The sequence below is a fragment of the Rattus norvegicus genome, chromosome 1 (assembly GCF_021556685.1).
Source record: "Rattus norvegicus strain SHRSP/BbbUtx chromosome 1, alternate assembly SHRSP_T2T, whole genome shotgun sequence".
NCBI lineage: Eukaryota > Metazoa > Chordata > Mammalia > Rodentia > Muridae > Rattus > Rattus norvegicus.
This window is the reverse complement of record NC_141534.1, coordinates 83,724,625-83,792,243: the sequence shown is the minus strand read 5'-3', so window position 1 is coordinate 83,792,243 and position 67,619 is coordinate 83,724,625. Positions and strand designations below refer to the sequence as shown.

General features: G+C 38.5%; 1 protein-coding gene, 1 long non-coding RNA gene and 1 pseudogene across 2 annotated transcripts; all 3 read left to right on the top strand.

Moving 5' to 3' along the window:
- The first annotated feature begins 12,964 nt into the window (after positions 1-12,964).
- On the top strand, positions 12,965-26,288 carry LOC120099763 (uncharacterized). The gene is made up of 3 exons (NR_190563.1): positions 12,965-13,131; positions 17,152-17,407; positions 26,256-26,288. It is a non-coding gene; the product is annotated as an uncharacterized LOC120099763 (long non-coding RNA).
- Vom1r113 (vomeronasal 1 receptor 113) lies at positions 17,149-45,821 on the top strand. The gene is made up of 3 exons (XM_087606619.1): positions 17,149-17,407; positions 26,256-26,398; positions 44,902-45,821. Exon 3 carries the CDS (start codon positions 44,904-44,906, stop codon positions 45,819-45,821), a length of 918 nt encoding a protein of 305 aa, XP_087462745.1. The 5' UTR covers positions 17,149-17,407; positions 26,256-26,398; positions 44,902-44,903.
- Vom1r-ps53 (vomeronasal 1 receptor pseudogene 53) lies at positions 65,595-66,331 on the top strand (annotated as a pseudogene).

Here is a 67,619-nt window from a genome sequence, read left to right as displayed (position 1 = left end):
AATGATAAACATTCAGAATATTTAAAGAATATTTTATTTTGATATTTGTCTTGTTTTTAATTGTCTGTGTGTGTTGAGGAAGGTGAATGCCATCAGAGACCAGAGGCCATATACAATTTTAATCAAGACTTATTTCTCTTCCCTAAAAAGAATATTTAAAAGTAAAATTGAAAATATCTAAAATGTAAAACAAATAAGAAATTGGTTCAGGACTTGCATTAATTGCCTCTAAACAGTTCAGAAATGTCCATAATGTGTGAAAAGTGAGGCTTACCATCATCAGTGATTAAGGGACTGCAGTGATGGGATGCAAAACAAATTTAAAAGGAGGAATCTTCACATTTAATATAAACAGGTATTGAAATACAACATAAAAAAAGGCAGAAGGTTAAGGGCTGCGCATATGGGGAAATAAAAACCCTAATGCAGACTTACAGGAAAGTAAAACGTAGAAATCATGCAAGTAAGTTTTTTTTTTCCTTGAACAAAATTGAAAAATAATTACCAAATTCTAGCTGTAGTGTGACTGCATCTCTAACATATTGGGTCATCAACACTTGTTATTAATGGCAAAATGCTGGAGAAGGATCTGGGGACATGAGAAGATAAGAAGCCACATGGTAAATGATCTGTATTGAGTAAGAAGAAAGGAGGAGTCTGACTTTCTCTGCCATTGGCCTGCAGAGTCTCGACAGTTCTCAGGAAGAATTTGCAAAGATACAATCATTTCTTACTTGAATGTTGGATGTGACTAGTTGCCCAGACCTTCTGATCCTGAGTTGGTTTGTATAAAATTGACATACATATACAGACAACTTGCATTGTCTCTATGTCTCCTCACCTTGCATAACAATCAATGTCAAATTATTCTAAACATGAAATGATAAAATTCTCTGAGGAACATTTTAGTAATATAAGATGCAGAGAGGCAAAATAACTCAATAGTACAGGAAGTATACCAAGATTTACTGTGTTGAACTGCATTAAAAAAATTCTGCACATTAAAGAAACCTACCAGCCAAGTATACATGAAATCCACGTGCAAAAGAAATATCAGTGACTTTCATATTTCATGAAGGAGCTTATACCCTAGAGTGTACAAGGGAAAAAAAGATGAAACACTCAAAAACTTTTAGTCAACATACAGGTTAATGAAATGGGCAAGGATTTCCTTATGAATGAAGCACAAATGTGCAGTAAATGTTTTGTTCTGTTTTGTGTTTTTATTCACGTATTATTTAGTTCTGTGGGAAATGTCAATTACAAATAGTTTGAGACTTCATCACATGCTTTAGAGTGATTAGTATCAAGAGAATACCAATGACAAATGTTGACAATGATTGACAAAGTTCTCATTCTATACCAGTAGGATGGTAAATTACTATATTTTCATAGAAGTAAATGAAAAGAGTTCTCAAATAATTAAACCAGCTTTATAATGTAATATAGCTATATAATTTTGCCATATTCCTATAGGATTCTGTGTCCTAATACAGAGATACATCCATTTAAAGTGCTGTTTTATTCACATTGACAAGGAAGTGATGTCAATTCTAGATGTACATAGGCAAATAGTAAGAGTGCATTATCAATACAAGGGGGAATTTTGTTCATATTTAAAAGAAAATACAATCATATAATTTTCAGGAGTAGATGAACTAGCAAAGAATTCAGCAAGGTGACACAGACTCAGGAAAAAAGCATTCTTTTTCAAATGTGGGCATAGATCACAATGTTCTTATGTAGTAACTGTTGAGAAAAAGTGAATTGGGGCTAAAAAAATCAAAAAGGATAAGGGGAAAACAGAGGTGTTGAGGAATCAAGGGGAGGTAATAGGACGATGTGTCAATAAGCTGAAAAGGATTATAAAGGCTATGAAAAGAGGCAAGAGGGTTTCTGGAGAGTGAAGGAGGAAAGTGAAAGAACAGGCTCAAAAATAAATTTGTTTGAAAATGTCATAACAAGATCAAATACTATGTATGATATTACAATTTTTAAAAAAAGCAAATTTTTAAGAAGATTTGGTTTTTGTAGCAAAGTTTTCTATTTAATAATGATAGTTTGAATAATCAATTCAGTGCTACAGTCTTCTGCTCCAGACTTAAATTTGCCATGGCCATTCTTGTATTATTTCTCTTCTACAGGAATTTTATTATATTAGAAGTACTGGGGACCAAACCTAGAGTCTAATGAATGAAAACTGAACCCTCTGCCATGGCGCTATAGTCCTACTCTTTTTGTATAAATGTTTATCAGCATGTCAAGTTGTAGAAGAATGATAGTTGGAATCATGATTTCTGATGATACTGTGGCTGTGTTGTCATTTTATGCATGGAATTATTTGAGGAAAAAAGTATTGTCTGTACACCTGAAATTTTTCTAGAATGTACATTCTACCGTGCTTTAGAGAATTTATTTTAAATTATTTTCCCTCCTAAAAAAGCAATGCAGTTCTTAGAACCAACTTCTTATGCTTTATTAATTTTGGTGCTATTATAAATACCTTTCTAAAAGTTCTTTTGGTATATATGTTCTATGCATAGAAAATTATTTTCATTTAAAGGAGTCATTGCTATTTCATTGACAAATTACAATCATTAGTATAATTTTAAAAAGAATTAAATCTATGCCTTGAAAGGTACGTTCTTAGTCACAGATCATATATAGTTGAGTCACTCAAAAAAAATGAGAGATGCAATCATTCCACATGTCCATCAGCAACAAATCTCATGAAGACAACATGATGAATATGTATAATGGTACAGCATTTATCCTGTACAAAGAATGGTGATACATATTACAGCATAGATTAGCACAGCAGACATCCTATTAAGGGCTATGTCCCACTATACTGCTCCATGACTCTTTCATATGGTAATTACAGTGACCAGAAAAAATATGGAAACTAAAATGATGAAGGTCAGCAAGACTGCTCAACAGGTAAATGTGCTTTGTACCTTGTCTGATGATTAATATTCCATCCAGGATCTCATGTTGGAAGGAGAGTCCAAGTTCACAAAACATATTTATTAATCTCCACACATGCATCTTGTTTAAGGTGAACATGCCTTCCCATGAATATATGGTTTAATGTAATGAAAATTTAAAAGACACTAGAATGAAGATTGATGGGGTTGCAAGGAGAAAGTGATAGATGTTTGACTCATGGTCACCTAGATTTGGGTTTGTGATAAAATCTCCTGGAAATCACCTGTAGTATATTAGGATCATCTTTCATACTATGGAACTGTATGCTCGCAAAGGTTAACATGATAAATATTTGACATTAGTCCTAATCATCAATGTAAGGGGATTGTGGTTAATATATGAGAAGTTCACATTATGTTGTAGAGCTTAGTAATGGCATTCAACTAAAGTGCCAGGGGCTCTTAACTTAGTGATAACAAATTTAGAGTCACAAAGATTAGTTTTCTTTTTGTTCCTAATGAAGAATTGAAAGAGTGTTAGATAAGTAAATAATGTGGTAGAGCATTCTGTTTTTGTTGTTTTGGTTTGGGCTTCATGTATTAACAGAAATCCCTAATATCAGGCAGGTATAGATAGTTTGAGGAATTCTAGACAGTGACTATGACAATAGGAATAGAGAAAGTCAAACATACCTGTGTCTATTCTTCAAAAGTATAAAGGCCTATGTGGACAGATTTCATATGAGAAGACCACTGTATGTGTGTCCTTGGAGAAAACACATGAACTGCAACAATATAACAAATTTCAGGTATAATTAATGAAACATAGAAACAGAATTCGAAAAACATTTATCATATTTCAAAATAGCTAAAGTACCAAGACATTAAATGTATATCTCTTGCATTTACCCCTTACTTGTAATTCATTTAATTATCTCATAATCTCAATCTTCCATAAATTGTATGTTTTGTTCTAGTACAAAAATAATTTTCTCATTGTTAAAAATTTAATTTCCAATATTAGTATTACATTCCGCTCATTCCTATAATCTAACTACTTAGACACAAAAACAGATGCAGCACTTCCAGAAGAATATAAATTGGTGAGTGTGAGGTTTGAAAACTATAGATGTACTTGAAGCAATTTAGAATAAGATGGGGATGTGAATCACGGTATGTCCAGCCACTGCATGTTTCTGGCTGTGACCCTTAGTGTCAACAGTAAAGAAACAATGAAGAACCCCATTAAATCTTCTTTTTAAAACTAACATTTAGGAAAAGAGCCACAGAAAGAGATAGAGAGATGTAGAAGGAGACAAAAATGAAGGACAGAGGCTATGTGAAGAACGGAAAGAAGAAAACGCTGTGTTGTCTGTGATAAAGACTCAGTAACAGTTTATGGGGAGAACAGGGTTCATGGTTCACACAGCTTAGGGAGGCTTGGAGAGATTCTGCTAGGCACTGTTTGAAATATCTCGATTTCATCCAAAAGCTCATTCAGGTCTGCACTCCTTAAATCAAATTACTTTTGCTCACCTTGACTTCTTTCTTTTGTTCCTTTTTTCTTCCTTTTTCCTTCCTTTCAGCAGATCTGTAGAAAGAGATTCACAATAAAGATTTAAGTACAACTAACATGAAGGAGGCATTTGGAAAGAAAATAAAATGTTTCTGAGAGCAGATTGTAGCTTCTTCAAGGAGTGTTTTTTTTAAAGTCTTTAGTGTTTACTACTTCTATGCTCTGGTCACTTATCCTAGTGTTTAAAGATATCATGATGGTGTGTGTTGCAATGACAAGTGAGTCTCTGCTAAACTGTGGAGAGATATTTCCCCAGACTTAAAGGCTCATGATTCACTAGTATTCCATCCCAGAAGATTGGTGATTTTCAACTCAACTCTAAATCCATGACAGCATCTCCACAAGGGTGTGAAGTCACTTTTCAACACCTTGGTCCTGAGTTCCTGGAAGCAAGCAAACTAAAACAAAAAAAGGGCAAGTTACATCAGCAACTCCAAGGAAGCAATTAAGAATCACAATGGACACTTTTTTACATCCTTCAGAATGCAAGGGCATGGTGGAGGGAAGGAGAGAGGAAGTAGATGGGTTGGGGACCATCCCTGTAGAAGCAGGGGGAGAGGGGATATTATGGGGTTAAAACAGGAAACTAGGAAAGGGAATAACATTTGAAATGTAAATAAAGAATCCAATAAAAGAAAAGGAAAAACTGAAAACTTTGAGTCATGGGGTAAGGATGTGAGCCCAAGGACAGCTGATTTTACAGCTAGTCAGTTGTGTGAGTGTGTGTGTGTGTGTGTGTGTGTGTGTGTGTGTGTGTGTGTGTGTGTAAATATGTTCCTATGGTAGTTTGAATAGTGCTGGTCCCCATACACTTAAGTGTTTGAATGCTTGACCTACGGGGAGTTTTATTTTTAGGAAGTGTGGCCTTATTGGAAGAAGCATATATCTAGAGTGGTATGCTTTGACATCAATCTCTGCTCTTTGTGAAATTTCAGAGCCTCCTCCTGGCTGTCTGAGAAGACAGTCTAATTCTGTCTGAATTCTAATTGCATATGGAACATCCCCCTAAACCTCTCCTTTTCCTTCTATATAGGTGTTCCCCAACCCAACCTCCCCCCATTACCATACTCCCACCAAGAATCCCATTCACTGGGAGTCCAGCATTGGCAGGACCAAGGGCTTCCCCTTCCACTGGTGCCCTTACTAGGCAATTCATTGCTACCTAAGCAGTTGGAGCCAAGTGTCAGCCATGTATAGTCTTTGGGTAGTGGCTTAGTCCCTAGAAGCTCTGGTTGGTTGGCATTGTTGTTCATATGGGATCTCAAGCCCCTTCAGTTTTCAGTTCTTTCTCTGATACCTTCAACGGGGGTCCCAATTACACTTCAGTGGTTTGCTGCTGGCATTCTCCTACGTATTTGCTGTATTCTGGCTGTGTCTCTCAGGAGAGATCTACATCCGGGTCCTGCCAGCCTGCATTTTTTTGCTTCATCAATCTTATCTAGTTTGGTGGCTGTATATGTATGGGCCACATGTGGGACAGGCTCTTCCTTCAGCCTCTATTCTAAACATTGCCTCGCTATCACCTCCCAAGGGTATTCTTGTTCCCCTTTTAAAGAAGGAGTGAAGCATTCGCATTTTGGTCATCCTTCTTGAGTTTCATGTGTTCTGTGCATCTAGGGTAATTTGAGCATTTGGGCTAATATACACTTATCAATGAGTGCATACCCTGTGTGTTTTTCTGTGATTGGGTTACCTCACTCAGGATGATTTTTTTCCAGTTCCATCCATTTGCCTCTGAATTTCATAAAGTCATTGTTTTTGATAGCTGAGCACTATTCCATTGTGTAGATTTACCACATTTTCTGTATCCATTCCTCTGTTGAAGGGCATCTGGGTTCTTTCCAGCTTCTCGCTATTAAAAATAAAGCTGCTATGAACTTAATAGAACATGTGTCTTTGTTATTTGTTGGAGTATCTTTTGGGTATATGCCCAAGAGAGGTATAGCTGGGTCCTCAGGTAGTTCAATGTCCAATGTTCTGAGGAACCTCCAGACTGATTTCCAGAACGGTTGTACCAGTCTGCAATCCCACCAACAATGGAGGAGTGTTCCTCTTTCTCCACATCCTCACCAGCATTTGCTGTCACCTGAGTTTTTAATCTTAGCCATTCTCACTGGTGTGAGGTGAAATCTCAGGGTTGTTTTGATTTGCATTTCCCTTATGACTAAAGATGTTGAACATTTCTTTAGGTGTTTCTCAGCCATTCCACATTCCTCTGTTGTGAATTCTTAGTTTAGCTTGGAACCACAGGTTATAATAGGGTTATTTGTCTTCCTACAGTCTAACTTCGTGAGTTCTTTGCATGTTTTATATATAAGCCCTCTATCAGATGTAGGATTGGTAAAGAAGTTTTCCAAATCTTTTGGTTACTATTTTGTTCTAACAACAGTGTCCTTTGCCTCACAGAAGTTTTGTAGTTCTATGAGATCCCATTTATCGATTCTTGATCTTAGAGCATAAGCCATTGGTGTTTAGATCAGGAAATTTTTTCCAGTGCCCATGTGTTCCAGATGCTTCTCTAGTTTTTCTTCTATTAGTTTGAGTGTATCTGGTTTGATGTGGAGGTCCTTGATCCACTTGAACTTAAGCTTTGTACAGGGTGATAAGGATGAATCGATTTGCATTCTTCTACACGCTGACTTCTAGTTAAACCAGCACCATTTGCTGAAAAGGCTATCTTTCTCCATTGGGTGGTTTGGGCTCTTTTGACAAAAATCAAGTGACCATATGTGTGTGGGTTCATTTCTAGGTTTTCAATTCTATTGTACTTGTCTATCTGCCTGTCTCTGTACCAATACAATACAGTTTTTTTTTTATCACTATTGCTCTGTAATATTGCTTGAGTTCAGGGATAGTGATTCCCCTGGAAGTCCTTTTATTGTTGAGGATAATTTTAGCTATCCTGGTTTTTTTGTTATTCCAGATGAATTTGAAAATATTTCTGTCTAGATGTCTGAAGAATTGGATTAGAATTATGATGGGGATTGCATTGAATCTGTAGTTTGCTTTTGGCTAAAATGGCCATTTTTTACTATATCAATCTTGCCAATTCATGAGCATGGGAGATCTTTCCATCTTCTGAGATCTTCAATTTCTTTCTTCAGAGGCTTGAAGTTCTTATCATACAGATCTTTCACTTGCTTGGTTAAGGTCACACTGAGGTACTTTATATTATTTGGGACTATTATGATGGGTGTCATTTCCATAATTTCTTTCTCAGCCTGTTTCTCTTTTGTGTAGTGGAAGGTTACTGATTTATTTGAGTTAATTTTATACCCAGCCACTTTGCTGAAGGTGTTTATCAGGTTTAGTAGTTCTCTGGTGGAACTTTTGGGATCACTTAAATTTACTATCATATTATCTGCAAATAGCGATATTTTCACTTCTTCTTTTCCAATCTGTATCCCTTTGATCTCCTTTTGTTGTCTGATTGCTCTTTTAGCATTGTCTGATTGCTCTGTTTAGCACTTCAAGAACTATATTGAAGAAACAGGGGGAGAATGGACAGCCTTGTCTAGTCCCTGATTTTACTGGGATTGTTTCAATTTTCTCTCCATTTACTTTAATGTTAGCTACTGGTTTGCTGTATATGGTTTTTACTATCTTTAGGAATGGGCCTTGAATTCTTGTTCTTCCAGGACTTTTATCTTGAACGGGTGTTGAATTTTGTCCAATGCTTTCTTGGAATCTAATGAAATGTTCATGTGGTTTTTATCTTTGAATTTGTTTATATAGTGGATTACGTTGATGGTTTTCCTTATATTAAACCAACCCTGTATACCTGGGAAGAAGTCTACTTGATCATGAAGGATGAACGTTTTGATATGTTCTTGCGTTCGGTTTGCAAGAATTTTGTTGAGTATTTCTCCATTGATATTCATAAGTGAAATTGGTCTGAAGTTCTCTTTGTTGGGTTTTTTGTGTGGTTTATGTATAAGAGTAATTGTGGCTTCATAGAAGGAATTCACTAGCACTTTTTGTGTTTTAATTTTGTGGAATAGTTTGGATATATTGGTATGAGGTCTTCTATGAAGGTCTGATAGAATTCTGCACTGAACCCATCCGGATCTCTTTTTGGTTGGGAATCTTTTTATGACTGCTTCTACTCCTTTAGGAGTTATGGGTTTTTTTTTTTTTTATTAACTTGAGTATTTCTTATATACATTTTGAGTGTTATTCCCTTTCCCGGTATCCGGGCAAACATCCCCCTCCCCCCTCCCCTTCCTTATGGGTGTTCCCCTCCCAACCCTCCCCCCATTGCCGCCCTCCCCCCACCAGTCTAGTTCACTGGGGGTTCAGTCTTAGCAGGACCCAGGGCTTCTCCTTCCACTGGTGCTCCTACTAGGATATTCATTGCTACCTATGCGGTCAGAGTCCAGGGTCAGTCCATGTATAGTCTTTAGGTAGTGGCTTAGTCCCTGGAAGCTCTGGTTGCTTGACATTGTTGTACTTTTGGGGTCTCGAGCCCCTTCAAGCTTTCCAGTTTTTTCTCTGATTCCTTCAACGGGGGACCTATTCTCAGTTCAGTGGTTTGCTGCTGGCATTCGCCTCTGTATTTGCTGTATTCTGGCTGTGTCTCTCAGGAGCGATCTACATTCGGCTCCTGTCGGTCTGCACTTCTTTGCTTCATCCATCTTGTCTAATTGGGTGGCTGTATATGTATGGGCCACATGTGGGGCAGGCTCTGAATGGGTGTTCCTTCAGTCTCTGTTTTAATCTTTGCCTCTCTCTTCCCTGCCAAGGGTATTCTTGTTCGTTATGGGGTTTTTTAAATGGTTTATCTGTTCCTGATTTAACTTTGGTACCTGCAATCTATCTTGGAAATTTTCCATTTCCTCCAGATTTTCAAGTGTTGTTGAGTATAGTCTTTTGTATTAAGATCTGATGATTTTTTGAATTTCTTCTGATTCTGTTTTTGTGTCTCCCTTTTCATTTCTGATTTTGTTAATTTGGACACACTCTCTGTGTCCTCTGGTTAGTCTGGCTAAGGGTTTATCTATCTTGTAGATTTTCTGAAAAAAAAAAACAGCTTTTGGTTCTGTTGATTCTTTGTATAGTTCTTTTTGTTTCTACTTGGTAGATTTCAGCTCTGAGTTTGATTATTTCCTAGCTTCTTCACCTCCTTGGTGAATTTGCTTCTTTTTCTTCTTTTATGTGTGCTGTCAAGATGCTGATATGTGCTCTGTCCTGTTTCTTTCTGCAGGCACTCAGAGCTATGAGTTTTCCTCTTAGCATAGCTTTCATTGTGTCCCATAAGTTTGGGTATGTTGCATCTTCATTTCCATTAAATTCTAAGACGTTTTTAATTTCATTTTTTATTTCTTCCCTGACCAGGTTATCATGAATAGAGCATTGTTCAACTTACATGTTTATGTGGGCATTCTTTCCTTATTGTTATTGAAGACCAGCTTTAGCCCATGGTGTTCTGATAGGATGCATGGGATTATTTCTATCTTTCTGTTTCTCTTGAGGCCTGTTTTATGGTTAGTTTTGGAGAAAGTACCATGAGGTGTTGAGAAGAAGGTATATCCTTCTGTTTTATGATAGAATGTTCTATAAACATCTGTTAAGTCCATTTGGTTCATAACTTCTATTAGTCTGTGTATGTCTCTGTTTAATTTCTGTTTCCATGATCTGTTCTTTCATGAGATTGGGGTGTTGAAATCTCCTACTATTATTGTGTGAGGTGCAATGTGTGCTTTGAGCCTTAGTAAGGTTTCTTTTATGTATGTCGGTGGTTTTGTATTTGGAGCATAGATATCTAGGATTGAGAGTTCATCTTGGTGGATTTTTCCTTTGATGAATATGAACTGTCCTTCCTTATCCTTTTTGATGACTTTTGGTTGAAAATCTATTTTATTCGATATTAGAATGGTTACTCTAGCTTGCTTCTTCAGGTCATTTGCTTGGAGAGTTGTTTTCCAGCCTTTTTCTCTTATGTGGTATCTGTCATTGTCTCTGAGGTATGTTTCTTATAGGCCATAAAATGTTGGGTGCTCATTATGAATCCAGTTTCTTAATCTGTTTCTTTTATTTGGGAATTGAGTCCATTGATTTTGAGAGATATTAAGGAATAGTGTTTGTTGTTTCCTGTTATCTTCATATTTTGAGGTGAGATTATGTTTGTGTGCTTGTCTTCTCTTTGTTTTGTTGCAAAATGATTAGTTTCTTGCTTTTTCTAGGGTGTAGCTTGCCTCCTTGTGTCGGGCTTTACCATTTATTATCCTTTGTAGGGCTGAATTTGTAGAAAGATATTGTGTAAATTTGGTTTTGTCATGGAATATCTTGATTTCTCCATCTATGTTAATTGAGAGTTTTGCTGGATACAGTAACCTTGACTGGCATTTGTGGTCTTTTAGGTTTTGTATGACATCTGCCCAGGATCTTCTTACTTTCATAGTCTCTGGTGAGAAATCTTGTGTAATTCTGATAGGTCTGCCTTTATATGTTACTTGACCTTTTTCCCTTGCTGCTTTTAATATTCTTTCTTTGTTTTGTGCATTTGGTGTTGTTACTATTATGTTACGGGGAGAGTTTCTTTTCTGGTCCAATCTATTTGGAGTTCTGTAGGCTTCTTGGCATCTCTTTCTTTAGGTTAATGAAGTTTGCTTCTATGACTTTGTTGAAGATATTTACTGTTCCTTTGAGTAGGGAGTCTTCACTCTCTTTTATACCTATTATCCTTATGTTTGATCTTCTTATTGTGTTCCTGTATGTTTTGTGCCAGTAGCTTTTTCAGTCATACATTATCTTTGACAGTTTTGTCTATGATGTCTATGGAATCTTCTGCTCCTGAGATTCTCTCTTCTATCTCTTGTATTCTGTTGTTGATGCTTGTATCTACAACTCATTGTCTCTTCCTTTGGTTTTCTATATCCAGGGTTGACTCCCTTTGTGTTTTCTTTATTGTTACCATTTCCATTTTCAATTCCTTTACCTGTTTGATTGTGTTTTCCTTTAATTCTTTCAGGGATTTTTGTATTTCCTCTCTGTAGGCTTCTGCTTGTTTATTTGTGTTTTCCTGCATATCTGTATGGGATTTTTTTTATGTCCTTCTTAAAGTCCTTCATCCTTATGACCAAATGTGATTTTCTGGTGTGTTTGGATATTCAGTGTTTGCTTTGGTGGGAGAATTGGGCTCTGATGATGCCATGTAGTCTTGGTTTCTGTTGCTTGGTTTCCTGCAGTTGCCTCTTGCCCTCAGGTTGTGTCTGGTCTTACCTATTTCTGTCAATGGCTTTCCTGTCCTAAAGGCCTGTGTGTTAAGAGTGCTATAGACCTGTTTTCCTGTTTTCTTTCAGCCAGTTATGGGAATAGAGTCTTCTGCTTTCTGGTGTGTAGTTGTTCCTGTCCTCTGGCTTTCAGCTGTTCTTGTGGGCTTGTGTCCTGAGTTCACCAGGCAGTAGAAAAGTTGGAGTAGAAAAGTTGGTCTTACATCTGGTCTTAGGCCTAATGTCTCTCCTCGGTGCTCGGTTTCAGCTGTCCATGAGGGCAGCAACCAGAAGGGCCTGGCCCTCTTTCTGGGTCCCTGTGCACAGTGCACCCGGATGGCGCTAGGTTTTTTCCACTAGAGTTAGAAATGTTGGCAGAGAGTAGTCTCCTCTGGTTTCTCAGGCGTGTCTTCCCCTCTGAAGGTCTAGCTCTCCCTCCCATGGGATTTGGGTACAGGGAGCTGTTTGACCTGGTTCATTCAGATCTGGGCGCAGTCTGGACCTCAGGGCTCCTGCAGCTTAACTACCCCTATCTTCCTTATCCCAGAGGCCCTATACAGTTTCCTCTTGGGCCAGGGATGTGGGCAAGTGTGGGCAGAAGTGGCGGTCTCTCCTGCCCTACAGTCTCAGGATTGCCCACATGTCTGGGCAATGAGCTTTCTCTCCCATGGGGTTTGGGAGCAGGGGGCTGTGGGCAGGGTCTTTTTTTTTTTTACTTACATTTCCAATTTTCCTTCTGTAGTCCCCTTATCATTTAGCCCCTCCCCCTGCCTCTATGAGAGTATTTCCCCACCTCCTACCCACCTCCTCCCATCTCCCTGTTCTGGCTTTAACACTGGGGCATTGAGCCTTCACAGGGCTAAGGGTCTCTCCTTTCATTGATTCCCTGTATGGTATCCTCTGCTATGTATGTGACTGGAGCCATGGGTCCCACTATATGTTTTTGGTTGGTGGTTTAGTCTCTGGAAACACTGGGGGATCTGGTTGGTTGATACTGTTCTTTCTATGGGGTTGAAAACCCCTTCAGCTCCTTTAGGCCTTTCTCTAATTCTTCCATTAGGGACTCCATTCTCAGGTCAATGGTTGGCTGTGAACACCTACCTTTGTATTTGTCAGACTCTGGCACAGCCTCTCAGGAGACAGCTATATCAGACTCCTGTCAGCATGCACTTCTTTGCATCCATGATATTTGTCTGGGTTTGGTGACAGTATAAGAGATGAATCCCTGTGTGGGGCCATCTCTGGATGACCTTTCCTTCAGTCTCTGCTCCAAACTTTGTCTCCGTATTTCCTCCTGTGAATATTTTGTTCTCTTGGCTAAAAAGGAATGAAGCATCCACCCTTTGGTCTTCCAAATTCTTGAGCTTCATGTGTCTTCTGTATTTCACACTTTGGGCTAAAATTCACTTATCAATGAGTACGTATAATGTATGTTCTTTTGTGATTGGGTTACCTCACTCAGGATGATATTTTCTAGTTCTATTCATTTACCTATAGATTTCATAAAATTACTGTTTTTAATAGCTGATTTAATCTCCATTGTGTAGATGTACCACATTTTCTGTATCCATTCCTCTGTTGAAGGGCATTTGGGTTCTTTCCAGATTCTGGCTATTATAAATAAGGCTACTATGAACACAGTGGAGCATGTGTCCTTGTTATATTTTGGAGCATCTTTTGGATATATACCCAGGAATGGTATAGCTGGGTCCTCAGGTAGTACTATGTCCAATTTTTTGAGGAACCTCCAGAATGATTTCCAGATTGATTGTACCAATTTGCAATCCCACCAAAAATGGAAGATAGTTCCTCTTTCTGTACATCCTCACCAGCATCTGCTATAACCTGAATTTTTCATTTTAGACATTCTGACTGGTGTGAGGTGGAATCTCAGGCTTGTTTTGACTTGCATTTCCCTTATGAGTAAGGATATCAAACATTTTTCTAGGTGCTTCTCAGCCATTCGATATTCTTCAGTTGAGAATTCTTTGTTTAGCTCTGTCCCCAATTATTTTTAATAGAGTTATTTGATTCTTTGGAGTCTAACATCTTGAAGTCATTGTATATATTGGATATTAGTCCTCCATCAGATGTAGGATTAGTAAAGATCTTTCCTCAATCTGTTGGTTGCTGTTTTGTCCTATTGACAGTGTCCTTTGCCTTACAGAAGGTTTGCAGTTTTATGAGGTCCCATTTGCCAATTCTTTTTTTTTTTTTTTTTGAGCTGGGGACTGAACCCAGGGCCTTGTGCTTTCTAGGCAAGGGCTCTACCACTGAGCTAAATCCCCAACCCCCCCCCCCCCCATTTGCCAATTCTTGATCTTATAACATAAGTCACTGGTTTTCTGTTTAGGAAATTTTCCCCTGTGCTTATGTTTTTCAGGCTCTTCCCCCCCTTTTTCTTCTATTAGTTTTAGTGTACCAGGTTTTATGTGGAGGTTCTTGTTCCACTTGGATTTGAGCTTTGTATAAGGTGGTAAGAATGAATCAGTTTGCATTCTTCTACATGCTGACTTCCAGTTGAACCAGCACCATTGGTTGAAAATGCTGTCTTATTTCCACTGGATGGTTTTGAATCCTTTGTTAAAGATGGAGTGACTGTAGGTGTGTGGGTTTATTTCTGGGTCTTCAATTCTATTCAATTTATCTACCTGTCTGTCTCTGTACAAATAGCCTTCCATTGTTATCAAAATTGTTCTGTAATACAGCTTGAGGTCAGGGATCAAGATTCCTCCAGAAGACCTTTTATTGTTGATGATAGTTTTCACTATTGTGGGTTTTTTGTTATTCCAAATGAATTTGCAAATTGCTCTTTCCAACTGTATGAAGAATTGAGTGGGAATTTTGATGTGGACTGCATTGAATCTGTAGATTGCTTTTGGATAAAATGGCAATTTTTACAATATTAATCCTGCAATCCATGAGCATGGGAGATCTTTCCATCTTCTGAGATCTTCTTTGATACTGTTCTTCAGAGACTTGAAATTCTTGTAATAAAAATCTATCACTTGCTTGGTTAGAGTCACACCAAGGTATTTTATATTGTTAGTGACTATTGTGAAGGGTATCATTTCCCTAATTTCCTTCTCAGCCTGTTTGTCCTTTGAGTAGAGGAATGATACTGGTTATTTTGAGTTAATTTTATATCCAGCCACTTTGCTGAAGTAGGTCCCTGGTGTAAATTTTGGGGTCACATAAGTATACTATCATATCATCTGCAAATAGTGATGTTCTGACTTCTCTCTCTCAGATTTGTATCCCTTTGACCCCCTTTTGTTGTCTGCTCTGACTAGGATTTCAAGTACTATATTGAATAGGTAGGGAGAGAGTGGGCAGCTCTAGTCTAGTCTCTGATTTCAGTGGGATTTCTTCAAGTTTCTCTCCATTTAGTTTAATGTTGGCTACTGGTTTCCTTTATATTGCTTTTACTATGATTATGTATGGGCCTTGAATTACTGATCTTTCCAAGACTTTTAACCTGTAGGGGTGTTGAATTTTGTCAAATGCTTTCTCAGCATCTAATGAGATGATCATGTTTTTTTTTCCCTTGGAGTTTGTTTACACAATAGATTACATTGAAGGATTTTCTTATATCGAACCATCTGTGTATCCCAGTGATGAAGCCTACTTGATCATGATGGATGATACTTTTCATGTGTTCTTATACTCAGTTTGCATTAATTTTATTGAGTATTTTTGTATTGATGTTTTTAAGGGAGATTGGTCTGTAGTTCTCTTTATTTGTGGCATCTTCATGTGGTTTTGATATCAGTGTAACTATGGCTTCACATAAATCCATCTGGTCCTGAACTTCTTTTGTTTGGGAGACAGTTAATGACTGCTTCTATTTCTTCAGGTGTTTTGGGACTGTTTAAATGGTTTATCTGATCCTGATTTAACTTTGTTAGTTCGTATCTGTCTAGAAAATTGTCCATTTCATACAGATTTTCCAGTTTTGTTTAGTACAGGCTTTTGTAGTATAATATGATGATTTTTTTAATTTCCTTGGATTCTGTTGTTATGTCTCCCTTTTCATTTCTGATTTTGTTAATTTGGATACTGTCTATGTGCCCTCTGGTTAGTCTGGCTAAGGGTTTATCCATCTTGTTGATTTTCTGAAAGAACCAACTCCTGGTTTTATTGATTCTTTGTATAGTTCTTTTGGTTTCTACTTGTTTGATTTCAGTCCTGAATTTGATTATATCCTACTGTCTTCTCCTTTTGGATGTATTTGCTTGTTTTTGTTCTAGAGCTTTCAGATGTGCTGTCAGGCTGTTAGTGTATGTATGAGTTTTCCTATTAGCACTGCTTTCCTTGTGTCCCATAAGTTTGGCTTCATTTTCATTAGAGTTTTCAGTTCTTAAAGCCCAGGAACTCTGAGAAATTTGCAGTTTCCAGTGTTTCATTGGTCTCACTACCAATTCCATTCCTATTTTGTTCTTCTTTTGAATTCTTTGAGAAAATTCCAAAGGGATTTTCCATTTTTTTCCCAAACTGTCCAGCATTTAATTGAATTCACAACCAACTGATTATATTTGGGCAGAATTCCAATTGCATATACTGTTTCTTATAGGAAAAGGTAGTGGGAAGGGATTTGATTCTGCCTGTGTTAGTTCCACCTCAGAGCTTTTGCACATGTTAAGCAAGCTTTCTGCCTCTGAATTGTCCCAACACCCAGAAAACAGTTTTATCTAGTATAGGTTTTTGGGTAAAGTATCATGGGAAAGCTTTTCATTGACTTTTGTAATTTTTCTATGAGCTTGAAATTATCATACACCATAACATTCAAAAAATTCAGCAAATAACCAATATAATAAAACTGTTCACTTTTTGGTTATAGAAACACAGAAATACTGTTACTACTTTAAAGGAAAGAAAAGGAAAAACTATCTACTCATTTTTGGCAAGAGCATATTAATTTATCCCCAGACTAAAGTCCTCAGATTTATCAAACATCATAATTTCCCAAAATGAAATACACACCTCTCTATGCTGTCAAGATGAGCCTGATCTAGCTTTTGTCTTTTCTATGATGTACTTTGGGTAGATCTTCCCCTCTAAGTCATTAAACTTGTTCATTATAGTAGTTGGATTCAAAACCCTCTGGAAATCAGAAAACTTTAACAACCATATGTTAAGACCATATGTGAGAATCCAGGATCAGAAGTCATGAGCTATATATTCCAGTCTTGATATTCCCTTAGTGTGGTCCTGTCCCCATTCACTACAGTGATTTATAATGCTTGCAGATCTAAATCAGTGTTTGGATTTCATCTGTGATTCAATCATTGGGAAAAGCTTTCCCCTGTTTTGTTTGCTTGATTATTTTTGCTGGTGTAGTTAAACAACTGTCAGGCAAGATGCAACCATCTCTGAATATGTCTTAGTAAAACTTTTATTATATGTGACTTTAATTATATGTGTCTTCCCTTTTCAGTTTGTAGCTTCTTGTTGAAAGATATTCTCAAGTTACAAGACCAAAGATACTGTGAGTATCTTTGTGATGATACTCACCAGAATGACTTCACAGCTCAGAGAGTCCTGAAAGCCTGAATCACCAGCAACTGACCTTAAATTGGACAACACAGAGATTATTCCAAATCAAGGTTCTGCCATGCAGTTGGGGGAAGACCTCTCTCCCTCGGCTTTCACCTTATAGGTCGTTCAGATGGAATTTGGATCCTCAGATGGGGGTGAGGGGCTGTTAAACTTTGATCCATCTTACTAGCTGCAGGCTTTTGAGATGCATTCTAAGTAGAAGCAAGTCAATAGGATGTGGTAATCATGGTAGAAGCTGTGCAATACAATATTATCCATAGGAAGATACCAAAAGGCAAACTGCCATCCAATAATTAATTCTACAGTAAGGTACAAGGGAAGGAAGCGGACTTGTGGAATCAGATATAGCATGTTGAAGAAAAGAAAGTCTTACATATGGAGGTACTAGGCTTCTTTCTTCATGTCAATCAATTCACTGTCAGTTCACTTTCACTGTTAACCTGGCTCTAAATAGGCATGAAGGAGTTGTCCCTTTAAAATGGCTTAAATAACTGTAGAGGAAGCCCTTATGTGTGCCAGGTTACTCTGCTGCAACCTTAAAACTGCTAAGTATGTACCTATGCAGCATGCAGTCCAGCTGCCACCAGAAGCTTGCCTATTTTAGATTAGTGCCATGTGTTTTACTGTTTCACACATTGCTTCACAGAAAACCAAAAAAATATACCTCTTGAAATCTCTTTGCAGTATTTTGGCTCTCTTTGCAGGGTATGAATGTTTTGCATGCATGGTTGAATGTTTTTTTTTAATTAGTTGGTTCTTTGGATTCAGTCACTAAACCACTATTGACTAGTCTCCAATGTACATGTCATCTCTATCAGTGTCTGGGACCTTGCTTAACCTCGAACCTTTATGTTTCTTACTGGAATACACTGAGCACCCCAAGGACTCAGGGGGAAATATTCCTTCCAATAATGTCTAATTTTGTGAATGTGTTCCTGTAATTCATTCTTTTTTAACCCCAAGGTAATATGAAGGCTAAGTAATGTGAAAGTAGTGCTCAATACTTCAGGTAAATGTGGTCAGGGACACAAACTAGTTATGCAAACAACCGATGGTCTATTCATAAAGAGGCCAGTGAATAATAAATTTATCATTTGGGCACCCAGAGTCTGATCACAATCACAGGATCAACTTAACCATTCACCACAGGACACACATTTATGTGTCCATGGTGTACTACAGTTGAGTATTTTTTCCTATCAAGACACTGGAAAGAGAGTGAAGAAGTAGATGGGTAGACCATGTTGGTTCTGTATCTAGTTCTTTAAATAAGACTCTAAATAGATAGTCATGTATAATATGAGCTGTATACTGCTAGTAGAGTCTGCTTTCTTCTATGTGGAGTCTACTTGCTTCTGGAGGCTGTTTCTTTCTATGCAGAGGCACCTAAGTGCCACATGTAATGCCCCATTCTCTATCCCATATGAAAGTATGATTCATCATTAAGTCAGTACTTCTCCTTGGTAGCTCTGATTTTAAGGCTATAATAGTGTTTTATGTTTCTTTTCTCCCACAACTTAAGTTTATTAAAAGACCTTAGGCTTTACATCCTACATACAGAATTATATGTTTTATGTAATTCTTTATTTTTTATGTCCTCACAGACTTTCCCATGGGCCAAATCTGGTGGAGATGATTTCTCAGTTAAGGTTCCTTCTTTGTAGATGATGACAGCCTATGTCAAACTGACAAAACTTAACCAGCACATAGTCTTAACCTTGACAGGGTTCACTTGAATAACTTTTACAAAAGCATAGGTTCTCACTGAACTTTAGCTTCCTCATGTCCACAATTCTATAAAAAACATCTTCTGCCTTCCCTAATGAGCCAGATCACTGTAAGAAACCATCTGTCATGCTGCTTACAAATGGGACAACTGTTTCTAGCACCTAACTGCATAGTTTTTCCAGGCTATATGAGATGTATAGAAAAAAATGAGCATTTTTAAATAGAGTAAAGTAAGGGAGTGAATTTCGAGCCCCTAGCTTGATGGAATAAGACATCTGTTGCTGAGCAGCCAATAGGGGATACAGAAAAGAAAGTCAAAAAGGGGAGAGGATGCCACATGGAAAGAGAGACACACCAAAATGTTCACTCTTAGAACTTCAATCAATTTCCCAAAGGTTGTGAGGGGGCTGCTGACCCTCTTTGATGTGTGGCCAGTTCTGAATTAGTCTCAACTTGTCCTTGATGAGCCTTTGTGAACTACCCACCAAGGTTGGAACAAAGTACTTCATTATGGTACATGAGAAATATCGTGACTGAAAGGAACAATGCCAAGGCTAGGAGGACTAAATTTAGACCTTCTGGTTGTGTTTGACTTGACAGTCTTGTGTGTAGGCTGCTAATATGACACCCTCCCTACCAGCCTTGGGCCCCATGAGAGCATAGGTAACAGGTGTTGAAGGAGCTGAAATGCTGTGTCTTATGGTGATAACAAATGCTTCTGGGCCCATATCTCTGTCACTTGGAACAGAATGTTCAGCAATACTTAGTTTTAACAAAGCTAATTTTCAGATTAAAATAAAAATGTGTTGTTTGTTTCTCATTAATTTAATGTCCTTCCATGTTGAAACTATTAGGAAGGTTCAAGAGAGTGTGTTAGAACCTTGGAGGTGTTTATCTGAGAGTTTTCAAAAATTTTTTTAATTTGGTTATACTGTTTTTTTAATTGGATATATTTTTATTTACAATTCAAATGTTATTCCCTTTCCCTGTTTTCTATCCATAAGCCCCCTATCTACTTCTCCCCGATAAGGGTGCCCCCCAAGTATCCCCCCTTACCATTCCCCTCCCCCACATTTCCCTGCACTTGGGGTACAACCTTGGCAGGACCAAGGGCTTCCCCTTCCACTGGTGCCCAACAAGGCTATCCTCTGAACCTAGGAAGGGCATCCTGACAGGAATCAGATATAGATTTCTTCTGAGAGTTTTCAATTCTACCCTGTGTAACCACTTTAGGATCCAAGGATTTGGTTTCCCTGCTTCAGATCGTGCTGTGGAGTGGCATGCTCTTCATAGTGGAGCCAGGCCATATGTCATATTTAGAAGACACAACTGTTGGCTGGTGTTTCAGACAAAGTTTCCAAGTCTCTCTCATCATATTGAGTGAACATTAAGTTGTGTATATAAATAACTTTTTCAAACCTCAGAATGAAACAGCAAATATAAATGTCTGACAAATTAGCAGTTATGACAGCTGTTTACAACTAAGTACATACTGTATGCTCATGGATTGTTTTCTTCAAAAGCACATGTATATAGTATAAGTGTATTTTAATGTTTGTGTATGTACAGGTGTCCTGTCTAGCTTTATGTCAACTTGACAAAAGCTAGAGTTATTTCTCTTATGGACAAAATGACTCCCTAAGATTGGGCTATAAACAAGCCTGAAGGGAATTTTTTTTAAACTGGATATTTTTTAATTTACATTTCTTATGTTATTTCCTTCCTTGGTTTCCCATCCATACAGCCTCTATTCCTCCTCCACCTTCTTGTATGAGGGTGTTCCCCCACCCAACCACCCAACTCTTCCCACCTCCCCATCATGGCATTCCCCGACATTGGGAATCCAACCCTGGGAGGACCAAGGGCTTCTCCTCCCACTGGTGCCCAACAGGACAACCCTCTGCTACATATACAGCTGGAGCTGTGTCTCTGTCCATTTGTACTCTTTGTGTAGTGGTTTAGTTACTGAGAGCTCTGGTTGGTTGGTATTGTTGTTCATATGGGGTTGCAAGCTTGAAGGTTGCAAGCTCCTTCAATCCTTTGTCTAACTTCTCCAATGGGGAAAACTCATTCTCATTCAAAAGTTGATTTCGAGCATTCTTCTCTGTATTTGTCATGCTCTGGCAGAGCTGCTCAGGACACAGCTATATCAGGCTCCTGTCAGCATGCACTTCTTGGCATCAGCAATATTGTCTGGGCTTGGTAGCTGTATGTATATGGGCTGGATTTCCAGGTGGGGCAGACTCTGAACGGCTATTCCTTCAGTCTCTGCTCCCAACTTTGTCTCCATATCTCCTCCTATGAATACTTTTGTTCTTTATTTAAGAAGAACTGAAGCATCCACACTTTGGTTGTCCTTCTTCTTGACTTTCATATAGTTAATGGCTTGCATATTGGGTAATCTAAGCTTTTGGGCTAATATAAGTGAGTGCACAGCATGTTAGTTTTTGTTTTTTATTTACTTGGGGTTTTGTTTTGTTTTTTTTTTTTGTGATTGGGTTACCTTACTCAAAATGATATTTTCGAGTTCCAACCACATTTGCCTAAGAATTTCATACAGTCATTGTTTTTGATAGCTGAGTAGTACTCCATTGTGTAGATGTACCACATATTTTGTATCCGTTCCTCTGTTGAAGGACATCTGGGTACTTTACAACTTTTGGCTATTATAAGAAAGGCTGCTATGAACATAGTGGAACATATGCTCTTGTTACACGTTGGAGCATCTTTTGGGTATATGCCCTGGAGTTGTATAGCTTGGTCCTCAGGCAATACAATGTCCAATTTTCTGAGGAACCTCCAGACTGATTTCTAGAGTGGCTGTACCAGTCTGCAATCCCACCAACAATGGAGGAGTGTTCCTCTTTCCCCACATCCTCACCAGCATCTGCTGTCATCTGAGTTTTCCATCTTAGCCATTCTGACCGGTGTGAGGTGGAATCTCAGTGTTGTTTTGATTTGCATTTCCCTGATGACAAAAGAGGTTGAACATTTCTGTAGGTGCTTCTTAGCCATTTGATATTCTTCAGCTGAGAATTCTTGGTTTAGCTCTATACCCCATTTTTAATAGGGTTATTTGATTCTCTGGAGTCTAACTTCTTGAGTTCTTTGTATATATTGCATATTTAGCCCTATATCGGATGTAGGATTGGGAAAGACCTTTTCCCAATCTGTTGGTTGCCGTTTTGTGCTAATGACAGTGGCCTTTGCCTTTCAGAAGCTTTGTAGTTTTATGAGGTCCCATTTGTCAATTTTTGATCTTAGAGCATAAGCCATTGGTATTCAGGAAAATTTTCCCAGTGCCCATGTGTTCAAGGTTCCTCCTTACTTTTTCTTCTATTAGTTTGAGTGTATCTGGTTTTATGTGGAGGTCCTTGGTCCACTTGGACTTCAGCTTTGCACAGGGAGATAAGAATGCATCAGTTTGCATTCTTTTACACACTGGCCTCCAGTTGAATGAGCACCATTTGTTGAAAATGTTTCTTGTTCCACTGGATGGTTTTAGTAACTTTGTCAAAGATCAAGTCATGATAGGTGTGTAGGTCATTTCTGGGTCTTCAATTCTAATCCACTGATCTACCTGTCTGTCTCTGTACCAATATTGTACAGGTTTCACCCCAATTGCTCTGTAATATAGCTTGAGGTCAGGGATGATGATTCTCCCAAAAGTTATTTTATTGTTGAGGATACTTTTTGCTCTCTTGGGATTTTTGTTATTCCAAATAATTTGTAAATTGCTTTTTCTGACTCTGTAAGAATTGAGCTGGAATTTTGATGGGGATTGCATTGACTCTGTAGATTGCTTTTGGCAAGATGACCAGTTTTCATATATTAATCCTGCCAATCCATGAGCATCTTCTTTCCATCTTCTGGGATCTTCTTCAATTATTTTTTCAGAGACTTGATGTTATTGTCATATAGCTCTCTCACTTGCTTGGTTAGAGTCACACCAAGGTATTTCATGTTATTTGTGACTATTGTGAAGGTGTAATTTCCCTTCCATTCTCAGCCTAGGTCCTTGAGTAGAGGAAAGCTACAGATTTGTTTGAGTTAATTTTATACCCAGCCACTGCTGAAGTTTTTATCTGGCTTAGTAGCTCTCTGGTGTAACTTTTAGGGTCACTTAAGTATAATATCTTATCATCTGCAAATAGTGATATTTTGACTTCTTCCTTTCTAATTTGTATCCATTTAACATACTTTTGTTGTCTGTTTGGTCTGGATAGTACTTCAAGTACAATAGTGTATAAGTAGGAAGAGAGTGGGCAGCCTGGTCTAGTCCCTGATTTTAGTTGGATTACTTCAAATTTCTCTCAATTTAGTTTGATGTTAGCTACTGGTTTGCTGTGTATTGCTGTGTCTTTTGTGTTTGTTTACATAGTGGATTACATAGATGGATTTCTGTACATTGAACCATTCCTGCATCTCTTAGATGAAGCCTACTTGATCATGATGGATGATTGTTTTGATGTGTTCTTGGATTTGGTCTGCAAGAATTTTATTGAGTATACCTTCGCTGATATTCATAAGGGAATTTAGTCTGAAATTTTCTTTCTTTTTTGGGTCTTGTGTTGTTTAGGCATAAGTGTAATTGTGGCCTTCAAGGAAGGAATTGGGTAGTGTTCCTTCTGTTTCTATTCTGTGGAATAGTTTGGATAGTATTGATATTAAGTTTTCTCTGGAGATCTGATAGAATTTTTTGCTAACCTGGTCTGTTTTTGGTTGGGAGACTTTTAATAACTGCTTCTATTTCTTTAGGAGTTATTGGACTTTTTAGATGATTTCTGATCGTGATTTAACTTTGGTACCTGGCATCTGTCTTGAAAAGTGTCCATTTCATCCAGACTTTCCAGTTTTGTTGAATAGAAGCTTTTGTAGTAGGATCTGATGATTTTTTAAAATTTGCTCAAATCTCTTTTTATGTCTCCCTTTTCATTTATGATTTTGTTAATTTGGATACTCTCTTTGTACCTTCTGGTTAGTCTGGTTAAGGGTTTATCTATCTTGTTGATTTTCCCAAAGTGCCAGCTTCTGGTTTTGTTGATTTCTTGTATAGTTCTTTTTGTTTCTATGTGGTTGATTTCAGCCCTCAGTTTGATTATTTCCTATAGTCTACATCTCTTGGGTGTTTTTCCTTCTTTTTTTTTCTAGAGATTTTAGGTGTACTGTCAATCTGCTAGTGTACAGTGTTTCCAATTTCCTTTTGAGGCACTCAGAGGCATGAATTTTTTCTTAGCCAAGGTTTCATTGTGTCCCATAAGTTTGGATATGTTGTGCTTTCATTGTCATTAAATTCTAAAAATTCAATTTCTTTCTTTATTTCTTCCTTGACCAATTTTTACCACTGAGTAGAACATTGTTCAATTTCCATGAATATGTGGGCTTTCTTTCATTTTTGTTGTTATTGAAGACAAGCCTTAGTCGATGGTGATCTGATAGGATGCATGGGATTATTTCTATCATCTTGTATCTGTCAAGGCCTGTTTTGTGACTGCTTATATGGTTAATTCTGGTAAGAAAACATGAGGTGCTGAGAAGAAGCTATATATTCTTTTGTTGTAGGATGAAATGTTCTGTAGATATTTGTTAAATCCTGTTGGTTAATAACTTCTGCTAGTTTCATCATGTCTTTGTTCAGTTTTGTTTCCATGATCTATCCATTGATGAGAGTGGGTTGTTGAAGTACCCCAGTATTATTGTGTGAGGTGCCATGTGTGCTTTGAGCTTTAGTAAGGTTTTTTTCATGAATGTAGGTGCCCTTGAATTTGGAGAAAAGATAGTTAGGATTAAGAGTTCATCTTGGTAGATTTTTTTTCCTTTGATGAATATGAAGTGTCCTTCCTTTTCTTTTTGATAACATTTGGTTGAAATTTGATTTTATTCAATATTAGAATGTCGACTCCAGCTTTTTTCTTGGAACCATTTGTTTGAAAACTTTTTTTCCAGCCTTTTACTCAGAGGTAGAGTCTGTCTTTGTCACTGAGGAGTGTTTTCTATATGCAGCAAAATACTGTGTCTTCTTTAAGTATCCAGTGTGTTAGGCTATGTCTTTTTATGGGGAGTTGAGTCTATTAATGTGAAGAGATATTAAGGAATAGTGATTGTTTTTTTCCTGTTATTTTTGTTGTTAAAGGTGGAATTATGTTCATGTGGCTCTCCTCTTTTGGATTTGTTGCAGGAAGATTACTTTCTTGCTTTTTCTAGGATGTAGTTTCCCTTCTTGTGTTGGAATTTCCATGTATTATCCTTTGTAGGACTGAATTTGTGGAAATATATCGTGTAAATTTGGTTTTGATATGGAACATTTTGGTTTATCCATCTATGTGAACTGAGAGTTTTGCTGTTATAGTAGCCCAGGCTGGCATTTGTGTTCTCTTAAGGTCTGTATGACATCTGCCCTGGATCTCCTTGCTTTCCTAGTCTTTTGTGAGAAGTCTTTTGTTCTAGTCTGGTGAAATTCTGGTAGGTCTACCTTTATATGTTACTTGACCATTTTTCCTTACTGCTTTTAATATTCTTTCTTTGTTTTGTGTGTTTGGTGTTTTGACAGGAGTGATTTCTTTTCTGGTCTAATATATTTAGAGTTCTGTGGGCTTCTTGTATGTTTATAGGCATCTATTTCTTTAGTTTAAGGAAGTTTTCTTTTATAATTTTGTTGAAGATATTCATTGACCCTTTAAGTTTGGAATCTTTACTCCTTCTATACCTGGCAAGGCTATGCAACTATCTTATATTTTGATAGCAGTGAAGTTCCTTCTGCAAGCCTCTCTGTCATATCCTTTGTTCTCTAAAGAATGACAAAAACTTTCCATTGTGATTCCTAATTGCTTCCTTGGAGTTGTTGATGTAACTCACACTTTTCTGTTTTGCTGCATTTTCTTCCAGAAACTCAGGACCAAAATGTTTAAAAGTTACTTCACACCATTGTGGAGATGCTGTCATGGAATTAGAGTTGGGTTGAAAATCATGAGTCTTTTGGGATGGAATACCAGGGGATCATGAGGCTTTAAGTCAGGGAAATATTGCTCCACATTTTAGCAGGGACTCTCACTTGCCATTGCAACGCACACCATGATGATATCTTTGAGCACTAACATAAATGACCAGAGCATAGAAGTAGTAAGAACTAAAGACTTTAAAAAATACTCCTTGGAGAAGCTACAATCTGCTCTCAGAAACATCTTATTTTCTTCCCAAATGCCTTCCTTTATGTTAGTTGTACTTAAAATCTTTATTGTGAATTTCTTTCTACAGATCTGCTGAAAGGAAGAAAAAAAAGAAAGGAAAGAAGAAAGAAAGAAACATAAAGAAAGAAAGAAAGAAAGAAAGAAAGAAGGAAAGAAAGAAAAGAAGGAAGGAAGGAAGAAAGAAAGGAAGGAAGAAAGAAAGAAGTCAAGGTGGGCAAGAGTAATTTGATTTAAAGAGTGGGGACTTGAGTGGACTTTTGGATGAAATTGAGGTAGTTCAACAGAGGCCAGAGGAGACTGTCTTCAATCCTCCTTAGCTGTTGAACACTGTTCCTTCCATAAGCTGTTACTGAGTCTTTATCACAGATAACACCTCATTTTTTCTTTTCTTTTCTTTCTTCACTTAGCTTCTGTCTTTCATCGTTGTCTTGTCTCTGTCTCTGTGATTCTTTTCCTAAGTGTACATTTTAAAAGGAATATTTAGTGGGATTCTTCATTGTTTCTTTACTTTTGGCACTAAGGGTCAAAGCCAAAGACTTCCAATGACTAGACATACTGTGATTCACATCCCATCTTATCCTAAGTTCCTTGAAGTACATTTACAGATTTCAATCATCACACTCACCAAATAATATACTTCTGGAAATGCTGCATTCTCTTTTTGTGTCTAAGTAGTTAGATTATAGGAATGAGCACAATACAATACTAATAATAGTAAATTAAATTTTTATCAATGATAGAATTAATTTTTCTCCTAGAAAACATAAACTTTATAAAAGAGTGTTATTGTGAGATAATTGAATGAATTACAAGTAAGGGGTAAATGCATGTCAGATGCACATTTAATGTCTTGGTACTTTAGCTATTCTAAAATATATTAGGTATTATACTGATTTTGTTTCTGTGTGTCACTAAATGTACCTGAAAATTGTGTGTTATATGGTTGTAGCTCATGTGATACCTGCAAGAACACACACATACAGTGGTCTTCTCATATGAAGTCTGTCCACATAGGCCTTTATACTTTTGGAGAATAGACACAGGTGTGATTGATTTTGTCTATTTCATTTGTCATGGCCACTGTCTAGAGTTTCTGATGCTATCATATACCTGCCTGATGTTAGGGATTTCTGTTAATACATGAAGCCCAAACCAAAACAACAAAAATAGTTTTACTCCATTACACACCTATCTAATACTCTTCCAATTCTTCCTTATAGACAAAAAGCAAACATAATTGTGACTCTGAATTTGATATCACTAAGCTAAGAGCCTCTGGCACTGAAGACTTTAGGTGATTGCCATTACTGTACCTCTACAACATAACCTGAACTTCTCATATATTAAGCACAGTCTCCTTATATTGATGATTAGAAGTAATGTGAAACTATAACATTTATCATGTTAACCTTTGTGAGTATATAGATGACTAATGTGAAAAATAATCCTAACATACTACAAGTGATTTCCAGAAGATTTAATCACAAACCCAAATCTAGGTGACCAGGAATCAAATATCTATCACTTTCTCCTTGCAAACCCATAAATGATCATTCTAGTGTCTTTTAAATTTTCATTAAATAAATCATGTCTTGTTGGGAGGCCATGTCCACCTTAAAGAGGATACATGTATAGAGATTAGAAAATATGTTTTGCAAACTTGGACTCTCCTTTCAACTTGAGATCCTGGATGGATCTTTAATCATCAGACTAGGTATGAAGCACATTTACCTGCTGAGTAGTCTTGCTGGCCCTCATCATTTTAGTTTCCATATTTTTTTCTTGGTCACTATAATTTCCATAAGACAGAATCCTGCAACAATAAAATGGGTCATATCCCTTAATAGGATGTCTGCCATAGTTATCTATACTGTAGTATGTATTAACCTTCCTTTCAAATGCTAAATGCTGTACTATTATACGTAGTCATCATGTTGTCTTCATTAGATTTGTTGCTGATGGACATGTGGAATGACTGCATCTCTCATCTTTTTTGAATGACTATGCTGTGGAAGGGATGAAGGAAGTACCTCTCAAGGCACATTCTTTATTTTTAAAATTATACTAAGAAATGAAATTTGTCAATGAAATAGCAATGCCTCATTTATATGAAAGAGATTTTCTATGCATAAGACATCTATACCATAAGAACTTTTAGAAAGTTATTTATAATAGCAACAAAATTAATAAAGCTTAAGAAATAGGTCCGAAGGACTGCATTTCTTTTAGGAGGGAAAACAATTTAGAATAAATTCTCTAAAGAACAGGGGAATGTACATTTATGCCATAATCTTCTAGGAAAATTTCAGGGATACAGACAACACTTTTTTCTTAAAATAATTGCATGCAAAAAATGACAACACAGCCACTGTATCATCAGAAATCATGTTTCTAACTATCATTCTTCTACAAGTTGACATGCTGATAAACATTTATACAAAAAGAGTAGGACTGTAGCTCCATGGCAAAGGGTTCCTCTTTCATTCATTAGACTCTGGGTTTGATCCACAGTATTTCTAATACAATAAAATTTCTAGAGAAGAGAAATAAAACAAGATTGACCATGGCAATTTTAAGTATTGAGCAAAAGATTGTAACATTGCATTGATTATAAGAACAATAATTATTAGATAGAAATAAATTTACTTTGAAACCAAATCTTCTTTAAAAATTGCCTTGCTTTTGTAAATTTATATATCATATGTAGTATTTTATTTTGTTAAGACATTTTCAAACAAATTTATTTCTGAGCCTGTTCTTTCACTTTTGTCCTTTACTCTCCAGACACCCTCTTGCCTCTCTTCACGGACTTTATAATCCTTTTCAGTTTATTGACACATTGTCCTAATACCTCCCTTGATTCCTCAACACTTCGGTTTTCCCCTTATCCTTTTTGATTTTTTGGCCCCAACCCACTATTTCTCAACAGTTACTACATATGAACATTATGGTCTATGCTCTTATTTGAGAAAGAGCAGGTTTTTCCTGAGTCTATATCACTTTGCTAAATTCTTTCCTAGTCCATCTACTCCTGAGAATTATATGATTGCATTTTCTTTTACTCTTTAGTGATAACGCTCTCTTATTATCTGCCTATGTACATCCAGAATGGACATTATATCCTTGCTTCTGTGAATAAAGGAGTGCTTTACATGGATGTATCTCGTGTTAGGACACAGAATCCTTTAGGAATATGGCAAAAAATTATATAGCAATATTACTTTGTATAACTAGTTTAATTATTTGAGAACTCTTTTCATTTACTTCTATAATAAATGTAATTTACCATCTTACTGGTATAGAATGAAAACTTTGTCACATCAGTTTCAACATTTGCCATTGTGTATTCTCTGGATGGTAATAATTCTATATTTCTTTTTTTCTTCTCATTTTTCCTTTTCTCCATCTTTATTAAATTGGTTGTTTATTTACATTTCAATTGTTATTACCTTTCCCAGTTTCCAAGCAGACATTCTCCTAACCCCTGCCCCTTCTCTTCTATATGGGTGTTCCCCTTCCCTTCCATCCTCCCCTTACCGCCCTCCCCCAAACAATCCTGTTCACTGGGGGTTCAGTCTTGGCAGGACCAAGAGCTTCCCCTTCCACTGGTGCCCTTACTAGGCTATTCATTGCTACCTATGCAGTTAGACCCCAGGGTCAGTCCATGTATAGTCTTTGGATAGTGGCTTAGTCCCTTGAAGCTCTGTTTGGTTGGCATTGTTGTTCATATGGGGTCTTGAGCCCCCTCAAGCTCTTTGAGGCCTTTCTTTGATTCCTTCAATGGGTGTCCCGTTCTCAGTTCAGTGGTTTGCTGGTGGCATTTGCCTCTATATTTGCCATATTCTGGCTGTGTCTCTCAGGAGATATCTACATCCGGCTCCTGTCAGCCTGCACTTCTTTGCTTCATTCACCTTATCTAGTTTGGTGGCTGTATATGTATGGGCCACATGTGGGGCAGGCTCTGAATGGGCGTTCCTTTAGCCTCTGTTCTAAACTTTGCCTCCCTATTCCCTCCCAAAGGTATTCTTGTTCCCCTTTTAAAGGAGTGAAGCATTTGCATCGTGGTCATCCTTCTTGAGTTTCATGTGTTCTATGTATCTAGGGTAATTCGAGCATTTGGCCTAATACACACTTATCAATGAGTACACACCATGTGTGTTTTTCTGTGATTTGGTTACCTCACTCAGGATGATATTTTCCAGTTCCATCCATTTGCCTATGAATTTCATAAAGTCGTTGTTCTTGATAGCTGAGTAGTATTCCATTGTGTAGATGTACCACATTTTCTGTATTCCATTCCTCTGATGAAGGGCATCTGGGTTCTTTACCGCTTCTAGCTATTATAAATAAGGCTGCGATGAACATAGTGGAGCATGTATCTTTGTTATATGTTGGAGCATCTTTTGGGTATATGCCCAAGAGAAGTATAGCTGGGTCCTCAGGTAGTGCAATGTCCAATTTTCTGAGGAAACTCCAGACTGATTTTCAGAATGGTTGTACCAGTCTGCAATCCCACCAACAATGGAGGAGTGTTCCTCTTTCTCCACATCCTCACCAGCATCCACTGTCACCGGAGTTTTTGATTTTAGCCATTCTGACTTGTGTGAGGTGGAATCTCAGGGTTGTTTTGATTTGCATTTGCCTTATGACTAAAGATGTTCAACATTTCTTTAGGTGCTTCTCAACCATACAGCATTCCTCAGCTGTGAATTCCTTGTTTTGCTCTGAACCCCACTTTTTAATAGGGTTATTTGTCTCGCTGCTGTCTAACTTCATGAGTTTTTTGTATATTTTGGATAGGAGCCCTCTATCAGTTGTAGTATTGGTAAAGATCTTTTCCGTTGAAGGAATCAGAGAAAGAACTGGAAGATCTTGAAGGGGCTCGAGACCCCATATGTACAACAATGCTAAGCAACCAGAGCTTCCAGGGACTAAGCCACTACCTAAAGACTATACATGGACTGACCCTGGACTCTGACCTCATAGGTAGCAATGAATATCCTAGTAAGAGCACCAGTGGAAGGAGAAGCCCTGGGTCCTGCTAAGACTGAACCCCCAGTGAACTAGACTGTTGCGGGGAGGGCGGCAATGGGGGGAGGGTTGGGAGGGGAACACCCATAAGGAAGGGGAGGGGGCAGGGGGATGTTTGCCCGGATACCGGGAAAGGGAATAATACTCGAAATGTATATAAGAAATACTCAAGTTAATAAAAAAAATAAAAATAAAAAAAAAGATCTTTTCCCAATCTGTTGGTTGCCATTTTGTCCTAACAACAGTGTCCTTTGACTTACATAAGCTTTGTAGTTTTATGAGATCCCATTTGTCAGTTCTTGATCTTAGAGCAAAAGCCATTGGTGTTTTGTTCGGAAATTTTCTCCACTGCCCATGTGTTTGAGGCTCTTCCCCACTTTTTCTTCTATTAATTTGAGTGTATCTGGTTTGATGTGGAGGTCCTTGATCCACTTGGACTTAAGCTTTGTACAAGGTGATAAGAATGGATCAATCTGCATTCTTCTACTTGGTGACCTCCAGTTGAACCAGCACTATTTGTTGTAAATACTATCTGTCTTCCATTGGATGGTTTTCGCTCCTTTTTCAAAAATCAAGTGAGCATAGGTGTGTGGGTTCATTTCTGGGTGTTCAATTCTATTCCACTGGGATGGTAATCATTCTAAAGCATGTGATGAAATCTCAAACTCTTTGTTATTTGCACTAATCATAGTAGTAAAGAAGATAAATACTTGAATAAAAAAAGAAAACAAAATGTTTACTGCATATTTGTGCTTCATTCATAAGGAGATCTTTGCCCATTTCATTAATCTGTATGTTGACTGAAAAGTTTTTGAGTGTTTGATGTTTTTCCTTCATATATCCTAGGTTTTAAACTCCTTGGTGAAATATGGAAGTCATTGATTTTTCTTTTGCATGTGGATTGTATGTCTGTCTACTTGGCTGATTGTTTTCTTTAATGTGCAGAATGTTTTTAAAGCAGTTTAACACATTAACTCTTGGTACATTTCCTTTACTATTGAGTTCTTTTGACTCTGCATCTTATATTACTAAAATGTTCCTCAGAGAATTTTATCATTTCATGTTTAGAATAATTTAACATTAATTGTTATGCAAGGTGAGGAGACATAGAGACAATACAGGTTATCTGGATATGTATATCAATTTTATACAAACCCACTCAAGATCAGAAGGTCTGGGCAACTAGTCACATCAAACATTCAAATAAGAAATGATTATATCTTTGCAAATTCTTCCTGAGAACTGCTGAGACTCCGCAGGCCAATGGCAGAGAAAGTCAGACTCCTCCTTTCTTCTTACTCAATACCATGTGGCTTCTTATCTTCTCATGTCCCCAGATCCTTCTTCAGCATTTTGCCATTAATAACAAGTATTGATGACCCAATATGTTAGAGATGCAGTAACACTACAGTTGGAAATTGGTAATTATTTTTCAATTTTGTTCAAGAAAAATAATACTTACTTGTATAATTTCTACACTTTACTTTCCTATAACTCTGCATTAGTATTCTTATTTCCCCATATGCCCAGCACTTAACATTCTGCCTTTATTTATGTTGTATTTCAATACCTGTTTATATTGATGTGAAGATTCCTCCTTTTAAGTTTGTTTTACATCCCATCACTGTGGTTCCTTAATCAGTGATGATGTTAAGCCTCATTTTGCACATATTATGGACATTTCTGAATTGTTTAGAGGCAATGAATGCCAGTCCTGAACCCATTTCTCATCTGTTTTACATTTTAGATATTTTCTATTTTACTTTTAAATATTCTTTTTTGTGTAGTGAGATAAGTCATGGTTAAAAGTGTATATTGCCTCCAGTCTCTGCTGGCACTCATCCTTCTAAACACAAAAAGATAATTAAAAGCAAGACAAATCTAAAAGTAAAATATTCTTTAAATATTATGAATATTTATAATCCCTCTTTTACATGATTTTTCAATGATTTTGTGTTTTTCTGGTTTGGTGAATTTAGAATTCCTTTTTTTCATTTTGTATTTTTTTATTAGATATATTTCTTTACTTACATTTCAAATGTTATACCCTTTCCCGATTTCCTGTCCATAAGCCTCCACCCTCTCGCCCTCTCCTATACAAGTATTTCCCCCATCAATACCCCTTACAGCCACCCCCCCATATTTCCCTGCATTGGGGTTCCAACCTTGGCAGGACCATGAGCTTCCCCTTCCACTGGTGCCCCAACAAGTTTATTCTCTGCTACATATGTGGGTGGAGCCCTGGGTCAGTTCATGTATAGTCTTTCGGCAATGGTTTAGTCCCTGGAAGCTCTGGTTGTTTGGCATTGTTTTTCTTATGGGGTTCTAAGCTCCTTCAACTCCTTCAATACTTCCTCTAATTGTCCCCAAGAGTGTCCTATTCTCAGTTCAGTGGTTTGCTGCTAGCATTGATCTCTGTTTTGGACATGCTCTGGATGTCTCTCTCAGGGGAGAGCTATATCCGTTCCCTTTCAGCATGCATTTTCTAGCTTCATCAATCTTATGTAGTTTTGGTGGCTGTACATATATGGAATATTTGTGGGACAGGCTCTGAATGGCTGTTCTTTCAGTTGCTGCTCTAAACTTTGCTTCCATATCCCCTCCTATGTGTATTTTTTCTCTTTTAAAAAGGAGTGGGAGCATCTGCATTTTGGTTATACTTCTGGTGCTTCCTGTGGTCTGTGGATTGCACCTTGTATAGTTCAAGCTTTTGGTCTAATATCCACTTATCAATGAGTGCATACCAAGTACGTTTTTCTGTGATTGGGTTACTTCACTCAGGATATTGCCTAGTTCATTCCATTTGCCTAAGAATTTCACAAAGTCATTGTTTTTGATAGCTGCATTGTCTAGATATAACACATTTTCTGAATATATACCTCTGATGAAGGGCATCTGAATTCTCTCCAGCTTCTGGCTATTATAAATACGGCTGCTCAGAATACAGCAAATACAGAGGCAAATGCCAGCAGCAAACCACTGAACTGAGAATAGGACCCCCATTGAAGGAATCAGAGAAAGAACTGGAAGAGCTTGAAGGGGCTCGAGACCCCATAGGTACAACAATACCAAGCAACCAGAGCTTCCAGGGACTAAGCCACTACCTAAAGACTATACATGGACTGACCCTGGACTCTGACCCCATAGGTAGCAATGAATATCCTAGTAAGATCACCAGTGGAAGGGGAAGCCCTGGGTCCTGCTAAGACTGAACCCCCAGTGAACTAGACTGTTGGGGGGAGGGCGGCAATGGGGGGAGGGTTGGGAGGGGAACACCCATGAGGAAGGGGAGGGGGGAGGGGGATATTTGCCCGGAAACCAAAGAATTATTATTAAGTATTAAATAAATTAAAAAAAATAAATAAATACGGCTGCTATGAACATAGTGGACCACGTGTCTTTGTTTTATGTTGGAGCATGTATTGGGTATATGTCCAGGAGAGTTATAGCTGGGTCCTCAGGTAGTGGAATTTCCAATTTTCTGAGGAACCTACAGATTGATTTCCAGAGTGGTTTGCAATCCTACCAACAATGGAGGAGTGTTCCTCTTTCTCCACATGCTCCTCAGCATCTGCTGTTGCCTGAATTTTTAATCTTAGCCATTCTGACTTATGTGAGGTGTAATCTCAGTGTTGTTTTGATTTGCATTTCCCTGATGACTAAGGATGTTGAAGATCTCTTTAGGTGCTTTTTGGCCATTCGATAATCCTCAGCTGAGAACATTTTGTTTAGTTCTGTACTCCATTTTTTAATAGGGTTATTTGGCTCTCCAGAGTCTAACTTCTTAAGTTCTTTGTATATTTTGGATATAAGCCCTCTATCAGATGTAAGATTGGTAAAGATTTTTTTCCCAAACTTTTGGTTGCCGTTTCTTGCTATTGACAGTGTCCTTTGCCTTACAGAAACTTTGCAGTTTAATGAGGTTCCATTTGTTGACTGTTAATCTTAGAGCAAAAGCCATTGGTGTTTTGTTCAGGAAATATTCCCCAGTGCCCATGTGTTCCAGATGTTTCCCCACTTTTTCTTCTATAAGTTTGAGTATATCTGGTTTGATATGGAGGTCCTTGAACCACTTGGACTTAAGCTTTGTACAGGGTGATAAGAATGGATTGATTTTCATTCTTCTACATGCTGACCTCCAGTTGAACTAGCACCATTTGTTGAAAAAGCTATCTTTCTTCCACTGGATGGTTTTAGCTCCTTTGTCAAAGATCAAGTGACCATAGTTGTGTGGGTTTATTTTGGATCTTCGATTCTGTTCCACTGATCTATCTGCCTGTTTCTGTACCAATACCATACAGTTTTTATGACTATTGCTCTGTAATACTGCCTGAAGTCAGGGAGGGTGATTCCCCCAGAAGTTCTTTTATTGTTAAGTACAGTTTTCGCTATCCTGGGTTTTTTTTTTTTTAACTTGAGTATTTCTTATATACATTTCCAGTGTTATTCCCTTTCCCGGTATCCGGGCAAACATCCCCCTCCCCCCTCCCCTTCCTTATGGATGTTCCCCTCCCAACCCTCCCCCCATTGCCGCCCTCCCCCCAACAGTCTAGTTCACTGGGGGTTCAGTCTTAGCAGGACCCAGGGCTTCCCCTTCCACTGGTGCTCTTACTAGGATATTCATTGCTACCTATGGGGTCAGAGTCCAGGGTCAGTCCATGTAGAGTCTTTAGGTAGTGGCTTAGTCCCTGGAAGCTCTGGTTGCTTGGCATTGTTGTACATATGGGGTCTCGAGCCCCTTCAAGCTCTTCCAGTTCTTTCTCTGATTCCTTCAACGGGGGTCCTATTCTCAGTTCAGTGGTTTGCTGCTGGCATTCTCCTCTGTATTTGCTGTATTCTGGCTGTGTCTCTCAGGAGCGATCTACATCCGGCTCCTGTCGGTCTGCACTTCTTTGCTTCATCCATCTTGTCTAATTGGGTGGCTCTATATGTATGGGCCACATGTGGGGCAGGCTCTGAATGGGTGTTCCTTCAGTCTCTGTTTAAATCTTTGCCTCTCCCTTCCCTGCCAAGGGTATCCTTGTTCCCCTTTTAAAGAAGGAGTGAAGCATTCACATTTTGATCATCCGTCTTGAGTTTCGTTTGTTCTAGGCATCTAGGGTAATTCAAGCATTTGGGCTAATAGCCACTTATCAATGAGTGCATACCATGTGTGTCTTTCTGTGATTGGGTTAGCTCACTCAGGATGATATTTTCCAGTTCCAACCATTTGCCTACGAATTTCATAAACTCGTTGTTCTTGATAGCTGAGTAATATTCCATTGTGTAGATGTACCACATTTTCTGTATCCATTCCTCTGTTGAAGGGCATCTGGGTTCCTTCCAGCTTCTGGCTATTATAAATAAGGCTGCAATGAACATAGTGGAGCACGTGTCTCTTTTATATGTTGAGGCATCTCTTGGGTATATGCCCAAGAGAGGTATAGCTGGATCCTCAGGCAGTTCAATGTCCAATTTTCTGAGGAACCTCCAGACTGATTTCCAGAATGGTTGTACCAGTTTGCTATCCCACCAACAATGGAGGAGTGTTCCTCTTTCTCCGCATCCTCGCCAGCATCTGTTGTCCCCTGAGTTTTTGATCTTAGCCATTCTCACTGGTGTGAGGTGAAATCTCAGGGTTGTTTTGATTTGCATTTCCCTTATGACTAAAGATGTTGAACATTTCTTTAGGTGTTTCTCCGCCATTCGGCATTCCTCAGCTGTGAATTCTTTGTTTAGCTCTGAGCCCCATTTTTTAATAGGGTTATTTGTTTCCCTGTGGTCTAACTTCTTGAGTTCTTTGTATATTTTGGATATAAGGCCTCTATCTGTTGTAGGATTGGTAAAGATCTTTTCCCAATCTGTTGGTTGCCGTTTTGTCCTAACCACAGTGTCCTTTGCCTTACAGAAGCTTTGCAGTTTTATGAGATCCCATTTGTCAATTCTTGATCTTAGAGCGTAAGTCATTGGTGTTTTGTTCAGGAAATTTATTCCAGTGACCATGTGTTCCAGATGCTTCCCTAGTTTTTCTTCTATTAGTTTGAGTGTGTCTGGTTTGATGTGGAGGTCCTTGATCCACTTGGACTTAAGCTTTGTACAGGGTGATAAGCATGGATCGATCTGCATTCTTCTACATGTTGACCTCCAGTTGAACCAGCACCATTTGCTGAAAATGCTATCTTTTTTCCATTGGATGGTTTTGGCTCCTTTGTCAAAAATCAAGTGACCATAGGTGTGTGGGTTCATTTCTGGGTCTTCAATTCTATGCCATTGGTCTATCTGTCTGTCTCTGTACCAATACCATGCAGTTTTTATCACTACTGCTCTGTAATACTGCTTGAGTTCAGGGATAGTGATTCCCCCTGAAGTCCTTTCATTGTTGAGGATAGCTTTAGCTATCCTGGGTTTTTTGTTATTCCAGATGAATTTGCAAATTGTTCTGTCTAACTCTTTGAAGAATTGGATTGGTATTTTGATGGGGATTGCATTGAATCTGTAGATTGCTTTTGGTAAAATGGCCATTTTTACTATATTAATCCTGCCAATCCATGAGCATGGGAGATCTTTCCATCTTCTGAGGTCTTCTTCAATTTCCTTCTTCAGTGTCTTAAAGTTCTTATTGTACAGATCTTTTACTTGCTTTGTTAAAGTCACTCCGAGGTACTTTATATTATTTGGGTCTATTATGAAGGGTGTCGTTTCCCTAATTTCTTTCTCGGCTTGTTTCTCTTTTGTATAGAGGAAGGCAACTGATTTATTTGAGTTAATTTTATACCCAGCCACTTTGCTGAAGTTGTTTATCAGCTTTAGTAGTTCTCTGGTGGAACTTTTGGGATCACTTAAATATACTATCATATCATCTGCAAATAGTGATATTTTGACTTCTTCTTTTCCGATCTGTATCCCCTTGACATCCTTTTGTTGTCTGATTGCTCTGGCTAGAACTTCAAGATCTATATTGAGTAAGTAGGGAGAGAGTGGGCATCCTTGTCTAGTCCCTGATTTTAGTGGGATTGCTTCAAGTTTCTCTCCATTTAGTTTAATGTTAGCAACTTGTTTGCTGTATATGGCTTTTACCATGTTCAGGTATGGGCCTTGAATTCCTATTCTTTCCAGGACTTTTATCATGAAGGGGTGTTGAATTTTGTCAAATGCTTTCTCAGCATCTAATGAAATGATCATGTGGTTTTGTTCTTTCAGTTTGTTTATATACTGGATCACGTTGATGGTTTTCTGTATATTAAACCATCCCTGCATGCCTGGGATGAAGCCTACTTGATCATGGTGGATGATTGTTTTGATGTGCTCTTGGATTCGGTTTGCCAGAATTTTGTTGAGTATTTTTGCGTCGATATTCATAAGGGAAATTGGTCTGAAGTTCTCTTTCTTTGTTGTGTCTTTGTGTGGTTTAGGTATAAGAGTAATTGTGGCTTCGTAGAAGGTATTCGGTAGTGATCCATCTGTTTCAATTTTGTGGAATAGTTTGGATAGTATTGGTATGAGGTCTTCTATGAAGGTTTGATAGAATTCTGCACTAAACCCGTCTGGACCTGGGCTCTTTTTGGTTGGGAGACCTTTAATGACTGCTTCTATTTCCTTAGGAGTTATGGGGTTGTTTAACTGGTTTATCTGTTCCTGATTTAAATTCGATACCTGGTATCTGTTTAGGAAATTGTCCATTTCCTGAAGATATTCAAGTTTTGTTGAATATAGGCTTTTATAGTAAGATCTGATGATTTTTTTAATTTCCTCTGAATCTGTAGTTATGTCTCCCTTTTCATTTCTGATTTTGATAATTTGGACGCACTCTCTGTGTCCTCTCGTTAGTCTGGCTAAGGGTTTATCTATCTTGTTGATTTTCTCAAAGAACCAACTTTTGGTTCTGTTGATTCTTTCTATGGTCCTTTTTGTTTCTACTTGGTTGATTTCAGCTCTGAGTTTGAGTCTGCCTTCTACTCCTCCTGGGTGTATTTGCTTCTTTTTGTTCTAGAGCTTTTAGGTGTGCTGTCAAGCTGCTGACATATGCTCTTTCCTGTTTCTTTCTGCAGGCACTCAGCGCTATGAGTTTTCCTCTTAGCACAGCTTTCATTGTGTCCCATAAGTTTGGGTATGTTGTACCTTCATTTTCATTAAATTCTAAAGAGTCCTTAATTTCTTTCTTTATTTCTTCCTTGACCAGGTTATCATTGAGTAGAGCATTGTTCAATTTCCACGTATATGTGGGCATTCTTCCCTTATTGTTATTGAAGACCAGTTTTAGGCCGTGGTGGTCCGATAGCACACATGGGATTATTTCTATCTTTCTGTACCTGTTGAGGCCCGTTTTTTGACCAATTATATGGTCAATTTTGGAGAAAGTACCATGAGGAGCTGAGAAGAAGGTATATCCTTTTGCTTTAGGATAGAATATTCTATAAATATCTGTTAAGTCCATTTGGCTCATGACTTCTCTTAGTCTGTCGACATCACTGTTTAATTTCTGTTTCCGTGATCTGTCCATTGATGAGAGTGGTGTGTTGAAATCTTCCACTATTATTGTTTGAGGTGCAATGTGTGTTTTGAGCTTTAGTAAGGTTTCTTTTACGTATGTAGGTGCCCTTGTATTTGGTGCATAGATATTTAGGATTGAGAGTTCATCTTGGTGGATTTTTCCTTTGATGAATATGAAGTGTCCTTCCTTATCTTTTTGATGACTTTTAGTTGGAAATTGATTTTATTTGATATTAGAATGGCTACTCCAGCTTGCTTCTTCTGACCATTTGCTTGGAAAGTTGTTTTCCAGCCTTTCACTCTGAGGTAGTGTCTGTCTTTGTCTCTGAGGTGTGTTTCCTGTAGGCAGCAGAATGCAGGGTCCTCGTTGCGTATCCAGTTTGTTAATCTATTTCTTTTTATTGGGGAGTTGAGGCCATTGATATTGAGAGATATTAAGGAATAGTGATTATTGCTTCTCGTTATATTCATATTTGGATGTGAGGTTATGTTTGTGTGCTTTCATTCTCTTTGTTTTGTTGCCAAGACCATTAGTTTCTTGCTTCTTCTAGGGTATAGCTTGCCTCCTTATGTTGGGCTTTACCATTTATTATCCTTTGTAGTGCTGGATTTGTAGAAAGATATTGTGTAAATTTGGTTTTGTCATGGAATATCTTGGTTTCTCCATCAATGTTAATTGAGAGTTTTGCTGGATACAGTAACCTGGGCTGGCATTTGTGTTCTCTTAGGGTCTGTATCACATCAGTCCAGGATCTTCTGGCCTTCATAGTTTCTGGCGAGAAGTCTGGTGTGATTCTGATAGGTCTGCCTTTATATGTTACTTGACCTTTTTCCCTTACTGCTTTTAATATTCTTTCTTTATTTTGTGCGTTTGGTGTTTTGACAATTATGTGACGGGAGGTGTTTCTTTTCTGGTCCAATCTATTTGGAGTTCTGTAGGCTTCTTGTATGCCTATGGGTATCTCTTTTTTTTTTTAGGTTAGGGAAGTTTTCTTCTATGATTTTGTTGAAGATATTTACTTGTCCTTTGAGCTGGGAGTCTTCACTCTCTTCTATACCTATTATCCTTAGGTTTGATCTTCTCATTGAGTCCTGGATTTCCTGTATGTTTTGTACCAGTAGCTTTTTCTGCTTTACATTATCTTTGACAGTTGAGTCAATGATTTCTATGGAATCTTCTGCTCCTGAGATTCTCTCTTCCATCTCTTGTATTCTGTTGGTGAAGCTTGTATCTACAGCTCCTTGTCTCTTCTTTTGGTTTTCTATATCCAGGGTTGTTTCCATGTGTTCTTTCTTTATTGCTTCTATTTCCATTTTTAATTCCTTCAACTGTTTGATTGTGTTTTCCTGGAATTCTTTCAGGGATTTTTGTGTCTCTTCTCTATGGGCTTCTACTTGTTTATTTATGTTTTCCTGGAATTCTTTCAGGGATTTTTGTGTCTCCTCTCTATGGGCTTCTACTTGTTTATGTTTTCCTGGAATTCTTTCAGGGATTTTTGTGTTTCCTCTCTATGGGCTTCTACTTGTTTATTTATGTTTTCCTGGAATTCTTTCAAGCATTTTTGCGATTCCTCTCTGTAGACTTCTACTTGTTCTCTAAGGGAGTTCTTCACGTCTTTCTTGAAGTCCTACAGCATCATGATCAAAAATGATTTTGAAACTAGATCTTGCTTTTCTGGTGTGTTTGGATATTCCATGTTTGTTTTGATGGTAGAATTGGGCTCCGATGGTGCCATGTAGTCTTGGTTTCTGTTGCTTGGGTTCCTGCGCTTGCCTCTTGCCATCAGATTATCTCTAGTGTTACTTTGTTCTGCTATTTCTGACAGTGGCTAGACTCTCCTATAAGCCTGTGTGTCAGGAGTGCTGTAGACCTGTTTTCCTCTCTTTCAGTCAGTTATGGGGACAGAGTGTTCTGCTTTCGGGCGTGTAGTTTTTCCCCTCTACAGGTCTTCAGCTGTTCCTGTGGGCCTGTGTCTTGAGTTCACCAGGCAGCTTTCTTGCAGCAGAAAATTTGGTCTTACCTGTGGTCCCGAGGCTCGAGTTCGCTCGTGGGGTGCTGCCCACGGGCTCTCTGCAGCGGCAGCAACCAGGAAGACCTGTGCCGCCATTTCCGGGAGCTTCAGTGCACCAGGGTTCCAGATGGTTTTTGGCTTTTTCCTCTGGCGTCCGAGATGTGTGTGCAGAGAGCAGTCTCTTCTGGTTTCCCAGGCTTGTCTGCCTCTCTGAAGGTTTAGCTCTCCCTCCCACGGGATTTGGGTGCAGAGAACTGTTTATCCGGTCTGTTTCCTTCAGGTTCAGGCGGTGTCTCAGGCAGGGGTCCTGCCGCTCCTGGGCCCTCCCCCACGGGAGCCCAGAGGCCTTATACAGTTTCCTCTTGGGCCAGGGATGTGGGCAGGGGTGAGCAGTGTTGGTGGTCTCTTCCGCTCTGCAGCCTCAGGAGTGCCCACCTGACCAGGCGGTGAGGTCTCTCTCTCTCACGGGGTCTCTATAATTTTGATCAATATATTTACTGTTCCTTTAAGTTGGGAGTCTTTACTTTCTCCTATATCTATTATCCTTTGGTTTGATCTTCTCATTGTGTCCTGGATTTCCTGTATGTTTTGGGCTAGGAGCTTTTTCCATTTTACATTATCTTTGACAGTTGTGTCAATGTTTTCTATGGTAACTTCTGCCCCTGAGATTCTCTCTTCTATCTCTTGTATTCTGTTGGTGATGCTTGTATATATGGCTCCTGTCCCTTCCTTAGGTTTAATATATCAAGGGTTGTCTCCCTTTGTGCCTTCTCTATTGTTTCTTTTTCCATTTTCAATTCCTTCACCTGTTTGGTTATGTTTTCCTGTAATTCTTTCCAGGACTTTTATCTTTCCTCTCTAAGGGCTTCTACTTGTTTACTTCTGTTTTCCTGCATTTCTTTAAGGGAGTTCATTATGTTTTTCTTAAAGTCTTCCATCATTATTCAAAAAAATGTGTTCGTAAATCTAAATCTTACTTTTCCCGATGTGTTTGGATATCCAGTATTTTCTTTGGTGGGAGAACTGGGCTCCAATGATGCCAAGTAGTCTTGGTTTCTGTTGCTTGGATTCCTGCGCTTGTCTCTAGCCATTGGGTTGTCTCTCGTGTTTGCTTGTCTTGCTGTTTCTGAGAATGACTTGACCCTGCTGTAGGCCTCCGTGTCAGCTCTCCTGTAGAACTGTTTTCCTGTTTGTTTTTTTTGTTTTGTTTAGTTTTTCAGCCTTTTCTGAGAAGAGGTGCTCCGGTTTCAGGTGTGTCAACACTCCTGGAGACTGTCTTTCAGCTCTAGGTGTGGACATGGATCAAAGGGTCCTGCCCCTGATTGCTCCTAGGACCTTGCACCTATGGGGCACAGTTGGCACTAGGCGATTCCCTCTTGGGTCCTGACTGAGGGAAGTGGGTAGCCTCCTCTGACTTCTCAGAAGTGTCCACACTTTTGAGAGTCCAGCTCTCTCCCCCATAGGATTTGGGTACAAGGAGCTGTTTGGCCGGTGCAGTTCGGTCCTGTGCACAGACCAGAACCATGGCTATTGGCATCAGATTGTTCCTATATTCCTGTGTCCAGAGGAACCTTGGACCAGGGATGTGGACCGAAGTGTGCAGAAGTGGCAATCTGTCCTGCAGTTTCACGATGTCTGCACTCCTGGGTGTTCAACTTTCTTTCCCAAGATATTTGGGTGCAGGGAACTATGGGATGATATCAGTTCACTTCCGGCCAGAGCCAGAAACAGAAAGTTCCCTGACCCTGAGGACTTATGTCTCTGTGTCTCCTGAATCTACCAGGCAGGTCACTTGGTAGCAGAAAAGTGGGTCTTACCTCTGCTCTCAGGTGTGTTAGCACTCCTGCAGACTGTCTTCCAGCTCTAGGCACTGGCAGGAATCAGAGGGTCCTGCCCCTGATTGTTCCTAGGTGATTGCACCCAGGGGGCACATTTGGCACTAGGTTATTCCCTCTTGGATCTGGACTGTGGGCAGAGGGTAGTCTCCTCTGACTTCTCATCAGTGTCCACACTTCTGAGGTTCCAGCTCTCTCCCACATGGGATTTGGGTTCAGGGAGTTGTTTGGACGGTTCAGATCAGTCCTGTGTGCAGACCAGAACTGTGGGAACAAGCAGCTGTCTGTTCCTATATTCCTGTTTCCAGAGGCACTGTGCAGTTTCCCCTCTGAACGGGGATGTAGGCAGTGGTGTACAGAAGTGGCATTCTGTCCTGTGTTCTCATGATGTCTGCACTCCTGGGTGTTCAGCTCTCTTCCTCACCGGCTTGAATTCTATTTAATGTGAATTGTAAGAAATAATTGAATATTTTAAAATTCGTTCTTTGAAAATTGACCCCAAATCATTCTTTAATTAAAAGGGAGAAATATATTAATCTTTTTGTTTGTACTATTTTTTTTTTTACTTTTTGAGAATGTGATTCTCTGTGTATAGCTATGACTGTCCTGGAACTGGAACCAGATTAGGCTTAGAATCATAGCTCTGACAAAGTACAGAGTTGGAGGCTTACAGCCAACCATGGGGACCACAATGGAAGATTTAGAGAAAGAATTGAAGGAGCTGAAGGGTTTTGCAACCCCATAGGAAAAACAACAATATCAACTGACTAGACCCCAGAGTTCCCAAGAATGAAACCACCTACCAAAGAGTATACATGGAGGACCCCTTTGCTCCAGCTGCATATGTAGGAGAGGATGACATTATCTGGCATCAAGAGAAGGAGAAACACTAGTTCCTGTGAGGGCTCAATTTCCCCAGTGTTAGGAAATGCCAGGGAGATGAGGTGGGAGAGGATGGTTAGAAGGGGCAGCACCCTCATAGAAGCAGGGGAATGGGGGATTGGAGGCAGGTTCTGGAGGGGAAACCATGAAAGGGGATAACATTTGAAATGTAAATACATAATATATCCAATAGAAAAAGAATCATAGTTCTGTCTGCTTCTGAGTCTTTAGTCCTATGATTAAGGCATGTACCATCACATCCTGGAAAAACTTTATAATTTAGAAAATGTATCTAATAGTTTTTATTTTAAAAATACAGATATATCTACTTCTAAAAGAAAAAAATATTCTTCTTCAGTGGGAGTGCTATATAGATAAAATTAAATTATGACTACTTTATTCTAGTTAACTTTATGAAATAATGTATACTTAATATATTTCCAGGATTTCTTGACCATAATATATTTATTTCCCTTTTTAATAGGCATGAAAATGACTTCTGCAAACTTGGCAACAGGAATATTTCTCTTCTCCCAGACTGCAATGGGAATGATTGGCAATTCCTCAATACTATTTTATTATATCATTTTGATATTCACTGGCAAGCATTTAATGCCGAAAGACCAGATTATAGAGCACCTGACATTTGCCAACTGTTTGTCTATCATCTCAAAAGGCATTCCACAGTCTCTGTCAGATTTGGGATTTAAGGATTTCCTAGATGATATTGGATGTAAACTGATAATGTTTATTTACCGAATAGTGAGGGGGATGTCTCTGTATGCAATGTGCCTATTGAGTTGCTTCCAAGCAATCACAATCAGCCCCAGGAACTCCAGGTGGATGATGCTTAAACACAGAGCCACAAAGTACATTGGTCCCTCCTGCTTAGTCAGTTGGCTTCTGCACCTGCTTCTAAACATCACAGCTCCAATAAAAGTGACAGGCCCCATTTCTAGAAAAAATGTGACAAACATGATGAGTTATGGTTACTGCTCATGGTTCACTTCCAACAGTGTTGCCAGTACATTGTATATGTTCATATTGTGCTTCTGTGATGGCCTGTGTCTGAGTCTCATGGCATGCTCAAGTGTTTCCATGGTGAATATCCTGTACAGACATAAGAGACAAGTCAAACATATCCACAGTGCTCAACATTTTTTGAAAGTCTTGCCTGATGACAGAGCCACCCTAATTATTCTTATCCTAGTATGCACATTTGTCATTTCTTACTTCATCTCTTCTATTCGTGTAATCCTTACCACATTCTCTGTGGGATCAGTGCTATGGGGAGTGAGTTTATTTATATTTCTAGAAATATGCTTTCCCATATTTTGCCCCTTTGTTCTCATCTGCAATATCAAGTGTAATTTCCAAATGTTTTTACCCTGCTGTTGTAAGTGATAGCTCTCTCCAAATACCACTTAATATATGCTCATTTTTCTTATACACTGCCATATTATATTCTTTTAACAAATGTACATCAGTAAGACTACAGTTTGAAATTTTCAATCATCCTTTAACTGACTCCTCTTGACATGTGTTTTGATTACTATTTGTTTTATCATAGTTTATTTTTTACAGAACTTATTATCCAATAATGAGCAAATTTCAAATATATTGAATCACCACAATATACAAGCTATTTTGTAATATTACACATAATATAGGAGTACCTAAAAAATACATCTGGGACCAGACCTCATCTGTAGCCTATAGAATCAAGTAATGATTTCTTGACACATCTCTCTCTCTCTCTCTCTCTCTCTCTCTCTCTCTCTCTCTCTCTCTTTCCATATATATGTGTATATATGTATATATACACGTGTATATACATATATGCAAATATACACACATTTGTTATACAGACACACATAGACATAAACACGCTTGCACAAAACAGTTAGTTATACACATATTCATATATGTGTGTATACTTTTATTTTTATGGGTTTGTGAATTTATTCTGCATGTATGTCTGGGCACCACATGTACAAAGTACTTCCATTGATCAGAAGATGCATTAAAAAATGTAAAACGGCAGTTACACATTCTTGTGTACCAACATTGAGTGCTGAAGTTAAAACCTGCATCTTTTGGAATAGCAATCAGTGCTCTTAACCACCAATCCGTTCTTTACACAATGAGCACGTTTTTATCATTTAAATATTTTAATGTTTTTTACAAGTGTGTGCCTCAGCACAACTATATGCGTCACAAACAATGTCTGTTGCCTATAGCTGCAAGAAGAGCGTGTTGGATCTCCTGTAACTAGAGTTACATGCAGCTGTGAGCTTCCTGATGTGCTTGCTGGGAATTGAACTCAGTTTCCTTTGAAATATCATTATACGTTTCCACACTTAACCAGCTATCTAGCTCCAAGTTTTTGCTTATTACTTCTCATGTGTAGGAACTACAATCCTTTAAATATCATATGGTCTGAAAATGTTGCAAAAAAATGAATGTGACCATAGTCGCCTTAAAAATAGTCATCAGTCTCAGAAAAAAAATTGCATTTTCCTTCATGTAAAATCAAGGAACAAAAAGATATCAGAGGACAATATGAACTACTGAGAAGAGGAAAAGAACCATAGAGTAAAAATGAGGTATATAAATGAGATAATGAAGGATAAATATGATTCAGTTACAAAATACATAGACATGAAAGCATCACAATGTAAACCATTACTTCGTACAATTAATAAATACTTTAAAATATAAAGTAATTGAAACTTGTTACCACCTCCTGTTACATATTTGGTTCATTTTACTAATGTAACTATTGCCATACCTCCATATCCTACATGCCATGTACTATTACATTGACTTTCTAAAAGTTTCATCAAAATATTTTAACTGTGTGTAAATTATTGTTCTTTGAACATATTTGCATCTTCAGGAAAATGTACCTGTGGGTTCTTCCTTTCTTCTGACAAACACATTTCTAAGGTACTTAATTTATAATAACTTTTGCTAAAAGTAAATTGTTCTTTTTCTGCACAGAAGAAATATACCCTTCAATCCTCTAGAGTCTAGATATGGCAATAACCGAAGTACTTGCCATGGACATTCTAAAAGGTCCATCTTCCCCAAGGGGACTGGAACATATAAAACATGGACCTTGGTGGAGAGACCTTCAGAATCTGGTTTTAGTGCCACTTGTAGTGAGAATATTGGTTTCTTTAAAAACAGAGAAATATTATAAGGATATGTTGTTATTTAATTATAGGTGTATGACACGGGACTGCTTCAGATTGTCCACAGCAGCTGACTATGGCTCATTGTTTGCTCTAGCAAGAGGCAACAGATAGTTTCTGGCATTGTGTAGTGTTTGGATTTCCGGTGAATTTTCAGAAAGTATTTAAATCCTAGGTCTCTGAGAGACATGGAGGGTTGCTGGTTGATTGTTGGCCTTTGGTTGAGGTTTGTTAAGTAATCATGTACAAAGAAATTAGATAGCCTGACACTATAACTAACAATCAAACTTACTCCAAGAAACTAGATGCCTCTAATCAGCATGATGTAGTCTAATAATAATGTTATCCCATTTCTCTCTACACATTTTCTCTCCTATCTAGTGTACTCTACTTGATTTGAGTCTTTTTAGATTGTCTGTATACACTTTTAAGTTTATTTCATTCAGTTATCTCATACTTAGTTTTATTTCCATTTACCTTTTCACAAAACAGGACACTTTTCCTTATTTTTGTTTGTATAACTTGTAGAGTCCTCCTCCAGTAGAAAGACAGGTCATCAACTGGAGGTTTGGCATTTTCATCCCACAGTAAAAAACTCTGACCAGAATTGTTCCTGTAGTAAAGAACTACAGGGACAAAAATGGAGAAGAGACTTTGGGAAAGGAGGTCTATTGACCAGCCCAACTTGGGATTCAGCTCAAGGGGAGGCTCTAAGACCTGACACTATTACTGATGCTGTGGTCTATTTATAGATATGAGTCTAGTGTATCTGTCCTCCTAGAGGCCCAACAAGCAGCTGATTGAGACAGATGCAGTTATTTACACCCAAACAATGGACTGGACTCGGAGACCCCTATAGTTGAATTAGGGAAAGGCTGAAAGATGTTGAGGAGGAGGATAACTTTATAAGAAGACCAGCAGCCTCAACTAACCTCTACCCTTGAGATCTCTCCGACACTGAGCTGTGAACCAGGAAGCATACACAAGTACATCCCAGGCCCCAATATATACAGCCGAGAGTACCTTCTGATCAGGCCTCAGTGAGAGAACATGCACCTCACCCTTGAAAGACTTGAGGCCCCAGGGAGTGGAGAGGCCTGGCGAGGTTTCAGGGGCCATCTTCTTGGAGATAGGGGTTAGGGAGAAGAATGGGTTGAGGAACTGTCAGAGGGCAGATTGGGAGGGGATAAGAACTGGAAAAATTATTCAAAAATAATTTTTTTAAAATGGTAAAACAGACAAATAAAAAAACAACCCAGAGTATTTTAAAAACTCTTCTTTGATTCAATTCTTAGCCTCTTGCCTAAGCCTCTGTAATCTTTCCCTCCATATTACAGAAGTTGTCATTGGGTTTAGAGCTCCAAATTATCTCAGGTTTTTATTCTCATATTTTGTATTCTTCTGGTCAGTGGCTTATCTTATCTTATTGTGGAATACTTTTTTCATAAAATACAATTTAGATATAAACATATTCTAAAAAGGGAAGGTTACTAACCACTACAATTAATCTTGGTTTATATTTTCATGGGAATATTTTGTTTCCTCCCACCACAAACAACATCATTGTGATAAAAATGTAAAAGGTGCTAAGAGCTGAGATAATGCTGTTACATAGGTATAAATAATCTAGGTTTGGTAATTTAACTGGGGTTATGTGATATGACGTATGATTTAGTTAGGAATGCATACTGCAACAGTGCTAAACATGGAAGATAGAATACTTCATTTGTCAGGAAAACACTAAGCATTCATAATGTTCACATACATGAAACAGTTTTATGTCAGATAGGAATTTAAGTAAAGTTGGCTGAGAATACCTTTTAACTTTTTCTTTTTTTATTATTGGATATTTTTTATTTACATTTAAATGTTATTCCATTTCCTGGTTTCCCGACGTTAGTCCCTTATCTCATACCGTTCCCCTTCTTTTATAAGGTTGTTCGCCCTCCACAACCACTCCCCTTCCTGCCTCCACCCACCCCCCGACATTCTCCTAGATTGGAGAGTCCAGTCTTGGCAGGATCAAGGGTTTCTCCTTCAATTGATGATGAACAAGGCAATCCTCTGCTACATATGCAGCTGGAGCCATGGGTTTGTCCATGTGTAGTGTTTGGGTGGTGGTTTAATCCCTGGGAGCTCTGGTTGGTTGGTACTGTTGTTCTTATAGAGTTGGAAGCCCCTTCAGCTCCTTCAATCCTTTCTCTAACTTCTCCAATGGGGAAAACACATTCTTAGGTCAATAGTTGACTCTGAGCATTCTCCACTGTATTTATCATACTCTGGCAGAGCCTCTCAGGAGACAGCTATATCAGGCTCCTTTCAGCATGCACTTCTTGGCATCAAGAATATTGTCTGGGTTTAGTGGCTGTATGTATATCACTGGATCCCCAGGTGGGGCAGGCTCTGAATGGCCACTCCTTCAGTCTCTGCTCCAAACTTTGTCTTCATATATCCTTCTATGAATATTTTTATTCTTTCTTGAAGAAGGACTGAAGCATTTGCACTTTGGTTATCCTTCTTGACTTTCATGTGGTTGATGGCTTGTATCTTCGGTAATCCAAACTTTTGGGCTAATATCCACATATCAGTGAGTGTAAAGCATGTGTGGGATGTTTTTGTTGTTTGGTTTTTTTTGTTGTTGTTGTTGTTGTTGTTTTTTGTGATTCAGTTACTTCACTCAGGATCATATTTCTAGCTACATCCATTTGCCTATGAATTTTATGAAGTCATTGTTTTTGATAACTGAATAGTACTCCATTGTGTAGATGTACCACATTTTCTGTATCCATTCCTCTGTTGAAGGACATCTGGGTTCTTTCCAACTTCTGGCTATTATAAATATGACTGCTATGAACATAGTGGACAATGTGTCTTTGTTGTATGATGGAGCATCTTTTGGATATATGCCCAGGAGAGGGATAGCTGGATCCTCAGGTAGTGCAATGTCCAATTTCTAAGGAATCTCCAGACTGATTTCCAGAGTGATTGTACCAGTTTGCAGTCCCATCAACAATGAAGGAGTGTTCCTCATTCTCCACATCCTTGCCAGCATCTCCTGTTGCCTGAGTTTTTTATCTTACCCATTCTGACTGGTGTGAAGTGGGATCTCAGGTTTGTTTTGATTTGCATATCCTGATGACTAAGGATGTTGAGCATTTCTTTAGGTACTTCTCAGCCATTCATTATTCCTCAGCTGAGAGTTCTTTGTTTAACTCTGTACTCTATTTTTAAAATAGAGTCATTTGGCTCTCTGGAATCTAACTTCTTGAGTTCTTTATATATTGTGGATATTAGCCCTTTATCTGATGTAGGATTGGTAAAGATCTTTTTCTTAATCTGTTGGTTGCCACTTTATGCTATTGACAGTGTCCTTTGCCTTACAGAAACTTTGCAATTTTATGAGGTTCTATATGTTGATTGTTGATCTTAGAGAATAAGCCATTCGTGTTCTGTTCAGGATATTTTCCTGTGTGCCTTTGTGTTCAGGGTCTTCAATTTCTCTTCTATTATTTCAGTACATCTGGTTTAATGTAGTGGTTCTTGATCCACTTGGAGTTACCTTTGTACAGAGCAATAAGAATGGGTTGATTTGCATTCTTCTACATGGTGACCTTCAGTTTAATCTGCATGATTTGTTGAAAGTTCTTTTTTCCCACTGGATTTTAGCTTATTTGTCAGAGATTGAATGATCATAGGTTTGTGAATTCGTTTCTGAGTTTTCAATTCTATTCTACCTGCCTGTCTTTATACCAATATTATATAGCTTTTATCGCTATTGCTTTGTAATACTGTTTGAGGTCAGGAATGGTGATTCCTCAAGAAGTTCTTTCATTGTTGAGGGTAGTTTTCACTCTCTTTGGTTTTTAGAAGTTACGGTATTGTTTAGATGGTTTATCTGATCCTGATGTAACTTTGGTACCTAGTATCTATCTAGAAAATTGTCCATTTCATCCACATTTTCCAGTTTTGTTGAGTATAGCCTTTTGCAGTAGGATCTGATGATTGTTTGAATTTCCTTCATTTTCTGTTATGTTTCCCTTTTCATTTCTGATTTTGTTAATTTGGATATACTCTCTGTGCCCTCTGGTTAGGTTTTATCTATCTTGCTAATTTACTCAAAGAACCAGCTCCTGGTTTTGTTGATTTTTTGTATAGTTCTTATTGTTTCTACTTGGTTGATTTCAGTCCTGAGTTTGATTATTTCCTTCTGTCTACTCCTCTTGGGTGTATTTGTTTCCTTTTGTTCTATTGTTTTAAGTGTGCTGCCAAGCTGCTAGTGTACGTTCTCTCCAGTTTCTTTTAGGAGGCACTCAGAACTATGACTTTCCCTCTGAGCACTTCTTTCGTTGTGTCCCAGAAGTTTGGTTATGTTGTGGGCTCAATTTCATTAAATTCTAAAAAGTATTTAATTCCTTTATTTCTTCTTTGAATAAGTCATCACTGAGTACAGTGTTGTTCAGCTTCTGTGTTATTGTGGGCTATCTGTAGTTTTTGTTTTTATTGAAAGCCAGTCTTAGTCCATGGAGATCTGATAGAATGAATGGAATTATTTCAATCTTCTTATATCTGTTGAAGCCTGTTTTTTGACTGATTATATGGTTAATTTTGGTAAGGAACCATGAGGTGCTGAGAAGAAGGTGTATTCTTTGTTTTAGGATGAAATGTTCTATAGATATCTGCTAAATCCTGTTGGTTAATAACTTCTGTTAGTTTCATCATGTTTCTGTTTAGTTTCTGTTTCCATGATCTGTCCACTGGTGAAAGTGGGGTCTTTTAATCTCCCACTGTTATTGTGTACAGTGCAATGTTTTCTTTGAACTTTAGTAAGGTTTCTTTTATGAATGTATGTGTCCTTGCATTTGGAGCATATATATTCTGAATTGTGACTTTATCTTGATGTTTTTTTCTTTGATGAATATGAAGTGTCCTTTTTTATCTTTTTTGATAACATTTGGTTAAAATTCAATTTTATTTGACATTAGAATGGCTACTCTATCTTGTTTTTTGGGACTGTTTGCTTGCAAAATTATTTTCCAATATTTTAGTCTGAGGTAGTGTCAGTCTGTCACTGAGGTTTGTTTTCTGTATGCAGCAAATTGCTGGATCCTCTTTACCTATCCAGTCTGTTTGTCTAAGTCTTTTTATTGGGGAATTGAGACCATTGATGTTAAGAGATGTTAGGGACTAATGATTGTTGTTTCCTGTTACTTTTGTTGTTAGAGGTGGAATTATGTTTGTGTGACTATCTTCTTTTGGATTAGTTGAAATTAGATTGTTTTCTTGCTTTTTCTATGGTGTAGTTTCCCTCCTTGTGTTTCAGTTTTGCATGTATTAATCTTTGTAAGGCTGGATATGTGGAAAGATACTTTTTAAATTTGGTTTTAACATGGAATATTGTGGTTTCTCCATCTATGTTAATTGGAGTTTTACTGGATATAGTAGCCTGTGCTGGCATTTTTGTTCTCTTAAAGTCTGTATGAGATCTGCCTGGGACCTTGTAGCGTTCATAATCTCTCTTGGGAAGTCTGGTGTAATTCTAATAGGTCTGCCTTTATATGTTACTTGACCTTTTTTCCCTTACTGCTTTTAATATTCTTTTTTGTTTTGTACATTTGGTGTTTGGGCTATTATGTGATGAGATGAATTTCTTTTCTGATCCAATCCATTGGTGTTCTTTAGCCTTCTTGTATGTTCATGGGTATCTCTTTCTTTAGGTTAAGGACGTTTTCTTCTACAATTTTGTTGCAAATATTTTCTCGCTCTTTAAGTTCAGAATCTTTGCTCTCTTCTATACATATTATCCATAAGTTTGGTCTTCTCAATGTAGTCAGGTTTTCTTGGATGTTTTGGGTTAAGAGTTTTTGCATTTTGCATTTTCTTTAACTATTGTGTCAATGTTTTCTATGGCATCTTCTGCCCCTGAGATTCTCTCTTCAATCTCTTGTATTGTTTTGGTGATGCTTACATCATGATTCCTGATCTCTTTCCTAGGTTTTCAATCTCCAGGGTTATCTCTCTTTGTGATTTCTTTATTGTTTCTATTTCTATTTTTAGTTCCTGGATGGTTTTGTTAAATCCTTCACCCTTTTTGTTGTGTTTTCCTGTAAATCTTTACAAGATTTTTGTGTTTCCTCTTTTAGGGCTTTTATCTCTTTACCTGAGTTGTCCTGTATTTCATGAAGGAAATTATTTATGTCCTTTTTAAAGTTCTCTTACATCACCATGAGTTGTCATTTTAAGCCCAAATCTTGCTTTTCCAGTGTTTTGGGGTATCCAGGACTTGCTGTGGTAGGAGAACTGTGCTCTCATGAGGCCAAGTATCCTTGGTTTTTGTTGCTTAGGTTCTTGTCCTTGCCTCTTGCCATCTGCTTATCTCTAGTGTTAGGTGGTCTTGCTGTCTCTAACAATGGCTTGACCCTCCTGTAAGCCTGTGTGTCAGTACTACTGAAGTCTGGCTTTCTCCTTGCTGGATCTGGGTACAGAGAGCTGTGTCACAGGCATAGATCCACAGCACAGGGGAAAACCAGAAGGATCCTGTCCAAGACTGTTTCTCAGTTACTGTGTCCAGAGAGCTTCAAGAAAGTTCCTCTTTTGCCAGGAATGTGAGCTGAAGTGGTGGTCTCAACTGAGCTCTCAGATTGTTTTCACTGGGAGAGAGAGCTCACTGCCCAAACAGGTGGACACTTCAGAGACGGCAGAGCAGGAGAGACCACAAATACTGCCCACCCCTGCCCACATCCATGGCCCAAGAGGAAACTGTATATGGCCTCTGGGAAATAGAAGAGAGGGGCACTTGAATGGCAGATCCCCCACAGTCCAGACACTGCCCAGACCTGAAGCAAACCAGTCAATAGTTCTATGCACCCAAATCCCATGGGAGGGAGAGGTAAACCTTCAGAGGGGCAGACACGCCTGGGAAGCAAGAAGAGACTACACTCTGGCCACATTTCTGACTCCAGAGGAAAACACCTAATGCCATCTGGGACCCTGGTGCACAGGTGCCCCAGGAAAAGTCAGGGCAGGCCCTCCTGGTTGTGGGCTTCATGAAGAGCTCAAAAGTAGACCCCCACGAGCAACTTGAGCCTCAGGATCACAGTAAGACCAACTTTTCTGCTCCAAGTGACCTGCCTGGTGGACTCAGGACACAGACCCAGAGGAAAAGCTGAAGACCAGTAGACAGGAAAGACTACACACCTGAAAGCAGAACACTCTGTTCCCATAACTGGCTGAAAGAAAACAGGAAAAGAGGTCCACAGTACCCCTGACACAGAGGCCTATAGGAAGGTCTAGCCACTGTCAGAAATAGCAGAAAAAGTAACACCAGAGACAACCTGATGGCAAGAGGCAAGCACAGGACTCCAAGCAACAGAAACCAAGACTACATGGCATCATCAGAGCCCAATTCTCCTACCAAAGCAAACACTGAATATCCAAACACACCAGAAAAGCAAGATCTTGATTTTAAATCACATTTGATCATGATGATGGAGGACTTCAAGAAAGACATAAAGAACTCCCTTAGAGAAATGCAGGAAAACATAAATAAACAAGTAGAAGCCTATAGAAAGGAATCACAAAAATCCCTGAAAGAATTCCAGGGAAAACACAATCAAACAGTAGAAGTAATTAAAAATGGAAATAGAAGCAATCAAGAAACAACACAGGAAGACAACACTGGATATAGAAAACCAAAGGAAGAGACAAGGAGCCATAGATAAAATCATCACCAACAGATTGCAAGAGATAGAAAAGAGAATCTCAGGAGCAGAAGATTCCATAGAAATCATCGACACAACTGTCAAAGATAATGTAAAGCGGAAAAAGCTACTGGTCCAAAACATACAGGAAATCCAGGACTCAATGAGAAGATCAAACCTAAGGATAATAGGTATAGTAGAGAGTAAAGACTCCCAGCTCAAAGGACCAGTAAATATCTTGAACAAAATCATAGAAGAAAACTTCCTTAACCTAAAGAAAGAGATGCCCACAAACATTCAAGAAGCCTACAGAACTCCAAATAAATTGGACCAGAAAAGAAACTCCTCCTCTCACATAATAGTCAAAACACCAAATGCAGAAAACAAAGAAAGAATATTAAAAGCAGTAAGGGAAAAAGATCAAGAACATATAAAGGCAGACCTATTAGAATTACACTAGACTTCTCACCAGAGACTATGAAAGCCAGAAGATCCTGGACAGATGTCATACAGACCCTAAGAGAACACAAATGCCATCCCAGGTTACTGTATCCTGCAAAAATTTCAATTAACATAGATGGAGAAACCAAGATATTCCATGAAAAAACCAAATTTACACAAAATCTTTCTACAAATCCAGCGTTACAAAGGATAATAAATGGTAAAGACCAGTATAAGGAGGCAAGCTACACCCTTGAAAAACCAAAAAACTAATCATCTTGGCAACAAAACAAAGAGAAGAAAAACACACAAACATAATCTCACATCCAAATATGAATATTACAGGAAGCAAAAATAACTATTCCTTAATATCTCTCAACATCAAAGGACTCAACTCCCCAATAAAAAGACATAGATTAGCAAACTAGATACACAATGAGGACCCTGCATTCTGCTGCCTACAGGGAACAGACCTCAGAGACAAAGAAAGAGACTACCTCAGCATGAAAGGCTAGAAAAAACTTTCTAAGCAAATGGTCTGTAGAAGCAAGCTGGAGCATCCATTCAAACATCAAATAAAATAGATTTTCAACTAAAAGTCATCAAAAGGGACGGAGAGATGGCTCAGCGATTAAGAGCACCTGACTACTCTTCCATAGGTTCTGAGTTCAATTCCCAGCAACCACATGGTGGCTCACAACCATCTGTAAAGAGATCCGATGCCCACTTCTGGTGTATCTGAAGACAGCTACAGTGTACTTATATATAATAAATGAATAAATCTTAAAAAAAGTTTAGAGTTGATTTAAAAAAAAAGTCATCAAAAAAGATAAGGAAGGACACTTCATATTCATCAAAAGAAAAACCACCAAGATAACTCTCATCCTAAATATCTATACTCCAAATACAAGGGCACCTACATACATAAAAGAAACCTTACTAAAGCTCAAAGCACACATTACACCTCATCCAATAATAGTAGGAGATTTCAACACCTCACTCTCATCAATGGACAGATCATGGAAACAGAAATTAAACAGTGATGTAGACAGACTAAGAGAAGTCATGAGCCAAATGGACTTAACAGATATTTATAGAACATTCTATCCTAAAACAAAAGGATATACCTTCTTCTCACCGCCTCATGGTACTTTCTGCAAAATTGATCACATAATTCGTCATAAAATAGGCCTCAACAGATACAGAAAGATAGAAATAATCCCATGTGTGCTATCAGACCACTACGGACTAAAGCTGATCTTTAATAACAATAAGGGAAGAACGCCCACATGTACATGGAAGTTGAACAATGCTCTACTCAATGATAACCTGGTCAAGGAAGAAATAAAGAACGAAATTAAAGACTTTTTAGAATTTAATGAAAATGAAGGTACAATGTACCCAAACTTAAGGGACACAATGAAAGCTGTGCTAAGAGGAAAACTCATAGGTCTGAGTACCTGCAGAAAGAAACAGGAGAGAGCATATATCAGCAGCTTGACAGCACACTTAAAAGCTCTAGAACAAAAAGAAGCAAATACACCCAGGAGGAGTAGAAGGCAGGAAATAATCAAACTCAGAGCTGAAATCAACAAAGTAGAAAGAAAATGGACCATACAAATAATCAACAGAACCAAAAGTTGGTTCTTTGAGAAAGTCAACAAGATAGATTAACCCTTATCCAGACTAACGAGAGGACACACAGAATCTGTCCAAATTAACAAAATCGGAAAAGAAAAGGGAGACATAACTACAGAATCAGAGGAAATTCAAAAAAATCATCAGATCCTACTACAAAAGCATATATTCAACAAAACATTAAAAACTGTAGAAAACGGACAATTTCCTAGACAGATACCCGGTACCGAAGTTAAATCAGGAACAGATAAACCAGTTAAACAACCCCATATCTCCTAAGGAAATAGAAGCAGTCATTAAAGGTCTCCCAATTAAAAAGAGCCCAGGTCCACACAGGTTTAGCGCAGAATTCTATCAGACCTTCATAGAAGACCTCATACCAATACTATCCAAACTATTCCACAAAATTGAAACAGATGGAGCACTGCCGAATTCCTTCTCTGAAGCCACAATTACTCTTATACCTAAACCACACAAAGACCCAACAAAGAAAGAGAACTTCACACCAATTTCCCTTATGAATATCGACGCAAAAATACTCAATAAAATTCTGGCAAACTGAATCCAAGAGCACATCAAAACAATCATACAACCATGATCAAGTAGGCTTCATCCCAGGCATGCAGGGATGGTTTAATATACGGAAAACCATCAACATGATCCATTATATAAACAAACTGAAAGAACAAACCACATGATCATTTCAAAATTGAGCACCCCTTCATGAGAAAAGTCGTGGAAATAATAGGAAGTCAAGGCCCATACCTAAACATAGTAAAAGCCATATACAGCAAACCAGTAGCTATTATTAAACTATATGGAGAGAAACTTGAAGCAATGCCACTAAAATCATGGAGTAGACAAGGCTGCCCAGTTTCTCCCTACTTATTGAATATAATTGTTGAAGTTCTAGCCAGAGCAGTGAGACAATAAAAGGAGATCAAAGGGATACAGATTGAAAAAGAAGAAGTCCTAATATCACTATTTGCAGATGACATGATAGTATATTTAAGCTATCCCAAAGGTTCCATCAGAGAACTACTAAACCTGATAAACACCTTCTGCAAAGTGGTTGGGTATAAAATTAAGTCAAATAAATCAGTAGTCTTCCTCTACACAAAAGAGAAACAAGCCGAGAAAGAAATTAGGGAAACGACACCCTTCATAATAGTCCCAAAGAATGTAAAATACCTCAGTGTGACTTAGCCAAGCAAGTGAAAGATCCGTATGATAAGAATGTCAAACCTCTGAAGAAAGAAATTGAAGAAGACCTTAGAAGATGGAAAGATCTCCCATGCTCATGGATTGGCAGGATTAACATAGTAAACATGGCCATTTTACCAAACGCCATTTATAGATTCAATGCAATACCCATCAAAATACCAATCCAATTCTTCAAAGAGTTAGACAGAAAAATTTGCAAATTCATCTGGAACAACAAAAAAAACCAGGATAGCTTAAACTATCCTTGACAATAAAAGGACTTCTGGGGGAATTACTATCACTGACTCAAGCAGTATTACAGAGCAATAGTGATAAAAAACTGCATGGTATTGGTACAGAGACAGACAGATAGACCAGTGGAATAGAATTGAAGACCCAGAAATGAATCCACACACCTATGGTCACTTGATTTTTGACAAAGGAGCCAAAACCATCCAATGGAATAAAAATAGCATTTTCAGCAAATGGTGCTGGTTCAACTGGAGGTCATCATGTAGAAGAATGCAGATTAAAAAAAAAAGAAGAAGAATGCAGATTGATCCATTCTTATCACCCTGTACAAAGCTTAAGTCCAAGTGGCTCAAGGACCTACACAGCAAACCAGATACACTCACACTAATAGAAGAAAAAGTGGGGAAGCATTTCGAACACATGGGCACTGGAGAAAATTTCCTGAACAAAACACCAATGGCTTATACTCTAAAATCAAGAATCGACAAATGGGATCTCATAAAACTGCAAAGCTTCTGTAAGTCAAAGGATACTTTTGTTAGGACAAAACGGCAACCAACAGATTGGGAAAAGATCTTTACCAATCCTCTAAAAGATAGAGGGCTTATATCCAAAATATACATAGATCTCAAGAAGTTAGACCACAGAGAGTAAAATAACCCAATAAAAATGGGGTTCATAGCTAAACAAAGAATTCACCGCTGAGGAATGCTGAATGGCTGAGAAACACCTAAAGAAATGTTCAACATCTTTGGTCATAAGGGAAATGCAAATCAAAACAACCCTTAGATTTCACCTCACACCAGTGAGAATGGTTAAGTTCAAAAACTCAAGTGACAGCAAACGCTGGTGAGGATGTGGAGAAAGAGGTTCACTCCTCCATTGTTGGTGGGATTGCACACTGGCACAACCATTCTGGAAATCAGTCTGGAGGTTCCTCAGAAAATTGGACATTGAACTACCTGAGCACCCAGCTATACTTCTCTTGGGCATATACCCAAACATGCCCCAACATATCACAAAGACACGTGTTCAACTATGTTCCCAGCAGCCTTATTTATAATAGACATAAGCTCGAAAGAATCCAGATGCTCTTCAAAGAGGAATGTGTACAGAAAATATGGTACATCTGCATAATGGAATATTACTCAGCTATCAAAAACAATGACTTTATGAAATTCATATGCAAATGGATGGAAGTGGAAAATATCATCCTGAGTGAAGTAACCCAATCACAGAAAAACACAAATGGTATGCAGTCATTGATAAGTGGCTATTAGCCCAAATGCTTGAATTACCCTAGATGCACAGAACACATGAAACTCAGGAAGGATGACCAAAATGCGAGTGCTTCACTCCTTCTTTAAAAGGGGAGCAAGAATACCCTTGGCAGGGAAAAGGGAGGCAAAGTTTAGAACAGAGGCAGAAGGAACGCCCATTCAATGATTTGAGGCCCATACATATTCAGCCACCAAACTAGATAAGATGAATGAAGCAAAGAAGTGCACTCTGACAGGAACCTGATGTAGATTTCTCCTCAGAGACACACCCAGAATACAGCAAATACATATGCGAATGCCAGCAGCAAACCACTGAACTGAGAATGGGACCACCATTGAAGGAATCAGAGATAGGACTGGAAACCTTGAAGGGGCTCGAGACCCCATATGAACAACTGTGCCAACCAACCAGAGCTTCCAGTTACTAAGCCACTTCCCAAAGACTATACATGGACTGACCCTCGGCCCCAATCACATAGGTAGCAATGAATAGCCTAGTAAGAGTACCAGTGGAAGGAGAAGCCCTTGATTCTGCCAAGAGTGATCCCCCAGTGAACATGATTGTTGGGGGGAGCGCGGTAATGGTGGGAATGGAGATGGGAACAGCCATATAGAAGAGTAGTGGGAGGTGTTAGGAGGAAGTTCGAGCAGAAATGTTACCTGTTGTCCCACAGCTCAAGTTGCTCGTGGGGGGGCTGCTTTTGAGCTCTCTGTGAGGGTGGCAACCAGAAGGGCCTATGCAGACTTTTCCCTGCACCCCCGTGCACCAGGGTCCCAGATGGCGTTAGGTGTTCTCCTCAGGAGTCAGAAATGTGGGCAGAGTGTAGTCTCTTCTGGTTTCCCAGGTGTGTCTGCCCCTCTGAAGGTTTAGCTCTCCCTCCCATGGGATTTGGATGCAGAGAACTGTTGACTGGGTCCCTTCATGTCTGGGTGGTGTCTGGAATGCACGGGACCTGCTGCTGGAATGCCCCTCTATGGGGATTCTTTATGTCTTTCTTGAAGTCCTCCATCATCATGATCAAATGTGATTTAAAATCAAGATCTTGCTTTTCTGGTGTGTTTGGATATTCAGTGTTTGCTTTGGTGGGAGTATTGTGCTGTGATGATGCCATGTAGTCTTGGTTTCTGTTGCTTGGGTTCCTGTGCTTGCCTCTTGCCATCAGGTTGTCTCTGGTGTTACATTACTCTACTATTTCTGACAGTGGCCAGACCCTCCTATAGGCCTGTGTGTCAGGAGTGCTGTAGACCTGTTTTCCTGTTTTCTTTCAGCCAGTTATGGGAACATATGTTCTGCTTTCAGGCGTGTAGTCTTTCCTGTCTACTGGTCTTCAGCTGTTCCATTGGGCCTGTGTCCTGAGTCTACCAGGTAGGTCACATGGAGCAGAAAAGTTGGTCTTACCTGTGGTCCTGCAACTGAAGTTGCTCCTGGGTGGCTGCTTTTGATCTCTCTGTGTGGGCAGCAACCATTAGGGCCTGTGCTGCCTTTTCCAGGGGGCCCCGTGCACCAGGGTCCCAGATGGCATTAGGCATTTTCCTCTGGAGTCAGAAATGTGGGCAGAGTGTTGTCTCTTCTGACTTCCCAGGCATGTCTGCCCCTCTGAAAGTTTAGCTCTCCCTACCATAGCATTTGGGTGTTGGGAGCTGTTGACCGGGGCTGGGCGTTTTCTGGACTGCAGGGGACCTGCCACTTGAGTGCCCCTGTTTTCTGATTCCCAGAGGCCCTATACAGTTTCCTATTGGGCCAGGGATGTGGGCAGGGGTTGGCAGTATTGGTGGTCTCTCCCACTCTGCAGTGAGTTCTCTCTCCCTTGGGGTTCGGGAGCAGGGATCTGTGGGCCAGTATCATCGAGGTTCTGATTACTTTCACAGTGTCCTAAAGCTTATCCTTGATAGAGTCTCCTTAAAGTGGAATTTGTTTCCTCATGTCTTCTTTTCTGTATTCTTTTGTTCATTCATTCATTCATTCATTCATTCATTCATTCATTCCTCCTTGAATTTTCATTCTACCTTTGAGGAAAATTTGATAAATTTCCATATCTAACCATAAGTGATTTGTAGTTTTTAAAATTCTAGGAGAAGTAAAAATCAATGTTCTTCAATTGAGTGACACTGGGTATATCAACCACACTGGAGTTCAGGCTCATACTCAGGAGAAGTTGACTAATACTTTCCAGACTCTGTGTTTTTAGGGATATTTATTCCTCTTTCTTTTGTATTTGTTTTGTGATTTACTTAAGGGAAGAACATAAAGTTCGGTGTATATGGAGTAATTGAGGAAGATTAGAGAGGAATTGGGGGATGTGACAGAATATAATAAATATATAGTATATTAAAATCACAAAGATAAAACTTTTTTCAGTACATAAAAATATTATGATGAACTATGGTTGTTTATATCTATTTCTAAATGTCTTATACAATGCAAAGTACTCTATAAAATGAATTTTCATACTTAATCAAATCTTCTACACAATTAAATGAGAAATAGATGTGGGACAAATGGAAAATAAATGGCAAGTGTATATTTCTTGTTTCATTTGCAACTAACTACGACTGAGATTTGATGTTAAAAAAGAAAAGGTTGTTGTGAAGATTTTCTTTGGCTAGTTAAGAAAACAGTATCATATTACATATGCTCATGAGTATAAGGAGAAATGGCCAATATTGTTGTGCACTGTAATTACAATTTATATGAACCTTAAAGGAGATTATCAGACTATAGTCCAGTGTCAAAGGCTAACCATTGGCTAATATGATTCTATTATGTTGTGAGTCTGCAGACCATGTCAGGACATCAACCCAGGATGTTAAAAGGAAGATGAGGGCTGGAGAGATGGCTCAGCCGTTAAAGGATAAGCTCACAACCAAAAATAAAAGGAAGATGAAAGAGGATTACACTTGCATTCAGAGTGTAAGAAATAGCCCTGTCTTTTTTTTTTTTCTGTTCTGCAATGAAACCCTTTATCTTTTCCCATCAGAAAACAATATGGGAAGGGAACACATAGGCTGAAAGCCAGAAATGACTTCAGAATGAGTGAGGAGCACTGCAGATGAAATATTACAGAGAAGTCTCTCTCCCTCCCTCTTCCTCCCTCCCTCTCTCTCTCTCTCTCTCTCTCTCTCTCTCTCTCTCTCTCTCTCTCTCTCTCTCTCTCTCCCCATTTTGCCTTTGTCCATTGACATGACATTAGGGCTCAGAGTCAGTCTGTGCTGTGGTTTAGGAAGATGAACATGCACAAGGCTTATTGTGATTCTCTATTCTTTGAATTGATCTCATTCTTATTAGGTAAAATCGAGTTCCATTTCTTGTCTGCAGTTTTATCAGCTTTTTCCATTTTGTTGAAAACTGTAATGTAGGAACATTTCCCTGAGAATCAGGATAGTTTTGTGTCTGATTTTAGCTCTTGTCCCTAAAGTCCCTCTTTCTCCACTACTTTTATTAGTAGGAATATTTTTATCATAACCATCATCATTATCATTATTATTTTTAGCATAGTATTTGGTTTAGCACAGAGATTGAACCAAGGGCCTTGTATGTACCAAGTAAGCACTTACTGCTGAGATGTTTTCTCAGCCCTCACATTAGCTTTTGATCTTCAGAAGTTCTTACTAAGTTGCTCAGCCTTCTTTGGACTTCCCATATGGTCTGGTTGTGTCTGAACTTATGATGCTCTTGCCTCTGCCTCCAGAATTGCTGGGGTTGCAGGCCTGCACCATCAGACCTGTGACTTAGTGAGGAGCACTGCAAGTGAAGCACAGTAGCCCCCTGTTCCTGGAGCGACTGCTTTCAGTGGTATCCTCTTCTCTAGGTGAGTCTACTCTGCACCCAAGCTCCACCTGTCAGCTTTGTTGATGTGATGATTTAGAGACAATGAGTGGCTTAGGCAAATTAGATTTATGCGTGGTTAGCTATACTCTGCAGATTTTTGAAGTAAATAACAAGGTTTGATCGATGCTTTTATCATAAGGGTATCTAATTTCTGCTTTACACATTTAGAAACCAAGTCCACTAGTAAAGCAGTTCTTCATTTTTGAGAACTGAGCTGTGTTCAATTGTAAATTTGTCATTTAAAGTTTTCACTAAATGTGGTTCTCCTTCCTTCTAGATCCCTTCTTCTCTCATTTTTCTTCTCTGATCACTGTGACCTGTCCCCCCTTTTTATTATATACAATATATTTTTCTCATTATCTTCCTAGGCAATGGTATTAGATAATCATGTGATTCAGATGTAAATTCCCTAAATGGAAGGGATGAGAAGCAGGTGAGAATTATCTGCAATATAATTCCAAATGTGACATCTTCCGTATGTTAAACAATGATAAATAAATATTCTGCACGGAGTCCAGGAGACGACTTGTGATATCAGACCCCTCTGTTGGGCTCTCTCTGTTTTTATGTTTTACATTAAAATGTAAAACAGAGTTTGATGGGCTTTGAAATACATAGAAAAATAATAATTTTATTAACAAAAATTTAACTTTATTTTACACTTATTGAACCATTTACTGCATGATTGCATCTTTTCTTTGCCTCACACACAAATGGCATGGGGAAACATGAACTTCTGGGGGAGTAATGCTATTTTTTCTCCTCATGTAGATTCATAGAACACCCCATGATTCAGGTTTTATAAAGTCCTTGGTATCTGAATAAATAATCCAGACCCTGAGCTAAAGCAATACTGAACCTGAGATCTGGGAAAATAACTTGATTTGAACCTTGATCTCGGTTCTTGGCTTGGAAATGAAGGCAGAAAATGTTTCCTGAGCCTGGAATAAGTGGTGTAGATAACTCAATGAAGTTTGCAACTAACATTCTTTGAGATCTTGAACTGAGTTGTATGGTGATATTAGAATCTTGATAGTATGGATTTGTATCTTGTTCAGGATCTTTGTGTTTCTCTCCACAAAATGTGTGTTTATAAGGAAGTTTGGTCTACTCAGTACATACATTTCTACCTTTGTGATGAGAATTTCTTGGTGGTGTCTACATGCAGATGACAGGATAGGGTGTTCATGATGTGGTTTTTGGATTTAGTGCTCTATACACTTTTAACATATCAGTACTGACATGTCTGAAAGCAGTTTTTATAACTATCAGAATGTCATTTCTGACATTAAATAGCCTTGGATGATTTGGTTCAGACTCCTGGTTTAGGATAATTCTTAGATCCTATCAATATGTATTTTTACCAGAGTTGTTATCAGTTAGTTTATTATATGTGTGATGTTTGTATCATATGAACAAACTTTGAGAAAAATTCATAAATATGATGAATGAAGAACATTTCATTCAAGTTGTTATTTTTCAGGTGCTGGGAATGAAACCCAGGGCCTTATGAGGCAAGTATTCACCTTATGTTGCTTTACAGCATCTGCTGACTTTAAGCTTCTTTAATGAAAATAGTAAGAACTCCCACATTTCCCTTCTAGATCTGCTTCATCAAATAACATTTTGATACTGGTGAAATGAAACTGGAGAACATGGTAATGGGTGTAGATTTTATCCTGTAGACTACAGTAGAAATCCTGGTCAACTCCTCAATTCTGCTTCATTATTTAATCCCGGGATTTACTGGGAAAGGTTTGAAGCTAAAAATCCCTAATTATAAAGCACTTAACTCTGGCCAACTCCTTGTCATTTTATCTAGAGGAATTCTACAGATAATGGCAGAATTTGGAATGAAATATTTTCTGGATGACATTGGATGTAACCTTGTACTTTACCTTTATAGAGTATCCCAGGGGGTTTCACTGTATACAACATGCCTTTTGAGTTGTTTCCAAGCAACCACAATCAGCTCAAGCACCACCAAATGGATAAAGCTTAAACACTAAGCCATCAAGTACATGGGTTTTCCCTGCTCATTCAGTTGGCCTGTGCATCTGCTTCTGAATGTCATGATATTTGTGAAAGTGACAAGCTCTAGCAACAGAAGGAATGTCACTAAGAAACTGACTTATGGGTACTGCTCTGCATCTGTTTCTGGCACTATTGCAACTCCATTGTATATTCTCTTGCTCAGCTTCACTGATGGTTTCTGTTTGAATCTCATGTCCTGGGCCAGTGTCTCCATGGTGATTATCTATACAGGCACAAGAGGCAGGTCCAGTATATCCATGGTGCCCAACACTCCCTGAGAATCTCTCCTGAGGCCAGGGCCACCCAAACCATCCTGACCCTTGTTTGCACTTTTATCACTTTGTGCCCCCGCCTGCGGGGACTCAGTTATTCCTGGGGGTCGAGGGGGCCCCATACCTGCCGGAGAACGGGTGAGAAAGAGGAGGGAGACCAAGCAATGTCCTTGTCAATGTCTGTTTATTGAGAGGAGTGTACAGCATTTAAAGCTCTAAAGCAGAAATTGAAGCAGGATCTGAAGTTTAGGGTGGGGGAGTACTGGGAAGTGCCCAAGGACATAAGGTGAGTCATTAAACTGCAAGATGTTCTCCTTAGACAATGAGACAACAGTCTTCCAGGGACATGTTCTTTCTTTGAAAAGGTCAAGCCAGGGGTTGGGGATTTAGCTCAGTGGTAGAGAGCTTTCCTAGCAAGCCAAGGCCCTGGGTTCCATCTTCAGCTCCGGAAAAAAAAAAAAGGAAAAAAAAAAAAAGGAAAAAGAAAAGGTCAAGCCCTTCTCAGGTATCTGCTCAGGGTAGGGCTCTAGCTTTGCCTAGTCCGGCAGTTGGGTCAGCGACAACTTTCTATTCTATTTCTTCCACCCTGGCTCTATATTCAGCCTTATTTGGTAATCCAGTACTGTCAGGAGCCATAACAGGAAAAGCTAATAACTAGTGGATGATCATCCTGAGATGGCCAGTCTCAGATTATTATATAGTCTAAGACTGGTTCGCCCCTATTAAGCAAGGCTGTAAGGGATTCATTTTAGGAAAGATTCCTGCTTTTAAAAGGCTTTTCCTGTTATTATTCAACACATATAACAATCATTAAGTAACAGCACACCCCTTTGAGGAGATCTTTGCAGATCTACGAAGATGTACTGTCTTGTAGTGATGCTATACAGACAAATAGATGACTTCTTTAGTCTTAATAATGATCTTATAAGAATTCCTAAAATTATATCAATGATTATTAAGTTCTTTTATAGTGGGACTGCTATTAAGTCTCTTTCTGATAGTGAAAAATGCAGTGAGAACTCTGCCAGTCTCCCAGGTGTCACCAGTTAATTGCTCTTAGATAGTAACAAGACTTTTAGATAGTAACTCAGAACACATTCCAAGAAGTTGTAAAAACAATTATCAAGAGTCATAAATAGAGAACAAATGATTTATTACAGGTGCAAGGACAGAGGATGAGATATTGACTGGGTTAATCTATACATAATTTCACTAACAGCTATGGTTTTAGACCTTCAGTGAACCTGTAGAGCTGACACTGGTGATGAATGTTTAGCCAGATAATTACTCCTGATGGATATTCATGCAAACATTCTCAGTTGTAAACTTCTATTTCAATTAATGCTTTGATCTTTCATA

Excerpts from the sequence above, each read along its gene's own strand:
- Vom1r113 (XM_087606619.1), top strand. The coding sequence starts at position 44,904 with ATGAAAATGACTTCTGCAAACTTGGCAACAGGAATATTTCTCTTCTCC.